This window comes from Elaeis guineensis, chromosome 16 (assembly GCF_000442705.2).
Source record: "Elaeis guineensis isolate ETL-2024a chromosome 16, EG11, whole genome shotgun sequence".
In the NCBI taxonomy this organism is placed as follows: domain Eukaryota; kingdom Viridiplantae; phylum Streptophyta; class Magnoliopsida; order Arecales; family Arecaceae; genus Elaeis; species Elaeis guineensis.
Window position 1 is genome coordinate 28,529,649 of NC_026008.2, and position 72,089 is coordinate 28,601,737.

At 35.7% G+C, this 72,089-nt stretch overlaps 1 protein-coding gene and 3 non-coding genes across 4 annotated transcripts in view; 3 read left to right on the forward strand and 1 right to left on the reverse strand.

The window, feature by feature from the left end:
- Window positions 1-32,476: 32,476 nt before the first annotated feature.
- On the forward strand, window positions 32,477-32,601 carry LOC114912654 (small nucleolar RNA SNORD14). Its single transcript, XR_003798360.1, has one exon. It is a non-coding gene; the product is annotated as a small nucleolar RNA SNORD14 (small nucleolar RNA).
- Window positions 32,602-32,728: 127 nt separating this feature from the next.
- LOC114912671 (small nucleolar RNA SNORD14) lies at window positions 32,729-32,856 on the forward strand. The gene has a single exon (XR_003798377.1). It is a non-coding gene; the product is annotated as a small nucleolar RNA SNORD14 (small nucleolar RNA).
- A 358-nt stretch (window positions 32,857-33,214) lies between these two features.
- LOC114912665 (small nucleolar RNA SNORD14) lies at window positions 33,215-33,341 on the forward strand. The gene has a single exon (XR_003798371.1). It is a non-coding gene; the product is annotated as a small nucleolar RNA SNORD14 (small nucleolar RNA).
- Window positions 33,342-64,322: 30,981 nt separating this feature from the next.
- LOC105059373 (uncharacterized) overlaps window positions 64,323-72,089 on the reverse strand; it is a 20,718-nt gene continuing 12,951 nt past the window's right edge. Inside the window, exons 5-9 of the mRNA XM_010942652.4 lie at window positions 71,273-71,361; window positions 65,653-65,835; window positions 65,473-65,558; window positions 65,311-65,395; window positions 64,323-65,194 (exon numbers count right to left, since the gene is read on the reverse strand). Of these exons, the coding sequence (XP_010940954.1) occupies window positions 65,060-65,194; window positions 65,311-65,395; window positions 65,473-65,558; window positions 65,653-65,835; window positions 71,273-71,361 (578 nt within the window). The 3' untranslated portion in view covers window positions 64,323-65,059. The remainder of the gene's footprint in view (window positions 65,195-65,310; window positions 65,396-65,472; window positions 65,559-65,652; window positions 65,836-71,272; window positions 71,362-72,089) is intronic.

The following is a 72,089-nucleotide window of genomic DNA, read 5'->3' on the forward strand; positions in this document are numbered from 1 at the left end:
ATTTATTTTTAAATTCACTTCCATTCATAAATCAATTTTCTTTCAAAACATCACGTACATCTCGACAGCTATGAACTATATCAAAGTACAACTGCATAATCTCTAATGATAGGGTATCAAAGTACCAGCACACAACCTCCACTGACAAAGTATTGAAATACCAGTGCACAATCTTCATTGGTAGGGTATTAAAATACTAGCATATAATTCTCACTAGCAGGATATCAAAATACCAGTATATAATCTCTATTAGTAGGATATCAAAATATCAACATTTAATCTTTATTAACAGAGTTTGAAATATGGTCAGACTGTGAGTCAAAATCTATCTCAGATCAAACATAAATTCATATTCCAATTCAAAAAGTCATAAATCAGACGACATCAAAATCAAATGATATAATCGATATCAAGATCAATACAATCAATCACAAATCATTTGATATATCAAAAAAAAAGATATATTCAGTAATCCAAAATATAATGCATCAAATTTATAAATCATAAATAATTTAATATAAAAAATATTTTATAATTTACTGATAAATATAGAAAAAGAGTCGCATTACTTACCTCATATGCACTCCAATAAATCCATATAACTTCATATTTTTTTTAATTTTTAATTCATAGATCAGATCGTAGTATCCACTATGAGACATCTTCTTCTCGAGAGAGCTATACTCCTATACAAAATTTAGTTCAATAATGAGGAAGAATAAGGATAATTAGGAAAGACACAATTCATAAATAGTCACATCTAGCAGTCTGGGGTCTGTCGGTCATCTAACCTCATCTGATCAAGGATCATCTAAGATCTAGGTGGTTCAATAGAGATCAAAGGTTATCAAATTAGTAGTATTCGATAAGAGTCAAGATAAAGGCCAATCTGATGGTATCCAGATTTGACTAAGATAGATGCCGATATACTGTCCAATGATTATGAATCAGGATCCTTCGCTAAGCTAAATCAAAAGCATCGAAAGAAAATCTTTCATTGTACTAATCTTAGAGAGAGAAATCATCTTAAAGAGAGAGTGAGACTTTTTTAGAGGGAAATTGAAGAGAGAAAGTTAGACTTTATAGAGAGAGAATGTTAGAGTCTAGAAAGAGAGAAGGGAGAGAGGGATGAGAGAGAATCTCTATTTTTTTTTTCTCCTTTTCTTTTCTTTTCTTTTCTTCTTTTTCTTTTCTTCTTTTTTTCCCTTCTTCTTCAACTTCATTTACAGAATAAAGGATTCTTCTTCCCTTGTTTCAGACACATGGGAGTCTCTCCTCCCAGTCGATGGTACTTGTGGCTAGAGGGATAGGCCACGACGGTGGCCGACAACCGACGGTAGTTTATGGCGATGAAAAATCAAGGATGAAACACCAAAAAATAGGAGAATTGTTTCTCCCTTTTAAATCTCAGAATAGTGGGCCATTGCTAGCTTGGCTCTGGTTGGCGATGGCTATGGCTGTGATGGTGCAATCGATGGATCCTATACCGACAGTTAGCAACGGCCATCGGTGTTGAAAACTCCAAAAAAAAGTGATGGAAAGACAAAATGAAACAGGGGAGGGATCTCTTAAGATAAATCTAATGATTGCCGGCCAGAAAATCAAGCATCATGGACTATGGAAGATGGCAAACCAGATAAGCTCGAGATTGAAAGATTCTTATCTCTTTTTCGATGGTGTTTGGGTTGAAATCCGATGAACTAAGAAGAGGAAAATAGATCTTTCTTCCAATGAAGAATGGTGGCTGGTAGTGGGGTTTTCTCAAGGGATTTCATCACTTTAAATAGAGACAGAAGGGGGGAGGAGTTGGACTCCCTCCCAACCTCGTTCTTCGACTTTGATGGGAGTCAATTGGAGGAAAAAATCAACAAAAGAGGAGACTTCCATGATCCTCTCTTTTTTTTTTCACTTTCTTTTTGGTTTTGCTTTCAGATCTATGCTGGGTATTACAATAATAGAACTGGCACTGAGATCTCAATGGATGAGAAAACATCTCTATTGTTTTCCCACCACTTTGGCCTCCCAAAGGACAGGTCAACCTAGGTCAAGAGAAGCCAAGAAGGCTTTAGAGCTTGAAGGAATAGACAAGGAAAAGAGTTGGTACAATGAGCCAGACCTTCATAAAACATTTTGAAATATTTGGCAAAGAAAAAGGTGTTGTGACCAAAGCTGCTCTGATGTTGATTATTGTCGTAATATCACTTGCTCTAGTACCACCTCTGGGAAAGATCCCTCATGCAGAATATGGATCTCTCAAGTCCAAGATTGATTCTCAAGTTTAGGATCAGTATGTCGGTGATGATGTCGATACAACAGAAAGAAAGAAGAAATAAAATAAGAAACATAATCAAATACATGGATTAAGCCAAGGCTTATCTCTACGGGGCATGCAAGCTTCACTATGAGAAAAGAAAAAATTTATCAGAGAAGATTACACCCTCAGCCCTCGTACACCAGTTTCTTTTTCTCAATAAAAAGTACTCCCTCATAAAGCACTCTCTCTAGGAGACCCCCTATAGCACTGATCACTGCTTGCTGCCTGACAATCTGCCTGAAGCCCCCTGCTTCTGCTCTCTATCGGTACCCTCTCCAGGATCTACTGCTACTGCAAGCCTACTGCCTACTGTCTATTGGGTTCCGACCATTCAGCGAAAAGTAATTTTCAAAAATTTTAAAACAAGCAAATCAATAGCATTATCAAATAAAACTATCGAGCCGAATCCAAAATCCTAAAATCACTTTGCCAATCATGATCAAAGCAAATTCAAGCATACAAAGAGATAGAAAATTATACTTTAATCGATATAAAAAAGTGACATGTTGGTGTTCTCTACAAGACCCCAAGATAGAAGTCCTCCAACGGTGATCCACATGAAAGTTGGCCAAAGTCCTTCGCAATCGATGTACTATCACAGCCTTGTCTTTTCAAGAATACTGCCGGTTTCGAACTTGCATCATGATCGCACCAAAATCTAGTTGCTTTCGATCTCACCACCAGAACGACACCAAGAAGACACTCTTCAAATATCATACAATTTAGGATTTGATTTTTAGCTCCAACATATAAAAAAATCAAATCCTAGGACACTCAAGCAATACTTGCTGAAAATCTCACCACCCTAGTAGCAACTTTTGCCACTCAGAATTCTCTCTTTTTTTTTCAAATTTTTTTTATTTTTTTTTATATTTACCACATCTATCTTCTTGGTCTTAGTCAAAAATCACTACAAGAAACCATCTGGGACATCCACTATAAATAGGGGAGCAAGGGATGTCACATGAGACCATGGGGCACCAACCTTTGGTGCTCCAACTTCCCATGCACCAAATAAATTCATCGAGTAAATTTTTAGTAGTTTAGATACTTAGAGTAGAAGGACTCTTAGTTTTCTATATGTCATAAAAATTTGAATTAAATTTGTCATTAAATCATAGGAGAACTGATTAGAAATTTAAGGTAAGGCATAATAGTTAAGAGCCTTCATTAAGAAGGACTCTCCACTTCTCACGCCAATTTAAGGTGGGCGGCATTTATTTTTTATCATGACTTTTGATGGATGTGGAGGACTCTTTCTCCACTTGAAACTCTTTCATGTTGGATAAGGATCCAATCTAAATTGACCCAATCCCATTAGGTCAAAGCCAATAGGTCTAGGTTAGCTCAAACAATTTGATCTAAACCAATTTGGAAACTTGGATTACTACAATATGCTAGCATATCAAATTAACCTATAAAATTTATATTAAACTCTAATTAGATTAGATCAAAGTTAAATCTCAAACTGTGTGACCTATTGGGTTCCAAATCTAGCCAGCAGTGGATAAAGACTTTCAACGTAACCCTAATCCGATAAGATTTGGTCATCCGAAGAGTCCCAATCAACTTGAACTCTTCCAAATTGACTCCAGAATTAAAATTTTTTAATTTTGATGAGTCCACAAGTCAGGATTGATATCTAGCAATATGTCATGACTATCCAAAAGATTTAAAATTTTGATAAAAAATTTACCAAAATATCCTTCAGTGGTAAGTTTCTGTGTAATTCAATCTTTCAATCAAACAACATCTCAGATGAGCTGTGGGCATGAAAATATGTCAAACCCAATCACTTATTATTATATTTCTCAATTAGAAGGTGATGAGTCAGTTGATGATACATTAAAATTTTTTTTCTAATTATCATCCTGCTTTGGCCAAAGACTTCCAAAATCATCGACCTATGAGATACATAGAATGTTCGCTCTCCTTATTAGGCATGATTGATCCCTTGTTGATCACTCACAACCTTCATGTACTCTTCACTATATCCAGAACACCCCACACAAAGTTCAGATAATCAAGTTAGATAGTGAACCAAAATATGGATCCAAGTACATAAGGTACCATGGTGACCTCTGGTCTAAGGATCACTTACACAACTCCCACTAGAGAAACATCAGTTGACATGTAAATAAGACTCCATCTAATATTTTTTTGTAGGTCAATTTAGTAAACTCATTCTTTAATGAGCACCCATATGCATGTATTAGTGTCACCACATAAGTAGTTGTGAGATCAACCACCCTCATTTCTGAGCATACATAGGACATGCCAGTCTTACCAGTATCATTGATCTCTAACTCAATGTACCAACAACTAAGAATATTTTAGATTAGAGTTATCAAAAAATTAGGTCTCACTGGCATGATCTCATCACGGTCCTAAAATCATTGTCCAGACCTATGGAGTTCATTATAACCTTAAAATTAATAAGATGCAGCATATAATGAAACAAAAATATCTATTTTATTAATAATAAATATTAATTTATATGAGTTCAAAAGATAAATTATAAAAATATCCTATCGTATTTCATTTACGATTGGCTTGCAGGATATTATTTTTTCAATCTTCCACTTGCACTTAAAGCCAATCGCCCTTATACTTGATACCCATGCTATTAAGATGGCGGTCAAAATACTGCATTTATAAGGTCTTAGTGAACGTATCTGCTATATTATTCTTGATATCAACTCGCTCTACGATCACATCACATCTTTTGACTATCTTCCGAATGAGGTGGAACCGTCTTAGGATGTACTTGGATTTATGGTGAGACCTTGGTTCTTTGGCTTGAGCAATTATCCCAATATTATCACAATAAAGGAGCACTGATTGTTCAATTTTCGAAACCACATCTAACTTAGTAATAAATTTTTTTATCCAGACGGTCTCCTTAGCAGCCTCACTTACAGTAATATACTCAGCCTCAGTGACCGAGTCAGCAACTATTTATTGTTTAAAACTTTTCCAACTTACTGCACCACCATACAAGGTGAACTCATATTCAGATATCAATTTGCTATCATCCGGATTAGATTGAAAACTAAAATTGATATAACCTTTCAATTTTAAATCAGATCCACCATATATCATAAAAATATCTCTAGTCATTCTCAAGTACTTGAGTATGTTTTTCATAGCTTTTCAATGATCCTCTCCGAGATCAGTCTGAAATCTGTTTACAATGCCTAAGATATAAGCCACATCAGGTTTGGTACATAACATAGCATACATTATCGATCCTACAGTCGAAGCATAAGAAATAGAATTCATTCTATTTCTCTCTTCAGGTGTCTTAAAAGACATCTTCTTAGAGAGTTGTATGCCATGACCTATGGGCAAGTAACCTCTTTTACTTCTCTCTATGTTGAACCTTTTCAACACAAGGTCAATATACCTAGACTGGGATAAGCCTAGCATCCTTTTCGATCTATCCCTATAGATCTTAATATCAAGTATATAGGATGCCTCACCCAAGTCTTTCATGAAAAATTTTTGTGATAGTCAAGTCTTGATCGATTGCAATATCGAGATATCATTCTTAATGAGCAGTATATCATCCACATACAAGACTAAAAATACAATAGCACTCTCACTAGTCTTCTTATAGGTACAAGGTTCATCCATATTTTTTGATAAAGCCAAACGATTTGACTGTCTCATCAAAATAGATGTTCCAACTCTTCGATGCTTGCTTCAATCTATAAATGAATCTATTCAGCTTGTATATCTGATTTGCTCTCCCATTAGAGACAAATCTCTCTGACTGAGTCATATAGACTTCTTCCTCAAGATTTTATTGAGGAAGACAGTCTTGACATCCATCTGCCAGATCTCATAGTCATAGTATGCTGCAATAGCAAGCATTATCCGAATAGACTTGAGCATGACTACCAACAAAAAGATTTCTTCATAATCAATACCTTATTTTTATCTGAAATCTTTTACCACGAGCCTAGCCTTATAGGTCTCTACCTGGCCATCTGCTCCAATCTTCTTTTTGAAGACTCATTTGTAGCCTATTGGGATTACACCCTCAGGTGCATCAACCAAAGTCCATACTTGGTTGGCATACATGGAGTCTATTTTGAATTTTATGGTGTTGAGCTACTTGTCAGAGACACTACTCATGATAGCTTCCGAATAAGTCGTGGGATCATCATTCTCAATGATGTTGGTTGTGTTGTCATTCTCAATGATAAATCCATACCTGAGTGCGACACTACACACTCTACTTGACCTTCGGAGAGAAGGTATGTGTAATGACTGTGCCTCAATAATGGACACAACTGGTTGGGAACTATTTCATAAATCTTGGATGGATTGTAGGTTTTGAACTTCCTCAAGTTCAATAGACCTCCCACTGCCTCCTTCTTGGATAAACTCTTTCTTCAGAAAAATAGCATGTCTACCAACAAATACCTTTTGTCGAGTAAGGTTATAGAAGTATTATCCTATACTTTTCTTGGGATAACGTACAAAACTATATTTTTCTAATCTAGCATCTAGCTTATGTCCATAAATTTTTTTTACATAAGCCGGACAACTCCAAATCTTAAGATACTTAAGATTGGATCTTTTTCCTTTTCATATTTCATATGGAGTGCTAGAAACAGATTTTGAAGGCACTTTATTTAAAATACACACTACAGCCTCAAGGGTGTATCTCCAAAAGGATATTGGAAGATCCATGAAACACATCATGGATTGCACTATATCTAATAAGATGCGATTCCTTCTTTCTGCAATTCCATTTAATTATGGAGTATAAAAAGGTATCCATTGAGAGAGTATTTCATTTTATTTTAAATAATCGAGAAACTCACTGGATAAGTATTCTCCTCCTCGATCCAATTGAAGAGTTTTAATACTTTTACCAGTTTATTTTTCGACCATTCTTTGATACTCTTTAAATTTGTCAAAGACTTCGAATTTATATTTTGTTAAATACACATATCTAAATCTTGACCTATCATCAGTAAACGTGATGAAGTAAGAGTATCTACCTCTGACTTGAGTTGATATTAGACCAATACATCAGTATGTAAAAGATCCAAAATATCGCTCGCCCGATCTCTATGTCCAATAAATGGAGTCTTGATCATTTTTTCTATGAGACAAGATTCATAAATTTTATATGATTCATAATCATAAGGATCAAAAAAATTATCTTTATATAATTTGTTAATTCTTGACTCATTTATATGGTCAAGTCGGCAGTGCCAGAGGTATGTGATATTCACATCCTCTCTCTTTCTTTTCTTCATATTATCAACATGAAGTACCTTATCATTAAGTGAAAAAAATATAAGATCATTATTAATAAAAGTACTTCCATAATATTTATTAGAAAAATAAATAGAACAACCATCATTCTTTGTAATTATTTCATAACCTTGTTCCAATAATAATGGTATAGAAATAATATTTTTAACAATATCAGAAATATAATAACAGGTCTTTAGTTTCAAAATTTTATCCGAAGGCAACTTCAAAATCTTGGTTCCTATGACTTCGATCTGAATGGACTCTCTACTAACACCGAACAGCTCGAAGTCACTTTTATTCAGTTTCTTATTTCTTGTAGACCCTGCAATGTTTGCAAAGGTATGAACCATAGGCGGTATCCAAAATTCAAAAATCTAAAAATAAAGTACTTAATAATAAATTAGTTTGTATCATATACAAACCTTTAGCAACGATTGTCGATTTTATGGTTGCAAGGTACTTCTCGCAATTTCTCTTCCAGTGGCCCTCCTTGCCACAGTGATAACAAGTACCTTTGGCAGAAACCTTCTTCATCTTCTTCTTGGAGATGCCAGCCTTAAGATTCAACTTTTTTTTGGAACCCTTCTTTGCCTTCTTCTTGCTGATCTTATCAACATGAAGAACCTGAGCCTTTTCACCCTTGACATGGCTCTCTACTGTTTTCAACATATTCAGTAGTTCTGGTAAGTTGATATTCAGTTTGTTCATATAATAATTAATGATAAACTAAGAAAAAAAGTCAGAAAGAGACTGCAGGATCAAATCCTGGCTCAGTTCACAATCTATGGCAAAATCCAATTATCCCAGATGTGTGATCAAATCAATCATCTTTAGGATATGCATTTGCATGGAAGAACCTGCAGTCATACGAATACGGAATAATTACTTTGATATCTCATATCGAGCAGTCCGACTTTGTTCCCCATATAGATCTTTAAGATTAAGGAGAATAGTGGAAACATCCATGTCATGATATTGCCTCTGGAGCTCGTTGCTTATTGAGGCAAGCATGATACATTTGACAATCACACTATCTTTCCACATCTTGTATGTGGTTCTATCCTCCTTGGAAGCATCTTTCCTAAGAGAATCTAAAGCAAGTGTATCCAGAATGTAGAAGATTTTCTCCTGAGTGAGAATAATTCTCAAGTTTCTTAACCAGTCGATATAGTTAGGTCCAGTCAACTTGTTTGCATCTAGGATACCTCTAAGTGAAAGTGAGGATACCATGTGATAGTTAATCTATAACAACAAGAACATAATATAAGCAGACAACTCATGATGATATGTACAACTAGACTAGGACTTTTATCTAATTGTGTCTCTCACTATTTTATCGAACTTTATAGCCCTTAAGTATGAAAATTGAGAAACATTCTAATATTTTTTAGTGGGATTGAGATTCTTATTCTTCACAAACACCTTGTGGATAGCACAACAAGTATTCATGAGTTCAAGAGTAGGTAATTCTTTACCAATTATATTTTTACAATTCTCAACATCATTCACTCTGGCCTTTAGATCATATATAGTCTTATGGATAGCACAATAAACTATAGTGCTCTAGTTAAGTTGACCCTTCAATTCTATATGGTTATACTTAAACAATGCTGCTCTTGTGGATAGCATAACAAAGTAACACCATTCAAATATGCCATAAGCATCGATATGCACTTGATCAATATCATGTCAATTTCTATAGTAAGCCTTGTGGATAGCACAACAAGCTCACTAAAATCTTGACATACTCTATCGATCAAGTTTGAAGGAAGGCTCTTGTAATATCTACATCACTAATCAATCTAAGTTCGAAAATCAACATGACCAAATTGGCCAGGTAAATAGGTGGGAGGCTCCCCGTAGCTTTTCTAGGCACCAACAGAGTTGACCAAGCCAGCATACAGATCTAACTAAGAAATCACTTTTGACACTTTCCTTGACACCAATTGATCTTAAAAATTTGACTTTTGATTAATAAAATGAATCTCGATATTACAACTTAATATAATTTTTTATGAGAGACTTTAAACTGGTCTCAACAGATCCTAACTGCAACCACATAAAATGTATACTACAAATTATGCAATTTGATATGCTTTTACTATTCTAAATAGCAATCATATGACATACCAAAATCATATAAGGATGTAATAAAAATCAAAATATATATTAAGCATATCGAAGAAAAATAGCAAACCCTAATCACATTAGGCATGCTTTGCACCCTTAACAATGCATCAATTTGAGCATCATACAACCATGATGATATAAATTTTAAAATTATCATAAATTAATAATTTAATAACTAAAATTATATATCATGGCATATATAAAGTCAAAAATAATTTTTGAATTTAAAGGATTGATGCTATAAATTAATGCAAAAATTTTTTAGCAAGATATGCACAAGAACGATTCTATGCACAACTATTATACTTGTTTGATCGAATCAGACAAAGGTGGCTCTGATACCACTATTAGATTCTGGCCACATAGTAAAAAATAATTTTTAAAAATTTTAAAACAAGCAAATCAATAGCCTTATCAAATAGAACTATCAAGCCGAATCCAAAATCCTAGAATCACTTTGTCGATCACGATTAAAGCAAATTCAAGTATGCAAAGAGATAGAAAATTATACTTTAACTAATATGAAAAAGTAGCACATTGGTGTTCTCCATAAGGCCCCAAGGTAGAAGTCTTCTAACAGTGATCCATACCAAAGTTGGCCAAAGTCCTTCCCAACTTGTGTGCTGCCGTAGCCTTATCTTTTCAAAAACATTGTCAGCTTCAAACTTACGTCACGATCGTACCAAAGTCCAGTTGCTTTCGATCTCATCATCAGAATAACATCAAGAAGATACTCTTCAGATGTCATATAACCTAATATTTGATTTTTGGCTCCAACACATGAAAAAACTAAATCTTAAGGTACTCAAGCAACACTTGCTAAAAATCTCACCACCCTAGTAGCAAATTTTGCCACTCAAAATTCCATCTTTTTTTTCTCAATTTTTTTTTAGATTTTTTTTTTATATTTACCATATCCCTCCTCTTGGTCACAATCAAAAATTACCATAAGAAACCATCTGGGGCATCCCCTATAAATAGGGGACCAAGGGACGTCACATGAGACCATGGGGTGCCAACCTTTGGCGCTCCAACTTCCCAGGCACCAAATAAATTCATCGAGTGAATTTTTTATGATTCAAATACTTAGAGTAGAATGACTCTTAGTCTTCTATATGTCATAAAAATTTTAATTAAATTTGGCATCAAATCATAGAAGAACTGATCAGGAATTTAAGGTAATACGTAATAGTTAAGAGCCTTCATTAAGAAGGACTCTCCACTTCTCATGCCAATTTAAGATGGGTGGCATTTATTTTTTATCATGATTTCTAGTGGACATGAAGGACTCCTTCTTCACTTGAAATTCTTTCAAGTTGGATAAGGATCCAATCCAAATAGACCCAATCCCACTAGGTTAAAGCCAACTGGTCTAGGTTAGCTCAAACAATTTGATCTAAACCAATTTGAAAACTTGGATTAATACAATATGCTAGCATATCAAATTAAACCATAAAATTTATGGTAAACTCTAAATAGATCAGATCAAGATCAAATTTCAAAGTGTGTGACCTATTGAGTTTCAAATCTAACCAGCAGTGAACCAAGACTTTCGACGTAACCCTAATCTGATAAGATTAGGTCACCCAAAGAGTCCCAATCAACTTGGACTCTTCCAAATTGACTTCAAAATTAAAATTTTTTAATTATGATGAGTTCACAAGTCAAGATTGACGTCTAGCAATATGTCATGACTATCCGAATGATTTAAAATTTTGATAGAAAATTATCAAAATATCCTTCAGTGGCAAGTTCCTGTGTAATTCAATCTTTCAGTCAAACAACATCCCAGATGAGCTGTGGTTATAGAAATATATTAAACCTAATCACTTATCATTATGTATCTCGATCAGAAGGTGATGATTCAGTTGATAATATATTAAAATTTTTTTTCTAATTATCATCATGTTTTGGTCAAAGACTTTCAGAATCACCGACCTATGAGATCATATAGGATGTTCGCTCTCCTTATTAGAAGTGGCTAATCCCTTATAGATTACTCACAATCTCCATGCACTTTTCACCATATCTAGAATACCCCACACAAGGATCAAATAATCAAGTTAGGTAGTGAATCAAAATATGGATCCAAGTACACAAGGTACTATGATGATCTTGGGTCTAAGGATCACTTATACAACTCACACTAGAGAAACATCAGTTGAATATAAATAAGACTCCATCTGATATTCTCTCATAGATCAATTTAGTGAACTCATTCTCTAATGAGCACCCATATCCTTGTATTAGTGTCACCACACAAGTGGTTGTGAGATCAGCCACTCTCATTTTTGAGCATACATAGGACATGCCAGTCTTACCGGTATCATTGATCTCCGACTCAATATACCAACGACTACAAATATTTTAGATTAAGACTATCGAGAAATTAGGTCTCACTGACGTGATCTCATCACGGTCCTAAAATCATTGCCCAGACCTATGGGATTCATTATAACCTTAAAATTAATAAGATGCAGCATATAATGAAATAAAAATATCTATTTTATAAATAATAAATATCAATTTATAAAAGTTTGAAAGATAAATTATAAAAATATCCTATCGCATTCCATTTGCAATTGGCTTGTAGGGCATTATTCTTTTACTGTCGAGCTACACCTGCTCCCACGCTCTAGGTTCTCTACCGACCATGGGGCCTCACATGTCCATAGGGCCTTTTAAAGGCCTTAAATCGAGTCACTTAAAAATAGAACTCTAATAGGACTCAAATTAGCCACTACACCATCCGATTAAGCCAGTACGCTCTCGCAGCCGTCAGATCACATTTCTGCCTAAAATTCAGCACCAAACAATGCCCAAAAACCCCTATGAGCAGTGTGAAAATGCCATGGACCCTTAAGTGATCCACGAAAGGGCCATAGGCCGTGAGAAATGCCTAGGAAACATTGTAGACCGCATGTGTGGACCACGTCCAGTCCACGCGACCGCCATGGACCACGCCATCACCGCTGGTGCGGTGGACCGCCATGCATCGCATGGTCTGTGCACGCATGCTCACGCATGGTCTGCGCATGCATGCTCGCACACTGGGCCATGTGGGTGCCTGGGCAGCGCACGTCCGTGCAGGTCTGCTAGGCCGCACGATCGGTTGGGCCATGCCCAACTGTAGGCCGTGGCCTACTGCAGGTTCCTTCTACGAGCTTTCTTCACATGGGCATCTTTCCTATGGACTCCTCCATCATGGGCTCACTGTGGGTTGAGTTCGAGGAATTTTTTTCAATAATTCTCCATCTCAACTCAACATTCGACCTCTACCTAACTTTAAGAGCTTTCTGGATGATCTTGCTTCACCTCCATGCCTTAGGGCATACGCCTGTTGATCATGGATGGATAAATATGGGAGTTGAGCTAGGTCACTCATCCCATCTCTATCATATGCTGAGCTCCACTTGATCAGAGATCTACTCAGGATAGCCTCCTGTGATAATAGAAATTTCATCCTATGATATCGTCTTTCATTCTCTCAAATCTCGCATCTCATGTTTGATCCACTTACACGTGGAGCTCTACCTTGCATTGAGCTCTCATTGACTTCCGAAGCTCCACCTCACACTGAGCTTCCCGTCAAGAGATAATATCCTCCATAATTTTTTCCCTCATCACAATCATACTGCTGTGCAAGATCTTCAGGATTTCTCCATTAGCTCTCTACTTGTAGCTGATTGAATCTAGTCTGCTCAGTGAGATTAGATTTCTTTTGAAACTAGATATATATTGGGCCTCATCCAATTTTCTAACTATTCCATCATGTACTTTCATACTGACAGTCTCGATGTCCTCGATCGCACAGCTCGATCCATCCGATAAATGAATAGTATCCTCACAGTTTTTCAGAGAGTCAAACATGTCCTCTCTACAACACACATGATGCGAACGTACAGAATCCATAATCTGCTAGTGAGAAAAAGTAGATACCTCATCTGATATTAAATGAACATCATCACTATCTTCTGTATTGCTATCTACCATCGCCATGGTAGCCTTCATCCGATCTTTGAGTTGCGGACAATCTCTGACACGATGTCCCAACTCATCACACTGGTAGCATCTAATCTTTCTTGAGTCCCTTGTCGTAGATTTGGACTGCCGACCTTGCAATCTCCTACCACTCTATCTTCTGTCACCATCACCTTTAGATACCATCATACCTGAGTCACCACCTGAACTCCAGGCTCGATTCTTCCACCTGTGAGCCTCATTCTGAAGTAGAGCAGAAGTTATCTCTTTCATCTTGATGATGCTCTTTCCCACTAGAAAAGTAGTCATCAAAGACTCAAATAAAGAGAGAAGCGACGAAAGCAAGACCAACATCTTGGTCTTCTTTTTAACTTTTTCGACAATGCTGAAGAGTTCGATGAGAATATTCTGAAAGTTACTGAGATACTCTTGCACGCTCTGCCCGTCGATCATCCATAGTTGATAGAACTGCTTTTAGAGAAAGAAAGCATTGGTGACTGACTTTGCCATATATATCTCTTTGAGCTTTGATTACATTACCATCGAGAAAGTCTTGCTAAGTATATGGATCACCATATCATCCGTTAGGTACAAGCAGATCATACTCTCCACCTGCATCTGGAGTTGCCTCCAATCTGTCACCTCTATGGTAGTCGGCTTTTTCTCATACATGAGAGCATCGATCAACTCTTATAAGATGAGCACGTTCTTCACCCTCACTTGCTACAAAGAGAAATTACTCTTTCTATCAAACCTATTAATTTTGATCATGATTGAGCCTGTTTTCTCTATCTTCTTCGATTTGGATCAATACCATCATAGTTTGGTGCTCTCCTACAATCTGACTCTATTTGGTAACTAAGCTCTGATAACAATTATTGTGATCAAAGCTGCTCTGATATCGCTTGTTGTTACGGTATAACTTGCTCTAGTATCACCTCTTGGAAAGATCCCTCATGCGGAATACAGATCTTCCAAGTCTAGGAAAGGTTCCCAAGTTCAAGATCGACACACAGGTGATGATGTCGATACAATAGAAAAAAATAAAATAAAATAAGAAACACAATCAAATATGTGGATTAAACCAAAATTTATCTCCATGGGGCATGCAAGCTTAATTATAAGAAAAGAAAAAATTTACAAGAGGAGATCTTATCCTCAACTCTCGTACACCAATCTCTCTCTCTTCTAACAAGAAGCACTCTCTCACAAAGCTCTCTCTCTAGGAGACCCTCTGTAGCATTGGCCACTACTTGCTATCTAATAGTTTATCCGAAACCCCCTACTTCTACTCTCTACCAGCACCCTCTCTAGGGTCTGCTACTGCCACATGCCTGCTGTCTGTTGTCAAGCTATGCCTGTTGTCTGCTGTCAAGCTACACCTATTGCCATGCTTTGGGTTCTTTGCCGACCACAGGGCCTCTATCTACCCACAGGACCTCTTAAAGGCCTCAAACTGAGTCACACTCAGAAATAGAATTCTAATAGAACTCAAATCAGCCACTGCACCATCCGATCAAACCAGCATGCTCCCATAGCCATCAGATCATGCTTTTGCATGAAGTTTAGCACCAAATAGTACCCAAAAACCCCTATGAGCCATGTAAAAATGTTGTGGACCCTTAAGCAGTCCACGGAAGGGCCGTAGACTATGAGAATGCCTGGGAAATGCTGTAGACCATGTGTGCAAACCGCATTCAATCTACACAACCGCCATGAAGCATGCCATCACCGCTAGCATGGTGGACCGCCATGCGCCATGTGGTATGGGCTGTGCTTGCAAGGGAGCTGCACGCATGCTTGCTTGCTGGGCCGCACTTATAGGATTTGATGTGGTACTCCCAAGCCTTGGGAGGCCATAAGAAGAGTCAGGGTATTGGCTTTGGAGGACTAGGATCGGATCTGGATCATAGGGTTAGGACGGGAGTTGTTCTAGGGTGGAGGCAGTGCATAGCATCCACGAGCTCGAGGTTCAAGCGACAAAGATTTCAAGGGACTTGATTGGAGCATTGGACATCTGGAGATATAAGGTAGAGTGAGAGATCAAGACAGGGCTGAAGACTGTAGAGAAATAGTGATTTCAGGGCAATAGATTGACTCAGATTGAGACTGGATCGACCAAATCGCAGGACGTGCCAAACAGAGAGTAGTTCTTAGAAAATCTATCACAGCATGTAGGTTAGTCGGCTAAGTCTCAGTCTTAGTCGACTAAGTCCTCTGGATTAGTTAGCTAAGTCTGAGACTTAGTCTGCTAAGTTGCACGGGCAAAACACAGTGGGACTTATGCGTAGGTCTAGGATTGGATTTTGATCCTAGGATCTTAAGACCTAATTTGAAAAGTCTTAAGAGAGCTAACCAAGGGTTTTAGTCCAAGGGGATGAGAGCATATGAGACAGGGGTTTGGTGAGTGCTTTCATATATTGGATTAGCCTAAAGAGTTTTTTGGGCTCGAAGTTTGGTCCATGTACATGGTATATATACTTGTATATTGTAAACCCTAAAACAGAGGAATCAAATTAAGCTTTTTCTCTAGAATTCTCTAGCCACCTTCTCTCTCTTTCTCTCTCTCATGATCTCACCTACATTCCAATCTAGGGCTTCCACGTTCTCTCTCAATCTCTACTTTGATTTTCTGGATTAACATCCAGGTCCACATAAGATATCGATCCATCGCTGGTATTGGAGAGGTATCAGGTCCTAACAATTGGTATCAGAATCGGTTAAGCATGGAGGAAGAAGAAGAGTAGATCAAGAAGGTGTCTATAGCAGGAAATTAGTAGGAGAATCAGATCTAAAGATTTCTTTGGAGTTTTGTGAGGAAGGAAGTGATCTGGGGGCTGCTATCCACAATCACCCAGTCAGGTAATTCTCAGATCTCTCTTGTGTGCTATTTTTGATTGGATTTGATCATAAAGAGTAGCATGTTGAAGGTGGGATTTGAGAAGTTTGATAGGAAGGAGAGTTTCACCATGTGGAAGGTAAGAGTGAAGGATCTATTAGTACAAATAGGATTGGATTCAATTTTGGAAGATAAGCCAGAGGGGCTGGATGACAAGCAATGGGTGTCCTTGGAGAAAAGGGCATGTGCCACGATCAGGACTTGTCTGACGGATGAGGTGCTTTATGGTTTGTTGGAAGAAAGATCACCCCAAGGTTTATGGTCAAGATTACATCAGTCGCACATAGGGAAGAATATATGCAACAAGTTGATATTATAGAAGCAACTGTATAGCTTTCAAATATAGGAAGGCGGGGATGTTGTGGGGTATCTTCAGTGATTTGATCGGATGAGTATGAACTTGCTCAATATTGGGGTAAAGCTCAAAAATGAGGATAAAAGTTTGCTGTTATTATGTTCACTATCTAGAAGCATCGATCCATTGGTGACTACGTTGCTGCTGTATGATAAGGAGACACTGGTGTATGAGGAGATCATCTCAGTGCTAAGATCCAATGAGCTACAGAAATGGATGATGAAGAGCGAGATTTTCATGGAGGGTCTTGCAGTGTCAGAGATATCCAAAAAAGGAAAGAAGAAGGGCGAACAGGTGGGATGGGGATAGTCTCAGCAAGGAGGCTAAGAAGTGCTATAGGTGCGGTGTAGTAGGGCATTTTAAGTGGGAGTATCCACTTAGAAAAAAGGAAGGAGAAAGGATCAGCTCGGATTCATCAGATCAGTCACCGTGTCAGAAGAGTCAGATGAGCTCTTGATTATTTCAGAGGAGCCCACAGGATGCAGTGTATTCGAGATGATTTCGGAGGGATCCATGGAGTACGGAGGATCTGAAGGGGCAGTGATGGTGTTCGAGGTGCAGCGATAGGCCCAACAGGACAGTGCTCGATGGTTGGTCTCGAGGGACTTGAGGACAGAGTCGGAGACTTCTGTGACATTAGGGGGACTTCAGTTTCAAATGGAGCATCAGGCACAGGTGGATTCATAGGTGGAGTGAAGTGTGTAGGCAGAGTGGCGTTGTTTTGAGGAGATCGTGCCAGGATATGCAACAGGCGCTGGTAGAGAAGCGCTACAATTTCTCCAGAGAAGCCCAAGATAATAATTGATGTGGCTGTCGAGCAGAAAGGTGCCTACAACATTCTCCAGATTGGTGCAAAGGAGCAAGCCAGGGTCTTCAGCAGTGGAGGTGGTCATCCCAAAGACCTCAAAGGGAGCTCAGTAGCTGAAGAGGATTGGCAGGGGCAAGAGCCGCACAAGGGGCTGTTAGGGTGTGCATTGATAGTGAGATGGTGCGGGAGGATATTACCATATGTGCCAAGGCTTGGGCACACCAAGATGGAGATTGCAAGATTTGGTGTGATGCTCTCAAGCCTTGAGAGGCCACAGGAGGAGTCAAGGTGTTGTCCAAAAGACTAGGATCTGATTTGGGTCCTAGGGCTACGATGAAAGTTGTCTTAGGGTGGAGGCAGTGCATAGCATCCATGGGCTCGAGATTCAGGCGATAAGGACTTCGAGAGGCTTGGTTGGAGCTTCAGATATTTGGAGATACAAGGTAGAGCGAGAGACCAAGAAAGGGCTGAAGACTGTGGAGGAATAGCAGTTTTAGGACACTAGGTCGACTCAGACTGAGATTAGATTGGCCAAGTCACACAGCATGCCAAACAGAGAGCAGTTCTCAGAAAATCTGTCATGACATGTAGGTTAGTCTGCTAAGTTGCACGAGCAGAACACAGTGGGACTTATGCATGGGTCTAGGATTGAACTTTGATCCTAAGGTCTTAAGGTCTGGTTTGGGAGGTCTTAAGGGGGCTAACCAAAGATTTGGACTAGGATTTAATCCATGGGGATGAGAGCATATGAGACATGGGTTCGTTGAGTAATTTCATGTATTGGGTTAGTCTAGGGAGTTTTTTAGGCTTGGAGTTTGGTCCATGTACATAGTATATATACTTGAATTTTATAAATCCTAAAATAGAGGAATCAAATGGAGCTTTTTTTCCAGAATTCTCTAGCCGCCATCTCTCTCTTTCTCTCTCTCATGCTCTCATCTATGTTCCAATCTAGGGCTTCCGCATTCTCTCTTGATCTATACTTTGATTTTCTGGATTAACACCCAGATCCACACAAGATATTGATCCACTGCTGGTATCAGAGAGGTACCAACTCCTAACAGCATGGGCGCCTGGGCTGTGCACCTACCTGGACCGCGTGCATCTGCATGGGTCTGCTAGACCGCACCCAGCTACGGGTCATGGCCTATTGTAGGCTCCTCTTGTGGGCCTTCTTCGCATGGGCTTCTTTCTTGTAGACTCCTCCATCATGGGCTCGTTGTGGGTCGAATTTGAGATATTTTTCTCAACAAAAAGTAGGTCTCATCAGGTGAGTGCAATGAAGACTAAAGAGAGGAGATTTAGGGATTTCAACTGAGGGATAAATCTCTAGAAAATAGATATAGACTCAAAGCTGAAGAAGCTAGAGGGGACCACCACAACACCAAGTGCCTAGGGTGAAGTCTTTTAGTCTTTGGTGAAGATAGGCCAATCTTTTGCATGAGTAGTGGCTAGTAGGAGATGAACCTTCACAATTTTTATTGACTAAAAACAGAAGAAGAACTTACAGATCCAGATGAGAAAGAAGGTAACACACTCTTGTTTAGAGAGATGTCTTCATACATTCATATATGATTTTACTAAAATCAAGGCTGAAATCACCCTTGGGAATATCAATCGGTGTGTTTGCATTAAACACCTTACTGGTAGGTCCAATTATGGTATAAAAAGTGAGGGCTGGACATGCCAAAGTGAAGATAAAAGGAATTTGTCAAGGAAGACCAAAAGCATAAAATGGCCAGAATGTGATAGGAGGAGATTTCGAAAAGGAAAGAATATTTAGGACATTAACTTCCCAGATGATAGTTTTTTGCCATCAGACTCAGTCAAACTAAAGATCCCATAGGTGGTGTTGCTCTTGATCTCAGCACCTAAGGTCGGACAGCAGAGGTGAAAGTGTTCGAGACATTGCTACTGCTATCAAAGCTCCACTCGAGAACTTGCAAAAATTACCCAATGGGGTGTTCTCCGATGAAGACCCTCCGATGCTCAAGTTAAGAGATGGAGAATAATGAGAGAGAAAGAGTCGGAGTGGATAACTTACTTTGAGGATCTTTATGCCTCTTTATTTATAGGAGAGGAATCGGAGTCGTATACATCTCAAAGTCTCGATTACCCTCCAGATTTGGCATGCAGATTTGTTTGGAGAGAGTTTTTTTTTTTTGAAAAAAATTTGATCATGAAAGAGTTCTTCTCTATCTGGACTTTTTCGATTACCCCTAGTTTGCTTGGCCTCAACTTTTCTTAGGTCAATTTCTTATCCTCTTTAGGTCAGTATGAGTGCATTGAGTTCGTCTCCATCTACTTGGACTTCAGGCGATGACCTAAGAGGCACGGACCTTAGGTCTGATGTGGGCTTCTCTTTGGGTGAACCCGAAGTGAGAAATGTGCCCGCATATGGCCCCTTTTGAGTAAATTCTACTCTCACCCCAGAGGACTTAGAAGTCTTCTGTCTTAAGTAGCAGATCCCAGCCAAATTTAGGTTGGAGGTTATCATCCGAAAGGAGTGCATAGCTCTTCCAAATCAAGGTGAGGTTGGCCTTTATGAGGAATCTTTGAAGAACGGCCTTAGGTTACCTTTTCACTATTTAGTTGTAGAATTACTTAACACATATCAAATAAGCCCCTGCAGTATAGTGTTGAACTTGTGGCGTTAGATTTTAGCCTTTCTAATCCACTGCCTTCTCCTCAGGGTCAAGCCATCCTTCTGTCTCTTCAGGGCTTGCTTCATATTGAAGGAGCATCCCAAGGAATCCAGATAGTGATATGCCTCTCTTCAGAAGGGACGACATCTCTTCTAAGGTGCTCCTTCCTCGATACATAACTGGAAGGGGCAATATTTTTTTATATCAGTCGAGCAGCTCTAAGACTTTAGCACGTCGTGGGGTCGGCCTTAGAGATCGATGGTCAGAGCTCCTATCTCCCCCCCCCCCGCACTTTCTACGCCCCTTTTCGAGGAGAACTTATACTAGGTAGGGTTGAGCCCGACCAATCTCTTAAGTAGCTTTTTTTGTCAAGTTATTTACCTCAATCTATTTTCCTTCTAGCTGGCTTCATCTTCTATGCAGATATGAGGGCCAAGTTTGTTTCTCTCGGGGAATCGATCCCCCAATCTTTTGCATCCTCATCGTATTGAGGTTTGAGCATATCCAGGATTTTGATGCGAATGTCTTCTCATCCGACCAACTTGCCTGCTGAAGTTTCTTCGTATCTGAAAGCTCCAAGCCAATCTAAAGCCCAGGAAGATAGATGGGTTTTGGTAATTATCGAGTCATCCAAAAACTTCTTCGGGCAACAATGACTCCCACCGATGTTCAGGCCTTGAACACAGAAGGCAGTGCTTTCTATGTTCGAGAATCGTACGACTCCCTTCTTCGGGTAAATGCTATTCTTTGGTTGAGTTTTTATTTAGTTCATCATCGTCATTATTTAGATCTCCTTTGCTCTTCCCTCTCTTCTTCTTTTCTTTTTTTTTATGGTAGCTCGTGCACCATGTCAACTACTTCATCGAAGTAATCCACAAAACTTGACAAGTTTCGAGGGAGACTAAGGAAAAGGCCAATTAGGGCAATAGGAGGGCGGATGACATCCAACTTTCAAAGATTAAGGCTGAGGAAGAAGTCAGGTCGATGAAGGCTGAGGTGAAGTGATTGGAAGTTGAGCTCACCAAAGCCTGATCTGATGCTGAAGCTCGGTTGTCGGTGGAAACCAACAAGTGGAAGGAGCTGGAAGCCATGAAGATTGCCATGATCGAGGCTTTTCGCTCATTGAAAGAGCTCCAAACGATCAAAATGGAGTTTGCCTCTAATTCCTATCTATAGGGGGTAGCGGACTTCAAGGAGAAAGCTCAAAGCCACTTCCCCAACCTTGATCCCAAGCTTTTCGAGTCGGATGATGAAGAGGAAGAAGTGGCTGAGGTCGCTAAGGGGGAGGTTCAAGCCAAGGAGATTTTTAGCCCAATGTGTGGAGGTCAGGAGCATGAGGATGTAGCATCGGTTCATCCTCTGGTGATAATCATCCTTCCAAACCCTAGCGACATCGACGAGTCCCATGCCTCTGATGGGGCTTAAAGTCCTATTGTATTTGAGCTCGAGCCTGTTCGAGCGTATAAGTTGGTCCGTCTATTTTGGTTATCCTCAATTTTAGCCAAGGTATTTTTGTACCAAACTGACCAAAAAGCCTTGCAAAAACTTTCTTAATCAAATTTTACCTTCCGTATTTAGCTCCTTCTTCTTTTTCTTTGCTTTATCCATCTCCCAGCATCAACCCATCATCATAGAAATTAGTTTGTGCTTGAGTTTGGCCTCTGGTCTTGAGTAGGTAGTTTGATAGATCATCGATAGCCAATGATGTAGCCATCATTTTTAGCTTTTCTAAATGGCCGTACGAAGACAAGGTCTAAAAATGAGGTAGCCTTGTTCCATTCGTCTGAGGATAAGGAGCACACATTGGAGAATCATGAGGATGCATTCTGCTTAGCTCGTCCGAGGATGAAGAGTGCACGATAGAGATTTATGGAGGCACATTTCAATCAGCTCATTCAAAGATGAGAAGCACGTATTGGAGAACCATAGAGATGCATTCTGCTAGGCTCGTTCGAGGATGAAAAGCGCATGTCGGAGAGCCATAGAGATGCATTCTGCTCAGCTCATCTGAGGAAGGGGATTGCGCAATGGAGATCTATGGAGGTGCATTCCGCTCAGCTTGTCCGAGGATGAGAAGCATGTGATGGAGATTCATGGAGGTGCATTCTGTTCAACTCGTCTGAGGATGAGGAGCACATATTGGAGATACATGGAGATATATTTCGCTCGGCTCGTCCGAGGATGGGGAGCATGCAATGGAGATTCATGGAGGCGTATTCCATTCAACTCATCTGAGGATGAGGAGCATGTATTGAAGATCATGGAGATGTATTCTACTCGACTCGTCAGAGGATGAGGAGTGTGCAATGGAGATACATGGAGGCATGTTCCATGCAGCTCGTCTGACGATGAGGAGCACACATTGGAGAACCATGGAGACGTATTTCGCTCGGCTTGTTCGTGGATGAGGAGCACACATTGAAAAACCCTAGAGATGCATTTCGCTCAACTCGTCCGAGGATGAGGAGCACACGTTGGAGATTCATGGAGGTGCATTCTGCTCAGCACGTCCGAAGACAAAGAGCGCATGATGGAGATATATGGGGGCATTTCTACTCAGCTCATCCGAGGATGAGAAGTGTGCATTAGAGACCCATGGAGATGTATTTTACTCAGCTCATCTGAGGATGAGGAGCGCACAATGGAGATGCATGGAGACATGTTCTACTTAGTTCATTCGAGGATGAGGAGCACATATTGGAGAACTATGGAGATGCATTCCGCTCGGCTCATCCGAGGATGAGAAGTGTGTATTAGAGAATCATGGAGATGCTTTCTCCTCAACTCATTTAAGGATGAGGAGCGTGCAATAGAGATACATGGAGGCATGTTCCGCTCAGCTCATCCACAGATGAGGAGTGCATGTTGGAGAATCATGAAGGTACATTCCGCTCGACTCATCCGAGGATGAGAAGCACACATTGAAGAATCGTAGAGATGCATTCTACTCAGCTCGTCTGAGGATGAGGGGCGTGTGATGGACATTCATGGATGCGCGTTCCACTAAACTCGTTTAAGAACGAAGAGCACGCATTGGAGATTCATGGAGGTACATTTTGCTCTGCTCATTCGAGGACGAGGAGCGCATGTTGGAGAACCATGGAGATGCATTTCGCTCGGCTCATCCAAGGATAAGAAGCACACGATGGAGATGCATTCCACTTAACTAGTCTGAGGATAGGAAGCATGCATTGGAAAGTCATGGAGTTGCATTTCGCTCGGCTCATTCGAAGATGAGGAGCGTGCATTGAAGAACCATGGAGATGAGTTTTGCTTAGCTCATCCGAGGATAAAGAACGCACGATAGAGATACATGGAGATTCATTCCACTGGGCTCATTCGAGGATGAGCAGCTTACATTGGTCAATCATGGAGATACATTCTGCTTGGCCCGTCCGAGGATGAGAAGCACACGATGGAGATACATGGAGATGTATTTCACTTAGCTCATTCGAGGATAAGGAGTGCATGATGGAGATACATGGAGATACGTTCTGCTCAGCTTATCCAAGGATAAGGAGCGCACATTGGAGAACCATAGAGAACATTCAATCCTATAAAAATAAACCTTTATTATTTGATTTAATAAAAATTACAACTAAGAGTGGTAAATACGTAGGTTGTCGAAGTTTTATGTTCTGAGGATTGGAGTTCCATCTAGGCCATGAAGATGATATGTTCCTGGTCGAACCACTTTTTCAATATGATACAAGCCTTCCTAGTTTGGTGCGAGCTTCCCTTGTTCCATAGGGTGAGATATTTCGGCTCTTCGGAGGACAAGATATCCTACTTGGAAGCTTTTACCTTTGACCCTTAAATTGTAGTACCAAGCTATCCTTTGCTAGCCATTTGTACCCATACTCGCTCTCGGGTCTCTTTAAATAAGTTTAGATTTGCCCTTAGCCCGATTGAGTTGCTATCTTCATCAAATTCTTCCACCCACAGCATCAGTAGGCCAATCTCCAAAGGCATGACAGCTTTGGTCCCAAAAATGAGTTTGAAGGGAGTCTTTCCAGTGGGGACTCACTGAGTCGTGCGGTATGTCTAGAGTATGTTGTATAGCTCTTCAACCCACAACCCTTTAGCTCAGTCAAGCCACGCCTTGAGCCCCTGCAGCAAAGTCCTATTGGTTACCTCAGCCTCACCATTACTTTAGGGATGAGCTACTGAGGTCAACCTGTGGGAGATGCCAAGTTCGTTACAAAATCCTAGGAACTTTGGGTTATCAAACTAGTGCCTGTTGTCTGTAATAATAGCCTAGGGCAAACTGAACTGGCAAATAATAGACTTCCATACAAAATCATGAACTTTAGCTTTGGTGATGGTTGCCAAAGCTTTTGCTTCTACCCATTAGGTGAAGTAGTCAATTACGACGAGCAAAAACTTCTTCTGTGCGATGATAATAGGAAAGGATCTAAGGATGTCCATCCTCCACTGAGCGAAAGGCCAAGACGTAGTGATCAGGGCTAGAGGGTTCGAAGGTCGGTGTTGAATATTAAAGTTTCTTTGACGTTGATCGCATTTACTTATCAAGTTGACTGCATCTTTCTATATGCTCAACCAAAAATATCCCTGCTGAAGTATTTTGTAAGTAAGCGCCTTACCCCCTAGGTGGTTGCCACAAATCCCTTTGTGAACCTCACAAAGGGCATATTCCATTTTCGAGGGTCAAAGACATTGGAGTAAGGGGAGAGTGAATGATCTTTTATGTAGCTTTCCATCACACATGAGATACTAAGATGCTTTTTAGCTTCTTCTCGATTGGTCGATAGCACTCCATCTTGCAAGTATTGAAGAATTGGATCTATTCAGCTTGACTCGGGGTCTATTTGCATTACTAGGGGCTCCTTAATACTTAGCCATTCAAGAGTCTCCAAGTATGAACTTCTTTTCAAGTCAGCGGCTCCAAGAGTGACGAGTTTAGATAATAGGTCGGCCCTTACATTTTCTGACCTCGATATCTATTGGATATTCATGGTGGTGAAGTCAGAGATAAGATCCTATACTTTCTATAAATACTTCATCATGTTAGGTTCTCGTGCCTCGTACTTGCCTTGCATCTATCTGACGATGAGCTAAGAGTCACTATGAACTCTCAGATATCGAACTCCTATCTCTTTTGCTATTCTCAGGCCAGTTACTAAGACCTCATATTCGGCTTCATTATTTAAAGTGAAAAACTCAAAATGCAAGATGTACTCGACAATTACTCCATTTGGACTGATCAAAATTAGTCCAGCTCCTGAGCCGGTCATATTAGAAGAGCCATCGACATGAAGGACCCAGCATTCTTCGGATGCTGGGGCTATCAGTTCATCACCTACCTCCTCATCCGAGATGGTGCATTCTAAGACAAAATCAACTAATGCCTGGACTTTGATAGATGGCCTTGGAAGATACTTTATATCAAACTCACCTAACTCGATAGCCCATTTAGCTAGCCGACCCAAAGTGTCTGACCTATGAAGTACCATCCTGATTAGTTGATCAGTGAGAACAGCGACGGTGTGTGCCTAGAAGTATAGGTGCAACTTCTTGGAGGATACCATGAGGGCATAAACCATCTTTTCTAGCTTTGTGTACCTGACCTCGACATCATAGAGAACCTAACCAATGTAATAGACTGGCCTTTGCACCTTGGCTTCCTGTCGGATAAGGACCGATCTGATTGTTGAGGATGCAACTACAAGGTATAGGTATAACATCTCTTCAGTTTCTGGTTTGCTTAAAAGAGGTGGTGAGCCAAGGAATCTCTTCAATTCATCAAAAGCAACTTGACATTGCTTGGACCACTGGAAGTCCTTTACTTGCTTAAGAGCTTTGAAGAATGGAAGATTTCTTTCTACCGACCTCAAGAGGAATTTGCTAAGGGTCGCGATCCTTCCAGTCAAATGCTGTACCTCTTTTATCATCTTTGGAGATTTCATCTCTTAAAGAGCTTAGATCTTCTTAAGATTTGCTTCAATCCCCCACTACGACACCATGAAATTAAGAAATTTATTGAAAGTGATGCCGAACACGCACTTGCTGGGGTTAAGCTTCATTTGAAAATACTGTTGAGTAGTGAATGTCTCCTCAAGGTTAGTGATATGGCACTCAATGGTTTTACTTTTGATGAGCATATCATCCACGTGCACCTTTATGTTCCTGCTGATCTATCTTTTGAAGATTTTATTGACGAGTCGTTGGTAGGTCGCACCTACATTCTTTAAACTGAATGGTATGATCTTGTAGCAAAAAGACCTTGGTCAATAATAAAAGATATCTTCTCCTCATCCTCAGAAGCCATTTGAGTCTGGTTGTATCTGGAGAATGCATCCATGAAGGATAGGAGCTGGTGGCCCGAGGTCACGTCTACCAGTTGATCAATCCAGGGTAGCAGGTAGCTATCTTTAGGACACATCTTGTTGAGGTCGGTCTAGTCATTGTATGTGTGCCACTTCTCATTGGGTTTCTTAACCAAAACCACATTAGCTAGCCACTCAAGATAATAAATTTCTCGGATAAATCTCGGATAAATTCAGCCTTTAAGAGCTTATCGACCTCTTCTTGTATGGCTCTCTCTCTCGGGAGCAAAGCTACACTTCTTTTGTCTGACTGGATGATGCTTCGAATCTGCATTCAAGCGATGAATTATGACCTTCGGATCGATGCCTGGCATATCAAAGGCCGACCAGGTGAACACATCTACATTGGCTCGAAGGAATGAGGTGAGATGCAGTCGATCTTCTTCGCATAAGTTGGAGCCGATCTTAACAACTCTTTGGGTCAACTTCATCTACTGGCACCAAGATGAGGTTTTTTACTGGCTGACCCCTCTGTTGAGTTAGCTCATCGCGGATGTCAAGTTCTTCCACTAGCTGGCATTCTCCAAGTGCTTCTCCTCACAAGATTGCTGTGTAACATTCCCTTGCTACCTATTGATCACCTCGGAGCTCGTCGATCCCATGAGGAGTTGGAAACCTCATGATCAGATGTAAGGTCGAGACTCAGCTCGGAGGGAGTTCAGCTCGAGGTGTCCTAAAACAGCATTATACACAGATGGGACTTTCATCATAAAATAGTTTAGTTCGGTAACGACTTTGTTTCGGAGCGTGTCCCGCTATCATGGTAAGGGAGGTGGTTCCTTCCATGGGGACTGTGCTATCAGAGAATCTGATCAGGAGAGAGTTCCTCTTGACTAGCCACCCAGAATCCAAACCCATTCGTACATAAGCATCGTAAAACAAAATATTTATCAAACTTCTATTATCAATCAAAATCCGATGTACATCATAATTTGAAATATTCAAAGTCACAACTACATAGTTGTCATGTGGACAAATTATTCCATTTAGGTCGGAGTCAGAAAATGATTTCAGTGTCGAACTTCCTCTTCTTGGGCTTCTTATCCTCTATTTGGCCCGACCTGGTGGAGATGTGGCCGAGCTGGCCCCCAAAGATAGTATGGATCTCGCCTGCTATTGATTGATTTATGTAGGAGTCTTCTTGTTGTGGAGGATCACCCAGCGGATCCTCTTGGATTCACTGTTCATCGACATAGCACCGAAGATGTCCTCATCGAATAAGTATTTTTATCTCCTCTCAGAGCTATCAGCATTCTTCTATATAATATCTGTGGTCTCGATGGTACCTATAGTATTTTCTCAAATTCCTCGCTCATGCTGGAGCAGACATCCTCCTCGATCGGAGAAGCTCCTCTTGACATTCTATCTCCATCAGTATCTAAGCTCGGGAGGTGTTCAATGGAGTGAAATAGTGAAACTTCTATGGAGGGGTTCTAGATCGGCATTGCCCCACAGGAGCCTAGCTCAGTTTCTCCGAGGTGGAGTCCGAGACAGACAGGACTTTTGCTCGATGCATCGATGCTATACTCACCAATAATCTTTCTTTTTATCCTGTTCAATGTTTGGTTGGATCCGTTGTCGAGTTTTTTTCCTTGTTGATCCCAGGCTTCCTTTGCTTGAGTATATCCCTCCGCTCGCTCTAATATTTCAATGAAATTCTCTGGATATTTTTTATTGAGTGAGAAGAAGAAGACATTTTAGAGAAATCCAGCCTTAAGTGCTGTCATTGCCATGGATTGATCTAAATTTCGTACTTCCAAGATTGCAGTATTGAAGCAGTTGATATAGTCTCGAAGTGGCTCGTCCTCCCGCTATTTTATATGGATGAAGAAGTTTGATTTACGGTGCTGTCGATGATTGCTAACAAAGTATGCGATGAACATCCAGTTGAGTTGATAAAAAGAGTCCATAGTGTTTAGCTCCAAGTTTGAATACTAATGACGGACGGCCTTCCTCAAGATTGAAGGAAAAACTCGGCAAAGGGTTGCATGAGTTGCTTCTTGCAGGAGTATAGGAGATTTTAAGTTTTTTAAATAATCTATCAGATCGGTGGTCCCATCATACGGCTCCATCTATGGTATTTTTAATCGGGGCAGCAACGATTCATTCATGACCTTTTGGGTAAACGGAGGATCCGTATTGAAACCCAAATCAACATCCTACTATTGGAGCACCTGCAGCACGTCAATCCGCTATTGCATCTTTTGAAGCCTCCTCTCCAGGTCATCCTCTTGAGTTGTATGTCGATGAGGAGAGAAATAACCCGATGTCGAATTCCTTCTTGAGATCGGGATAGGCAATCATCTATGCTTCTGCCGATCAGGGTTATCAGGTCGGCTAAGATGGCTAGCACCCACCCTAAGACTATGGGGAGGTCGGTTAGCTGACCTTTCTTTGATCGATTGTGAAATTTTTTGAGCAGACTGAGGCTTGATGTTCTACTGCATTTCTCTTACCATAACCGAAAGAGTCTGTACTTATTGTCCTCTTGGAGGAGAAGGCTTCTTAGAAACCTTTTTCCATTGTGACCAATCTGTTTGCTGCTGTTCTTGGGCTGATGAAGATGTAGGAGATGTTTGATATTCGGTCTAACTTTCGAAGATTCGAAATCTTGCAACACGAATCCACGGACTATATAAGGGTTTAGCCTCTATTATGGTAGCATCAGAGCACCTACACGAAGGAGTAGCAATTTTACCGCAAGAATAATACAACTCTGGTAGCTCCTCATAAGAAAATTGTTGCCAAATAGTTGCATCATCGAGCTTTACCTTGGCATTAGGGCAAATTGGTTTGGTAATGTTTACCAAAATAGCCACCCTAGCAAACCCCATCCAGGCCATGGTGGTTGTCTGTTCATCCATAAATAGTGGGGTGCCGGCAACCAAGGCTAACTTGAGGATCTTAGCCATCTCCCATAATTCCAATGGCAAATCTGGGAGATGAATCAGATTCTGGCAAACCAAACAACATTCTTTCCTTGTCAAAAATTGGGTTACCGACTCTCAAGAGCAAGAATTTGTCCAGCAAGGGACCATGGTCTCTTTTCCAGAGCATGGTTCTTCACCATCTCCGAGGGGAACTCAAAGATTAGCATCCCTTCAGACATTGGTGAAATATGGAATGGGCCTTCCACATCCCACCTAGCTTTCTTTCTTTTTTGAACAAAAACAAGTGAGAGATCATGGCCTAGGAATTTACCTATGAGAGCATTCTTCCAGCACTGAGTGGATGATGAAGCTCATCTATAGGGAACTCAACCAGCCAGTTTAATCGAGCTTCCAGTGCTTCAATCTCTGCCTCATTGTCTTAGAATTTTTCCATCAAAATTTATGAACTCCTCGGACCTGAGACCAAAAAGTCCTAGTTGCACCCACCTTTGGACCACCACAATGAGCAGCAGCCCTCAGAGGTGAAGAAGACACACCTTAAGTAGCCACACTTTACCGAGACACCTCTGACGACAGCATCCTCACCAAAGATGTATGATTGATGTCATTAATAGCCACTTTACCGTCATGACTCGTTACTCTAGGAGCTTTCGAACCATCAATTAGCTGAGAACTCCTCGGAGTATAGGTGCCTCCTTGTTTGAGTGGCTCGGCTTTGGAGGTGCCTTCGATGAAGAAACCCTCGCTAGTAGCGATCGATCAAGGCCAAGGTCAGCCAATTTACTCCCCTTCAGGTTAGCTGAAACCCTCACCTTTCCCTTATCAGACATCGCCTTTGATAAGCCTTGAATACATAATGGGAGCTAAATTGGGTCTGATGCTACTTGGACCCTTTGATGGTGGTCAGGTGCTAATGCAGCATGAGCCTCTATATTGAGCATTAAGATGTGCAAAGAATTGATCAAAGAAAGCAGAATACCAACAACTTTATTTTCACATATTAGATTAGGGGTGGTAATTTGGTCTGACCTATCGACACCTGATCTAATTCGATCCGAATGGGACAGATTTTATCCAACCCAATTAAAATTCGGGATGGATATATGTTTTAGAAAAAAAAAATCCGAAGCGGGTATGGATTGGATATGGATAATAATATGTCCCATCCCGAACTCGATCCGATATATATATATATATATATATATACCCAACATAAAATTCTAGCCATCTAAGCTTCCTATATTCGACTGCTTCGCTTCTCTTGAGTTTCCATATTCAGCCACTCCAAACCTCCCACCCCTTTGGGACTCTTGAGGATGGAAAGAATAGAAGAAAAACTGGGAGAAAATGAAGGAAAAATCAAAGAAAACAAAAGAAAAGCGGAAAAAATTGAGAAGTAAGTTCTTTTCCTACATAGATTATCTTTTTTTTTTTTTCTTTGTGCTTCTTTTTCTTTTCTTTTCATTATCTTTTTCAGATATCTGTGGCAAAGGAGAGCATTTGAGAGAAATTAGAAGGATTTTCGAGGTTTCGATTTGATTTTTTTCCTCAAATATATGAGATTCTGTTCAAATTGTGGTGGTTTGAGTTGGTTCCTTAAGGTTGTGAGAGCTTAATCTTGGTAAAAGCATGATGTTTTGTAAGGTCGGAGATTTTTGATTGAAAAGATTCTTCTTTAGTTATAAAATTTTTAATTTATAGGGCTATGTTCCATTACACAAATATTTTTAAAAAAATTATATAGAGATTTCGGGTATATCCGATCCGATCTATTCTTGAAGCTCGATCCGATTCGATCCAATCCGAGATGGGTATGTAACGGATATGGATATGAATTTTTTACTGCTGGGAGCGGATATGGGTATTGATCGACCTATCCATATCCAACCTGCTGCCACCTCTATATTTGATGCATAACTAAAAAGACTAATATTATTTTAGAATATCAAATTGTACAACGAGTTTCTGATCCATCTTCTTTCTACAATATTCATACACCAACGTCAAAAGCTTGCCAACCTACATCATATAACAAGACCAGAATATTATGTATAAATTTTCTAAATGATAAAAATTCTTTAAAATTATATTAATCGCTCAAAAGCAATCAATTTCTGACTGGCCTTCCATATTGACCATCAAAAAAAATTAGCCTAGCTATTATTTTTGTTGGTTTGTTTTTTGAAAAATCAGATTTATTAAATCAATCTAGAATAAAAACAACCCTATCAATCATAAAATAAAATATTAGAAAAACCAAGGACATCTAATGAGATCGTTCAAAGTGTAGATCCCGTATAATTGGCCATATATGAAAATATTTTTTTTATGAAGCAAATTATAGAACCCACTTTCATTTTCGAAACGCATGAAAAAAATATATAAAAAAACTGAACAAAAAATTATATGACAAAACACAAATCCACCAAGTACCCGTCCAGCGATACTTCCTGTTCACCAAGGCAAAACCATGCTCCAGTGCGACAGTGGAAGCTTACAGCCCAGCCCAAACGCAGGCCTAAGTTTCTCACCAAAAGCCAGCCCAAGTCCGCTAATCGATCGACCTACACCTCCGGGATAACATTGGAAGCTTCTGGAGCTACACCAAGCACTATATATAGCCCATCGCACCGCTAGCGAACGGCCGTCGCGTCCTCTCGCGTTTCCTCTTGCCATCCTTAAAACCCTAGACCCCGTATAGCGCCGTCCGCTCCCTCCAATCTCCTTCATTGGAGTCGGTAAAAGGTCTTCTTTTCTCTTGTCTGTTTACTAGTTTCTTTCTCGATACTATAACTCTATGTGCATTGTGAGATGGGTTTGCTCTGGGGGCATCGATGATGACAGATCTAAAGGCTTGTTTCTCAAAAAACATTCGCAGTGGCCGCCTGAGGGCTTTCGCCTTGCCGGGCTTGAGAGCCTTTGCTGCTCAAATCCTTCCTTGGATGTCTGAGATCGCCCCCAAATCTTGGAATACGTTTCTTATGATTCCATGTCTAATTTAGATATTTCCTCGTTCATCCCTCCCTGTTATTATTCTATTGTTTTATATTGTGTTTATTGATGGATTTTTTTAGTGGTTGCTGCTGTTGATGATATATCCAAAGGCTTGTTTCTCAAAACATTCGCAGTGGCCGCCTGAGAGCTTTCGCCTCTCGCCGGGCTTGAGAGCTTGTGCAGCTCAACTCTTCCTTCCTTGGATATCTGAAGCTAAAAAATATTTAACTAATCTTTTATTTTAGTTGTGCGTTTTCCCCTTCTCTTTAGAATGGTATATGGTCCTTGTTGATTCTTTTTCGTAGTTCTAGAATTAAAGTTGATAAAAGTTCGACCTTGAATAATCCCTTTATATATATAAGATATATTGTAACCATTATGATTTTCTTTTTAATTACGATTTTTTTCTTTTTTTTATGAGTTTGTTTCAAAAAGCTGTGCTGGATTTTTATTATATTTCAGAATATGTTCTCTAAATATTTTTACTATCTGCTATTATCATGGTGTCAAACTGGAAATTAGCAATTTGGCTGATTTTTGTGTTGGGTGGATAAAATGGATCTTCAAATAGAGTGCCGATGATGACAAGCTTAAAGGCTTGTTTCTCAAAACATTCGCAGTGGCCGCCTGAGAGCTTTCGTCTCGCCGGGCTTGAGAGCTTGTGCTGCTTAAATTTTTTCTTCCTTGGATATCTGAGGCTATATCGTAAGAAATCTCATATCTTATTTACACTACAAAATATTGGGGATCGGTCTCTAAAAAGTATCTGAGATGGCTCTTGGCTATCTCTGTAAATCGCGTCGCTTGAGAAATCAAAGATCCCTATCAAAATCGGTTTTTCAGAGATAGTTATTTCGCCGCATAACAATCTCTAATATGATTATTTTTAAAATTTTTTAATTACCATCGCCAAGCCTTTTTCGTCTCAAAGTTATCTCTACTGGTGCCATCTTTGTTCCATCTCTAATCTTAAAATTAGTTAATTAATTTAAATAATAATATTTATATTATATTTATATTAATTATAATTAAATCTAATTTCGTATAGATCAATTAATTATTAATTATAATTAAATAAATATTATTTTTGAATTACTAATTAATCATATAATTTTTTTTAATTACAAAAAAATTAAGATATTTTTTAGAAATATTGGAAACGATGTTTCTCGACATCTCGAGACTAGTCGGTTGAGAACCTTCGCCCTCCTATGGATATAGAGAGGATCGTGCGGCTCCATCGCGTCCAACCCCTCGACACGGTCTATCTCTAGGCTATCTCACTGTCTCCATATCATCTCTATATCATCTCTGAAAATAAATTTTTGAGATTACTTTTTAACCGATTCGAATGAATCATCTTTAGAGCAATACTTTTTTTTGTAGTGTTAGTTCTGTTTGATTATTTTTGTTTTTGAATATTTTTTTTTAAGATTTCTTGTTGCTTGCTGCAACATAGACGGCAACTACAAAAACTTGGTTTCATATAACATTTGCAGCGGCTGCCTATGCCCTTTTGCCTGCTAGCTTCAAGCGCCAGTGCCACTATATAATATATTTTTTTTTAATTAACCACGTTATGTATGTATTTTGTATGTCTTTGGGAGTATGCCATGATGGCAGACCTTAGGCTGGATTCGAGGAAGGATAGGTAGATGAGGAATGATGGATGAAGGAGAGGATGGATTAATCTTTTTTCTAAATTTTCTCATATGTTTAGTGAAACATGAACTTATATTTGATTGGTGTTATAAGAGGATGGATGGTCTTCATTCATTGTTTGATTCAAAAAATTTTAAGAAAGATGATAAAAAAAATATATCCATCTATCCTAGTCTATTATTTTGCATCCTTCTAAATTTACGAAACATAAGAAATGATATGGAGCACATGAGTAATGGATTTCTATATTGACAAAATCATCTCCTATTAATTGTTTTGACAAAATCCTAATACATCTTCATTTTTTATATTTATTTTATTTTTATATATTTTTTATTTTATAGATATTATGTATCTTATACTATTAATTTTATGACTAATTATTTTAATTTTAATACATAATTTTAATAATTATTATTAATTTAATAATTATATAAATAAATTTATTCATATATAATTAATTTATTAAATTATTTATTAAATTAAATTGAATATTTATTAAATTATAAATTATAAAAATTGTATAAATTACTTTACTTATTTGGTACAAATTAGCTTATAACTCGTGCTATGCATGGACGTGATTTTTTTCATAAAAAATATTTTATTTTATTGATTTATTATATCTATTTTATATGTATTTTAAAAATAATTAAAATAATAGAAAATATATTTTATGCATAATGTGGATTATAAGCTATTTATAAGTTATTTTATTTTTTTTAAAATTTGAGGTTCCTCATGGGTCTCTTGCATTTTAGCTCTTAAAATCCTCGCACTCTTTTCGTATTAGCATTCGTTCTTCTGTGCTTTGCTCCTCACCTTCGGAGCATTCTTTCTTTTCTCGTTCTACTATCATGATGGAGCTTAAGAGGTTCTCCCATTCTGTTATTATGGTAAAGCTCAAAAGGTTCTTGGAGAGTTGGCAGCTCATCCAATCGAGCGTATTGGCGTTGTTTCTGATGGCATGATCAATCAGTAGTTTGTTCACAAGACTGTTGGCCTTATCTTCTAGCTCATCCATGAGGGTAAACAAGATACATGTGTCATGCTTCTATATATCATAATCTACAAAGACTCTCAAAATCTACAAAATTTCATGCTTCTATCAAGATTAAGCTCTCAACACCTCAAGGAATGAACTCACATTGCTAGAGCTCGCACAGAAAAAAAAAGATCCAATCGAAGCTTGAGAAATTTCTTTAGGGTCCTTTTTTCAGGGTAAAAAATTTATTTAGAAATCTATATTTTTTTTGGTAAGTATTTTTAAAAAAATATTTAAATAAGAAAATAATTTATCCATGTTCTTTTATACATTAGAAAATAGTTTGAGAATTTGTTATTCATATTTTTTGCATTATTAATTTTTTGGATAAATTGTTAAGATCTATTCATATTTTTCATAATATTTTTTATTATATGAGCTTTACTATGGTACTTCAAAATATATTTTAGTCTTTTTATTATTTATCTATTACTGACCATCTGATTAAACATAGACCATTCAGATTGTAATTGGCTAAAGTGCCCATATGCATGGCTGGTACAGGAAATATTTCAAAGATTAGAATTATTTTAAATCATAATTAAATTAAATTTTATTATTTTTTTCAAAAAATTTTCTCCATGAGCCATTGAAGGTGGAGGAGTTGCCTGGACCGCGAGCGTGGACAGGCAGGGGGGGTGGTGGGGGGGGTGTGTTGGGAGTGGGGTGGGGAGGGTGGGAACTGTAGGGTCGAAGGGGGTTTTTTTTGTTTGGGGGGGGGGCACATATGGCCTGAGGGTTTGGGGTGGAGAGGGTGGGAATCGTCGGTGTCGAGAGTGCTGGAGGGTGGGATGGGGGATGAGGGCGAAGGAGTCACGGATGAGGGCAAAGGAGTCGCAGACGGGCACCATAAAAATATATATAATATGAAATATATATTATATATTTATATATATATAATATATAAAAATGATAATATATAATACCATAAATATTCTTTATAATAAAATATTATAAAGGAGCATCATAGCAATATTTTTATTATATATATATATTATTATAGATAATAGTATAATATGACATATTAGATTATAATATATTATTATAATATTATAATATAATATATTATACAATATTATTATATATAATAATATAATATAATATAGTATATTATGTTCTTATATTATTATTATAATATATAATAATAATTTATTATAATATTATAATATAATATTCTATATTATATTATGATAATATATTATATAAATTTTATATCATATTATATTATGTTATATTATTATTATGATATATTATATTATAATATATTATATTATTATTATTATAAGGTTAAAGGTATATTAAGAATGAATTAAAAATATTATTTTTTTGATTAATGAAAAAATGATTTAGCCACTCCCTGGTGGATAAGATTTTTCTCTATATCATTGATAAATATTATTCATGAAAAGTAATTTATCCATCTTAAAAAATATGAGAATATGGATAAGTTGGTCAACAAAAAAATTGATCAATTTTTTTATGATATTTATCCACAAAAAACAGGCCTTTAATCTCTCTCAAGTACTTTTTTGTCTCATAGATCTCTGAAAAAGATAATGAAATGAAAAGAGAAAAAAAAGGTCATCCATTTTGGGAGAGGTCTTACCCTTAAATTTTTTTCTGTCTTTCCTTTATTTCTCTATATTTCTCTCAATTTTTTCTCTATTTTTTTCATCCTCAAGAGTCTCAATCGGGTGGTAGGCTTGGAGCAGTGGAATAGAAAAGCTTAGATGACCAAAGAAGAATCCTTCCAATCAAAAAGCCCCAACCCTACAAAATATCATGCTTCTACCAAGATTAAGCTCTCCAAACCTCAAGGAACAAACTTTCACCACCATAACTTGCACAAAATTCCATATACTTGAGACAAAACCCAATTGGAACCTAAAAAACCCTTCTAATCTTTCTCAAGTGCTCTCCTTTCCCATAGATCTTTGAAAAAGATAATGAAATGAAAAGAAAAAGAGTTGAAAAGAAAAAAAAATGATCATCTATGAGGAAAGGTCTTATCCTTAAATTTTTTCCATCTTTCTTTGTTTTTGTTGATTTTTTCTATATTTTTTCTATTTTTCCTCTATTTTTTGGATCCTCAAGAGTCTTAATCTAGTGGCAAGTTTGGAGTGGCCAAATAGGGAAGTTTAGACAATGGCTAGGGTTTTTTGTTGGGTATTTCCTCTTTTTGTTTTCGTTCTTGGGAGTATCAATCGAGTGGGAGGCTTAAAGCAGCCGAAATAAGAATTTTTTTTGAAGACACATGGTGGATGGAGGTTTTGCTAACACAAATGTCTATATATATATATATTAGATATATATTATAAATTAATAATAATTATGATGATTTTTTTATCAAAAGATAATTTAGTAAAGATATCTATAAATATCATCCATCCTTATATTTTTTTTCTATCAAATGGAGGAGAGAACCATTTCTATCTATCATTTCAAATCTTACCTAACATACGAGAGAATGAATAGGAGATCGAAACCTTCTTTCTCATCTATCTTTCTTCCTCTATCTATCCTGCATATCTAATAGAGAGTTAGATGAATCAAAATGATTTCCTTCTCTATTTGATGCAGAAAAAATAAAAATAAAATAAATAATATTTATATGATATTTTTATTACGATAAAAATATTATTATTATCAATTTACTATATTTATTTATATAAAGAAGTTAGTAATATATAAACTTATAATTTTTATAATTTATAATTATATAAAAGTTATATAAATATATAATTTATTTTAGTAAATAATTTTATAAATTTATAATTAATGAATTAGTTTATTTATATATATATTATTATATAAATAAATAATTAATTTATAATTTTATTTAAGTAATTAATTAATTTTATTCAAATAATTAATTGAAAATAATAAATATAAATAGAAAATAGAAGATAAATCTAATTATTTTAATTACAATTATGAAAATTATGTACTAAAATGAAAATAATTAGTAATAAAATTTAATAGAATAAGATTACTAGTATAAATAAAATAAAATATATATGATTAATATGAATAAACAAGTGAAGATTTGTTATAGTTTTGTCAAAAAAATAAATAAGAAATAATTTTATCAATGCAAAAATTCATCTCTCATATATTTTATCTATTTTTTATTATATCATCTCAACTTAAAAGGATGCAAATCAATGGGCTAGGGTGGATGGATAGTTCTTTCTTTTCATCCATTCTTCATAATTTTTTTTGAATGATGGATATATCATTCCATCCTCTCTCATGACCCCAACCAAATATAGTCACTGCTTCAAAGCTCTTTACCTCTAATTTTGAGAGCTTGTTTAAACAAAAAACCCTTAGATGTTTGAGATAAATTCTATATAAAGAATTAGTTTTTGTTTGTTTTAGCAATGCTGGATTGGTTTTCAATGTATTGTTCATTGCGCATTCTTATTATGTTGATTTTTGTGCGGTCATTGGAAGTGTACCAATGATGACAAACTTTAAGGCCTATGTTGTGGAGTCATGCCATCTCAACTATGAACCTCGGGATCATCTCCAAAAATTCTAGACCGACAGAAATATAGGGATGGCCGTGGGTACTATCAGATCCATCATAAGAAATCAAGGCAAAATAGTCGCACTAGCTCAAACATCAATTGATCTCCAAGTCGATCGTCACCTTACCGCTGGGTTGATATCCCATTGTCAGTGGGGATGAGGTCCGTAGTTGACTTCAACCTCCAGGTCGGTATTCCACCAGATACAGATCTAACCAGGATGACACTTCGGCCATGGGTCGATTCCAATCCATCGACTCATCGAACAACGTGAGCAATTTATTGGAATCTTCTAATCAACTCCTAAAATATAGTCACGTGGGTGTAACAAATGCCCACAACTAACCATCTATGAGCCCCAGTCTGTAGCCTATGGGTCTAGGAATAACAAACTCCAACACCTTCCTATATAAGTATTAGATGTATGTCTTAGAAGTCAATTGTTGGCTGACATATTATTCTTGGGCGGCATCCTCTTCCTTGGTGTCAAGAGTTGGTGCCAACGCTCTTGATTTCTTTTTCCTTCTATCAAATTTGTTGGGAGTTTGTTATAATCACTTCTTGATAGTAGTTCTTTTTCATTAGTTGAGGGATCAAGAAATGTTCTTAGCTTCTTCAAGAATCAAAAAAAAAATATCAAAAAAGATTCAAGGGTTAATCCCTATCCAGACTTGGTTCAAGCTTATTCAGGTTTTAATTTCAAATAAATTGTATTAAGAGGAGCCTATTCAGATTGACTCTGTGGATATTTGTAGAGGTAGGATACTTATGCTATTGATTCAAAACTTGCTCAACCCCAGATCCAGGGATTAAATTGGATTCAACTCATATTACAGGTTTGAAGTAAAGGAAAAGCGATTCAGATATGTGAATTGATCACAGACTTTTTTTTATTCATGCTAAAATTAGTTTATGTTAATTTTAGCATATGAATTAGATCTGTAGGTATTTTCATATGATGAATGCATGTTTAGATTAAAATTATTTTAATCTAATTTTTTACTGTATTTTGAATTTAAAATTTTTTTTTGAAATTCATATGTACTAGCATTTGTAGAAATTTTAATAGTGGTATTAGAGCCATATATTCATGTGTATGAAAGTAGCATAAAAATTTTGCAAATTATTTTTAAAATTTTGATTTTAGTTCATACATATGATATATGTGTTTATGTTCAGATCTGAAAATATTTTTGTTCTGATCTTTATTCATATATATGATATATAAAAGCATGCGTAGATTGGAAATTAAATTTCTACGATCTGAATTTTTTATGTATACGATATATGATGGTATGTTTAGATCCGAAATTGATTTTTGAAAAATCTAAAATTTTTCATATATATGATATATGATTGCATGCATATTCTGAAAATATTTTGAGAACTAAAAATTTATTTTTTATGTAATAAATTTAGATCTAAAAATTATTTTTATGATCTAAAATTAGTATGTGCATAAATAGTTGGACATGGATAGTTTTGCATTAAAATTGCATCTTAGATTATGATTAGATCATATTAGGTCGAAATTGATGTAGCTATTGATCAAACCGAATCAAGTATTGATTTAGATTAGATCAATTGAGCCAGTGATTTTACAAATATTGTAGATTGAGTCGATCAAATCCTATATATAGAATCGAGTCAACCTAAGGACCTAATTCAATTTTATGGCTTGAACCTAATTCTCCTATATTGGCTAATTGAAATCAATAAGCCATTTGATGTCTTAGACAAATCTCGATCGATCGATCGATGAGTTAATGACATACCCTCCTGTCGATCTCACTTACCTATCTAATTGGATGATTGGATTCATTAATTGCTAAGATGTTTTAGTTTGATCCATGCTAATTAGATCGGTCATGTGATGATTGATTAGATGAGATCTGATCTAAACCTTCTTAATCAATATTAGGCCTTATGGTCTTCCACCATTGTAGAAGTGCGGGCACGGTACTGATGTTGACTGTTCTCGACTGGTTACAGTAGTTCAGTTGCATCGAAAATATACAACCACTCTATTAGCAAAGAGTTGCTCCAAGGTGAAGATGGGGTTAGACTCAATATGTGTTATCTGAGGAACTCAATAACGATTTCACACCTGCTTGTGAATGATGGATTTGGCTTAACTAAGGAATGATGCAATATATGTTATCTGAGCTCACATGATTTAGAGATCAAGTCGCTACAATATGCTTTAAGAAGCTTCTGGATAAAGAGTTACCTATGCATTGGTGTGCATGTTATCAATAACTGTTAGATGAGATGTACGGTATTGATCGAACAGCAACACCCACTAGAAATCTTGCATTGATCACGTCGGATTTTCATTTTTCATCCGAAGAGTATCGAATTCTGAAAAAATAGTAGAAGTCTATTTGTATTTAAAAATTTTTAGAGTAAATATAAATTTAAGTACCAATGTTTAATTAGAATCTCTACTCTCACAGATAAATAATATTGGCTTCTAACCCACTAGCCTGCATCCTTAAAACCAACCATCTGACTTGCATAAATTTTAAGAACGGACTCAAAAATCTCAGAATAGTCCTGACATCCGAGAAGATTGGATATATACTCGATCAGGATGTCCTAGCCTTACCAGCCCGTCTTACGACAGAGCAAAGAGCTGCTCTAGACAAGTGGACGGATAATGACCTTAGGGTAAAGTGCTATGTGCTAGCTTTCATGTCAAATAAATTACAGAGCCAGCATGAGCATATGCCCACTATCCATGTCATAATCACTCATCTGCAAGAGTTGTACGATGAACAGAGGTAGATCATGTACTTCGAATTATCCAAGCAATCATTCAATATGAAGATGCATGAGGGGCAGTCAGTCGACGATCATTGTATGACAATAATCAAGGATCTTAAGGAGCTTGAGAAGCTTGAGCTTACTATGCAGAGGGAGTTAAAGGTGAATTTGATCCTTCAATCCTTGACTAGTTCATTTGGATAGTTTATCATAAACTACCATATGAACAAATTGGACTACAATTTATCCATGGTCAATATGCTGGTCACTGCTGAGGGTACCTTGAAAAGTTCAAGGGACTCTGTTCTTACCGTTGAATGGGCACCTTCTAAGAGAAAGTCTCAAAGGAAGAAAAAATAAGCCTGCAAAGAAGCAGAAGAAAGATAGCAAACTTAAGAAGGACACTCCGAAGAAAGTTGTAGAGAAGGAAAAGTATTTCCACTGCGACTCCGATGGTCATTGGAGGAGAAACTGTCCGTCTTACCTGAAGAGTCTAAAGATGAAAAAGGATGAATAACATTCTGAAGGTATACTCATAATAGAATCCAACCTAACGGTTTCTTCTATTTCTAGTTAGGTATTGGACTCTGATTCTAGTGTTCATATATATTTCAATGCAGGGTCCAATAGAAAGTATGAGGTTGAGGCAAGGTGACATAATCCTTCGAATCGACAGTGGGGCAAAAGTTGCAGTAGAAGCCGTTGGAATCTACTCTTTTCGATTACCATCAGACTTTAGATTGAATTTTAAAAACTATTATTTTATTCCTATAGCTAGTCAAAATTTGATTTCAGATTCTGTACGAGCACAGGATGGATTTATTTTTCAATTCAATAAAGACTATTATTCCATCTATCTGCGAAATAAATTAGTTGCATCTAGTCTTTTGATTGACAGTCTTTATCACTTGCATGTTGATGCTAATGTGAACTTAAACAAGCAAGTAGTGAGTATCGTAGGCCAAAAAAGATCCAGAGATGAGTTTAACCATAAGTACTTATGGCACCATAGACTTGGTCATATTAGAGAGGACAGGATAAGCAAACTGAAAAAGGATGAGATCCTAGACTTGGTTAAATCTGAGTCAATTCTGACCTGTGAATCATGTCTTCAAGAAAAAATGACTAGATTATCCTTTGTGGGGTAAAGAGAAAGGGCTACTGAGTTACTAGCCCTGGTATACACTGACGTGTGTGGCCCATTTAATGTGCAGGTCAGGAGTAGTTATAGCTATTTTATTATCTTTACTGATGATCTATCATGGTGCAGATATGTGTTTCTCATGAAACACAAGTCGAAGCCTCTGAAAGGTTTAGAGAATTCAGGTATGAGGTAGAGAAGCAAACAGATAAACCCATCAAAATCCTTACATCTGATTGAGGAGGGAAATACCTAAGTGCTAAACTTCTAGGATATCTTAAGAAGAACTGCATAGTCTCTCAATGGACTCCTTCTGACACACCTCAACTTAACTGGATATCCGAAAGGAGAAATAAGATCCTATTGGATATGGTCCAATCCATGATGAACTTCACTGATTTATCTTTATTTTTTTGGAGATATACCTTACTTATCGTGATGCATATTTTAGATAGAATTTCTTTTAAATCCATTCCTCTCATACCATTTGAGATATAGCACGATAAGAAGCCGAGTCTGAGTTACCTTAAGACTTGGGGATGTCCAGTCTATGTCAAGAGACAGAAAGCTGATAAGTTAGAGGATAGATCTGTTGCAGCTCGATTGATAGGGTATCTCAAAAAATCTATGGGATACTACTTTTACTTTCTACATGATCACAATGTGATTGTGAGTCGCAATATCATATTTCTAGAAAAATAGTTTATCCAGGATGGTGGCAGTGGGAGTTTAGTTGAGCTTAATGAGAATGTCTTTGAAAAGTAAAGAGCTATAGATCCTCAAGAATCTATCCATGATGGGTCAGTAATTAATGTTCCACCTCCATCTCGTAGATCAGGTAGAATCTCCCATCCTTCTGAAAGATACATGGGTATGCTAAAAGAGGATGTAGAAGAAGCATTCCTTGTGAGAGATGAGGTCATGATGATGATCCTAGTACTTTTGATGAGGCAATGTCTGACATCGATTCTGAAAAATAGTTAGATGCAATGAAGTTAGAAATTGACTCAATGCACTAAAATCAGGTATGAACCTTAGTGGATCCATCTGAAGAAATTATTCTCATTGGGTATAAATGAATCTACAAAAAAAAAATAGATATCCATGATAAGATAGAGACCTATAAGGTAAGACTGATCGTGAAGGGTTATAGTCAGCACGAAGGTATTAACTATCATGATACTTTTTCACTTATAGCCATACTGAAATTTATCCGCATATTGCTTGCTGTTGTAGCTTACTATGATTATGAAATCCGACATATGGATGTGAAAACAGCTTTTCTGAATTAATATCTTAAAGAAGATATCTATATAAAGCAGCCTCTAGATTTCATGTCCGATGATAGTGATTATCGAGTCTGCAAGCTACAAAGGTCCATCTATGGACTAAAGCAGACTTTTTGGAGCAAGAATCTTCATTTTGATGATGCGATCAAATCATTTGATTTCATCAAAAATGAAGAAGAATCTTGTGTTTATAAAAAAATCAGTGGGAATGCGCTTGTCTTCCTCATATTATATGTGGATGATATCTTTCTTATTGAGAATAATATTTCTATACTGACCTCGGTCAAAACATGATTGTCTAAGAAATTCTCTATGAAATATCTAAGAGAAACGTCTTATGTCCTTGGAATAAAGGTCTATAGAGATAGATCTAAAAAGATTCTTGGTCTATCACAAAAGCTATACATAAAGAAAGTGCTGAAGCGGTTCAGCATAAAAAACTCCAAAAAGAGTTTACTATTCCTTAGGTATGGTATTCGACTTTTCAAGATGATGTATCTTATCACTTCTGAGGAGATCGAGCATATGAGTAGGATCCCTTATGCTTTGACGATAGAGAGCCTTATGTACGCCATGTTATGTACTCGATCTAATATTACACTTGCTGTGAGTGTTACAAGCAGATATCAGTCGAATCCTGACAATCAACACTCGATAGCTGTGAAGAACATTCTTAAGTACTTACAAAGGACTAAAGATTTGTTCTTAGTCTTTGGAGGAGTATCTGAGCAATAGATTGAGGATTATACAGATTCAAACTTTATGTCGGATCCTGATGATAGAAAGTCTACATCGGGTATGTATTCATTTGCAATGGTGGTGCAGTCAGTTGGAAGTGTTCCAGACAGAGCATCATCGCAGATTCGACCACAGAGGCTGAGTATGTCGCTACTTTGGATATTATAAAAAAAAAATTATGGTTCAAAAAATTTATCGCAAAATTTGGTGCAATGACATCAGATATCATACCATTGTACTACGACAACAATGGAGCCATAGCACTTGCTAAGAAGCCCCGATCTCATCAAAAATTCAAATACATTGAGAGGTGGTTTCATATCATACGCGACTACCTCGAGAAATAATATGTCGAGGTGTGAAGAGTAGATTCTGTAGATAACGTAGCAGACCCACTGACAAAGTAGTTGAGCCAGCCCAAAATAGAAGCTCACTTTGAGAAAATGGAACTTAGATTAATGGCCAATTGACTTTAGTCTAAGTGAAAGATTGTTAAATATATGTCTTAAAAGTCAATTATTGACAAAGATATTATTCATTCTATGATACAAATTTATACTTAAACTATTGATTTAATCAATGAAGAATAAGTTTTCTTTTTCTATTCAAGTATTATGTGTCTTTGAATTATCTTTGAAATTGATGTTATGATATATATTCTCAAGTGTTGAGAATTAGAGGTATGTATGATCGATTCCTAAATTACTCTCGATCATAGGATGGTCATGGGGATGGTGATCAATCCAGATAGACTGACGCATAGTTTGCTTCCTTCAAGGTAGATGAGTCTCTAATTTACAGTGTAGAGATACTGAACGGTAAATACGAATAGTTGTTAGAAAATTATTAGTATTGAGCGTGACCATATAAGAGATCATAAAGATTTCTATTCAATCGTCAGTGATCATCTCGATGCTATAGTTGTGTGACTGATCCTTTGATCTGCGGTGTCATAGTTGCTCATAGTAAGACTGCTGTATGAATATACATAAGCATTGATTCGATTATGAGTCTTTATAGTGGATGTTGGCTTCAGTTGATTGAGCTGTGGGAGCAACGTATACATCTAGATGAGATCTATTGCTCTTGATAAAGAGTAGTCCTATGAAATTTGAGAAGCTAAGTCCACAAATCTATGACCATAGCAATGTAATTAATAAAAAAATTTATTTGAAATCACCATTAGACTTGAGCTGATTGGATATATTATATGACTGATGATGTGGTTTGACGATTTATCCATAATCTGTCATCTAGTCGGGACTCACGATAGAGGGACTGTATCACACATTAACTACATTTAGAGATTCTATTTCAGTTCTGCTGGAATGTGAGAGTTCAATAAGATCATTCTGGATCAATGATCTTTGTCGAGTTAGAGTAGAATTGTTCCGATCCACTGAAAGAGATTTCAATGATACCTATGATAGAAATCATAATATATCTCACTACTAGACAGAATTGAACCTATGGGGTCACACATTAAAGAGAGAAGCTCTGGATTGGTTTAAATTGAGCTTATGAAGCACCAACTAGTATAGATTTACAGAAATTCTATTGGGTTCATGTTAACCTTGCTAGCATCTGAATGAACCTAATTTCTCTTATGATTGGTTTACTTATATGATAAGCTTTAGCCAATTTCTATACTTGATTTGAATCTAATTGAATTTGATTCAATGGCCTTCAATAGTTGGATGCTTGATTTATGGTTTAGATTAAATCAAAAAAAAATTTTGATTTTACTATGTTATCTATTTAAAGGATCCTAGCCCTATTTCTCTTCATATCACATATTCTCTCATCCTTACTGCCACCCTTATTGTGCCCAACACCTCCCCTCCTCTTCCTCTCTCTAGCCCATGTCCTCTCTCTCTAGGCATCCTCTCTTGGATCTAGGAGAGAGGTGGGTGGCATCCTCTTCCTTGGTGTCAAGAGTTGGTGCCAAGGCTCTTGGTTTCTTCTTCTTCTTCTCAAGTTTGTTAGGAGTTTGTTACAATCACTTCTTGATAGTAGTTCTTCTTGATTAGTTGAGAGATCAAGAAAGGTTCTTGGCTTGTTCAAGAATCAAGAAAGAAAGATCAAAAAGGATTGAAGGGTTGATCCCTATTCAAGCTTGATTCAAGCCTATTCAAATTTTGAGTTCAAGTGCATTGTATTAAGAGGAGCCTATCCAGGTCGGCCCTGTAGATACCCATAGAGGCAGAACATTTGTGCTGCTAATTCAGAATCTGCTTAATCCCAAATCCAGGGATTGAATTGGATTCAGCCCCTATTAAAGATTTAAAGCAAAGAAAAAGTGATTTAGGTATGTGAATTGATCACAAACTTTTCTTTATTCATGCTAAAATCAGTTTATATTAATTTCAGTATATGAACTAGATCCGTAGGTACTTTCATATGATGAATGTAAGTTTAGATTAAAATTATTTTAATCTAATTTTTTATTGTATTTTACATTTAGAAAAATTTTTGAAATCCACGTGCACTAGCACCTATGAAAATTTCAATAATAAAAAGATAATGAGGAGACCCTTAGGCAAGCTCTGGTAAGCCAATCCAAGCCACTCTCAGCTTTCATATTCTTTTTATCTGTACTTAAGTTTTCGCTGACCTAAGCATCAAAGAGTTCTTTGTCGGAGACCCACTACCTTCAATGCAAGTGGATTTTTTTTTGTGGGCACTACAAGAGATAAGACAATTAGCTACACAAACAAAGCGTAGCTAAATCTAAAAAAGTATTGTAAAAAATAACTACCGACGTAAAAAGTATCGACAAATAAGCGTCGGCAATAAGGGGTTGTTGATTCCATTTGTTGATGTTTATTTTTTAACGCCAGTAAATATTTGGTTTTGCCAATGTTTAACTGAAGCGTAGTTAGTTACATTTATCTATGTAAAAAGAAAGTATCGGCAATAGTCAATTTAGCTATGCTTACAAAGCATCGGTAAATATATATTTAGCGATGCAAAAATTTTGTTGAAAAAGTTTTAGTTTCCCTACGCTTATCAAGCATCACCAAATGTGTTTTTTGCGATGCTAATTTTACGTCGTCAAATATTATTAGCGACACCACTTTAGCATAAAAAAATATTAAGTAGTATCGCAAAAGGGTGTGCCAGAATCGAAGAGCTAATATCGTCATTTAGCGATACTTATTTTACCTATGCTTATTTTCCATCGCTAATATTATATTTAGCGATGCAAACTAAGCATAGAAAAAATAGCGATGCTAATGAACATTGATAATTGTAGTTAGCGTCGCTAATAGTAGTACATCCGGCATCCTGGCATGTTCTTTGACGATGCAAATGAATATTTATCGATGATTATTAGCATCGCCAAAGATCTTTACCTGTGTTAATTTTGCATCACCATTTAGCGATGCTAATTAGCATCGATAAATATTTTATAGGCATCGCTAATGGTGGCATGCCCGACACCCCAGCACGTCCTTTGGCGATGCTATATTTTATTTACTGATGTTAATTAACATTGCTAAAGATTTTTACCTACACTTCTCTTACATCACTAATTATCTTTTTTACAAAAAAACTAATTACTTTCATGATAATTTTTTATAATTTTTTTTATAAATTTGTACATAAACAAATATATATAGTGTATACTACCTTCTTCATTCACACGTATGTCAGAATCAAATTTATTTCACTTTAACAATAACACAATATATACATACATATATATATATATATATGTATATATATATGTATATATATATATGTATATATATATGTATATATATATATGTATATATATATGTATATATATATATGTATATATATATATGTATATATTATGTTTATTTTTATAACCATATATGTAACAAAACAAGTATATATACAATCGTATAAAATATCATATAAAAATATATACATCTATACAAAATAAAACTCTACATACCAAGCTGTATCACATACCTGCAATAGATTAAAAAATTAAATTAGCAAACTAATTATTTACTAAATGATGAAAATATATAGATTAAAAATAATATAAAATAATATCAATCATAAGAGGACATCTAACATCATCATCGGTGGAGTCATCATCATAGGCATCAGTAGGGACGTCGGGAGGTGGTGAGGGAGGCATGCGACGAACTAACTCATCAAGCTTCATCCTAAATACTGCAAGCTGGGACCTAAGCTCAATAATGTCATGTTGTAGGGCCGCTATGTCCTCCTGAGATCTACGGTGCTCCTCCTTAGCTCGACGTATCTCCTCATGTCTCCTTTCTGCCTCATAGAGACGAGCATCACAAAAAACATATGATGCTCTAGAGGAGATGGGGGCCACAACCACATATCCCAATCTCGTAATATAACTGGGCCTCCTACCAAGCACCTCATCACAGATATCATCATCTATGGGTGGGGTGGAGCTCTCAACGATGGACTGGGATCGTATCTCCATCATTCGCTACTAATTAAAGAAAAAAATAAATATAATCAAAAGTCTAAACTTCATAATGAAATTGAAATATAGAACTTAATCAATTAATATTTATATGCTCTTCCTAGTCCCAGAAAGCCACTCCCCCATTGTCCGATCATGGGTCCTCTGGCAGATGTCAATTCACCTGGGTAGCTGTCCTGTCTCAATATTCTTTTAAAATTTATGAATGTAATTACACAGACACACACATATTCTAAAAAAATTATTAAAGATGTATGTATATGTATTTACCAATTCATACTGATGCTATGCAAATGACTTCGATCCAGCACAATGCATCACCATGAGCCTCAATCAGTTTTGTGCATTCTTTTCACAAAAGGCCTAATAAGCAAATGCATTCAAGATATTAGTGAATATATTATACCACATCAATTCGATAATTCATATTTTTATTATATATAATGTTATATCGGGTATGCAGGGTCCTTTTACTTGTTGCAGAGAAGATCCTAGTCGGGGCGTGAAACATTCCTGTGGGATATCTCATGTGCCGCCGTCACCCCATGTGCACTAGAGACCTCCTTCCAGTGGCTATGGAGGTCATATCTGAATCTTTTAAGCAATCTCCTCATATATCTAAGGATAGCCTCTCGCATGCATGGGGTATCAATCTCCTCGATATCAAAGTCGTGCTGCACAAATAATATACAACATATAAGATTTAAAAAAATAAAAATTAAGTACTTATCAAATTAAATATGAAATAAATAAAAAGATCTGTATTTAAAAAATACAATGTAATTTATATTTAGTTATGGATAAATGGTTGAGGAGAATCTGCTTTTACGGCCTCGAAACTCTCCGTCAATCGAACATCATCAGGAGAGCGTACGCTCGAATAATAATGCCAACCTCATATACGTACGGATCTCTAACGTGGTGTTGAATTGGCATGACATATCCTGATGGGATGACAACCCTCATCCTCTTCTCGGGATGTGCCCACTTCTACTCCTGCTTCTCATTTCTGACGGCTCCACGAGATCGCTTAATAACATATCAGCTACAGCAAAATAAAAGCTTAAAATCAGTTATTTATCTATGATAAAAATTTAAAATAAATTAAATATAAAAAATTATAATTTATAAAATCAATCTGTCATGGCAGGAGATGATGTGCTTGCCTCAGTAGCCATGTGCTGGGATGAGGAGGTATCAATATCTCTATATGGATCCCACCCGTCAAATGGTCTTCCTAGTCGCGTAGCATAAAATCAGTTATTCATACATGATTAAAAACTAAAGCAAATTAAATATAAAAAATTATAATATATAAAATCAATCTATCATAGCAGGAGATGATGTACCTACCTCTGGATGAGTCGACTGCTGCTCGGATGGAAATGTACCGACATCTCCATGTGGCCCTCTCCGCTCAGATAGTTCTCCTGATGGCATAGTTTAAAATCAGTTATTTATACATATAAAAAAATAAAAATAAATTAAATATATAAAATAATAATATATAAAATCAACCTGTCATCATAAGAGATGATGTGGCTACCTCATCTCCACATGGGCCCATCCTGTGCCGTCGTCTTCTTGGTGCCATGCCTGTATCAAATAATATATTAGAGACAGTATAATAAGGATAAAAAATTACATCAATACTTGATATATAAAATATAAAATATATAATTTTTTTAAAAAATTATATATTATTATTCAATGTGTGTATCTTCATCAGAAGGATTATCAATATCTTCATCATCATAATCTATCAATGTATAATCTTTCTTGCCATCATTTATGAAGTTGTTATCATTGTCATCATCATCCTCCGACATATTCAGATTTAATTCACTGATATTAATATTATTAGGTTGCACGTCATCCCTAATCAGAAGAGATATACTTCCAATATCGGCACTGTACTATCCCAAGTCAGCTATTTTCTATTCCTCTGGAAAGAAATCCTTATCTGCTTCTAGCTCAAAATGAACATTTATGTCATAAACACCTCTTGGTGTAATACTTTGTACAACATACCATTTGCCTTTATATCTCGTATCCTTTAGGTATATTACCTACTTTGTCTGACTAGCGAGTATGAAAAGATCGGATTGGTACCATATTCTCACAAAGTTGATGCTTGTGAAATATGCATCTTTATGAATACCAGTTCTATTATTGCTAATATCCCACCATTGACATTTAAACAGGTAAATAAATTATTTTGACGCATATCTTAACTGTATAATATCTGTTAGGATATATACCATAATATTCAATCTCATTATCTTCATCAGTTTCCAACGTCAAAATTTTACTATTTTAAGTCCGCCTTTGCATATCAAGATCCCTTGTATCAAATCTGATGACACCAACAATACATGAGCTATAACATGAAACTCTAGGATCGAGGTGGCATATCAAATCATATAGTTCTTCGATTGCATCATCTTCTTTATTATAGTACATTAACATCATCTGCAATAACATACGCATAAATTATGATAAATCATTTATATATATTATATATAATAAAAAGTTGAATAAAACTCTTATAGTGCTTACACGTTGTCTGAACCAAGTTGCGAACTTCCTTTGATGTCGTCCCTCGATATCTCTATTGTTTTGAAGCAATAATATATCTTTATGCTCTCTAAAATAAATGCATGCTTATTATTTATTTTACCTCATGAAAAGTATATAATATTGATTATGTAAACATACTTTTTTCATAAAATGATAGATTTCTTCGCAATTATTTAGTACATAAAAATACGTCAGGTCGTGCTCTTCTATGTCCATATGTTTGTACTTTCTTCCACCAATGAGACAAACATTAACCTTAAAAATAGATAATATAGATTCAATGTCGGCCTACTCTCTATCTGTATTGTGCTCTTCACGATTGAATCGTGTTTCTATGTCATCGAGGTACATTGAACAGAATGTAAGATATTTTATGAAAATATATGCTTCCATAATTGATCCTTCTGGACGTGTCTTATTTCGCACATATTATTTCAACTTATACAAGAATCTGCATATACAAAATGATAAACATAAATATAAAACATACGTAATTAAAATTGTAATGGTTGTAAATTAAGTAAAAAAATTAATTTTTTTATAATATTATTACCGCTCAATAGGATACATCCATCGGTACTGGATTGGCCCAACAAGCAAAGCCTTCCTTAAAAGGTGAACCGCCAAATATACCATAATATTGAAAAATAATGATGGAAAATTTTTTTCGTACTTACACAGAATTAGGGTAATGTCTAATTGAAGCTTCTCAAGTATATCAACTTAGAGTTTCTGACAACATAATTCTCGAAAGAAAATACCCAATTCAATAAGTGTATTATGTACCTTTAGGGTCGAGAAGCCATGCATCATAACGGATATAAGACGCTGCATCATAATATGAGAGTCATGATTCTTCATACCTGAGATACTGCCGTCTTTCAAGTTCATACGGCTTGAAATGTTGGAGGTAAAACCATCAAAAAATTTTATAGTTTTTAACCACTCATAAAAACTTCTTTTCTGATCTCCATGCAATGTATAACTTACAGTTGGCATTAAATATTTTCCACCATCAGGGGGCATTCAAAAGCCATTCATAGAGTCCATTTTGCAGACTCTGGGACTGACTCTTGAATGAGAGTCTAAGGTTATACCAATGCATGCATTAAATCACGATCAGATCCTGGACCGATCAGATCCTGGATCGGATCTTGACCCAAATCCCGGACCTATGATTCTATGCAATACAAATTTTATAAAAATAAACACCTAATTAATCAGTTAAATTAATAAATAATTATAAAATATAAAATTATTAATAACAACAGCTCATATGCATTAAAAATTTACTAGAGGATTCGGCTAATCACAATAAAACACAGAGACTAAACAAGCAAAAGTATTAAATTATAACAAGCAAAAGTAATGTGCATTAAACAACAGGGACTAAATATAACCTAATGAAGCAAATCGAATTCAAATTTTGGATTTGAAATCCAAAAATCGAAACCCATTAATACTTCTCCTTCCACCCCCCATGGTGCCCATTTGGCCCTAAAAATAGGCCAGGCCCCATAGGCCAGCCCATTTGGTCCATGGATCGTGCTGGGCCAGTCCATTCACCCCATGGGCCGACCCCTCCTGTTAGTGCCCCCCTCATATTTTTTTAAATTATTTTTTTAAAAATAATATTTTATCATTATTCTAAAAACCTAACTATTTTCATTACAAAAAATAATTTATTTTTAAATATTTTTAAATATTTTATATAATTTTATTTATCATTTTTATTTTTTAATATTTTTTAATATTTTTATTATTTTTATTAATAAATTATTAATTTTTAAAAATTAATTTTTTTATTTTTTTCTCTCCTCCTCCTTCCCTTGCACGCCACAACCCCCCCAACCCTGGCCACTCCACCCCCGGTCTCCGCACGACTAGCCCCCATCCCCTCCCCCCCAACCCCGACGGCCGTATGCAGGAACACAGAACCACCCCCCAGTCCTCTAGCCCTAGCTCCGACGGCCGTCCCCTCCCCTCGGGCCTTGACAGTCTGTCCTCGGCCTTCGCATCACTAGGCTCCCCTCCCCTTCCCTCAGGCCCCAACGGCGGTCTGCAAGAATACAAAACCACCCCCCCCCACCCGATCCTCCACCCTCAATCCCGGTGGCCATCCCCTCCCCCCTGCTCCTCCCTTCCCCATGGAGCCAAAAAAAAATACCTTAGATAGTCGGCGACGGTGGTGACGACCGACGGCGAGAGCAGCGACGACCGATGGCAACAGCAGTGATGACCGAAGGAGAGGGAGGGAGAGAGGGAAATGGGGATAGGAGTGGTGGTTTGGCAGGGAAATAGGGTTTGGAGGAGGGCGGGGGCGGGAGATGAAAATGCACGGGGGGAATGGGTTCGACAGATTCTTTTTTTATTTGAAATGATTTATGGATGCAAATTTTACATCAAAAATAATACCTAATTACCGATGCAAATTTTAACATCAATAAATAGTATATTTATCTATGCTAAATTTGCATCGACAAATATTTTACTAAAATTAAAAATTAATAAAAAAATAAAACCTTTTGCCAACATCAATTTAGCGTAAAAAATTATCCTAATTACCTATGTAAGATATAAGTATAGGTAATTACATTATTGCCTACACAAATTTTACATCGACAATTTTTTTTTAATTTAATTTTTTTATTTTTTGTAAATAATTTACTGTTATCTAAATAGACAGTATAAATTTAGAATTTAAAGTCCATCTTCATCGTTCATTATCTAAATAATTATCGTTAGAGTATCGTCACAAAAGACCGTCTCGATCCAATAGCCCTAGCTATCTCAATCAATAAAATTTGATTTCGACGGCCACGAACGACCGCTTGATGATCTGATAAATAAAGACCACCGATGGGTCTAAAAATTTATGATAATAATTTTGATGATATTTGTTGTATACTATCAAAATTTTACTTCAATTGGATATCATTATCATGGTCAATTTAGCATGGGATGATTTCAATCGTTAAATGAAAAATGAATGATCAAAAGGTCAAACGACGTCCGATTAAGATGATTTTTTAGATAAATAATCTTTGCTACTATTTTTATTATTTGTATAGTAATGATTATAAAGTCCAAACCGTATATATATGAACCATCTATGTTAAATAGTTCTTACAAAAGTACAAGTATAATTACTTAAGGACCTTAAGAATGAGTATTAAGGGATATATAGTTTTCGATCGTTCATATACGTGCGGTTTGAATTTTACGATCACCACTGTATAAATGATCAAAGTAGTAACAAAGATCGTTTATCTAAAAAATCATCTTATAATCGAATGCTGTTTGGCCTTTTGATCATTCATTTTTCATTTAACGGTTGAAATAATTCCATGTTAAATTGACTATGATAATGATGTCTGATTGAAGTAAAATTTTGATAGTACACTATAAATATTATCGAGATTATTATTATAAATTTTTAAACTCATCGGTGATTTATATTTATCAGATCATTATGCAGTCGTTCGTAAACATCGAAATCAAATTTTATTGATTGATATAAATAGGGCTACTGGATCGAGATGGACTTTTGTGACGATACTCTAACGATAGTTATTTAGATAATGAACATTGAATATGGACTTTAAATTCTAAAATTATATCAATAAAATATTTATGAAAAAATTAATTAAAAAAATATTTGCCGACGCAAGATGGAAGTGTAGGAAATTAGCATTATTGCCAATGCAACTTTTGCATCGATAATTTTTTTTAATTAATTTTTTTATTTTGATAAAATATTTTCTGACGTAAAATTTGTGTAGGCAACAAGCCTAATTTCCTACACTTCCGTCTAGCGTAGGTACTTAGATTAATTACTGATGCTAACTTTGTATCGATAAATAATTTTATTTTTTATTAATTTTTTTTATTTTTATAAAAATTTATCGATAAAAAATTAGTATTGAAAATTAATTTAATTACCTACGCAGGAGTGAAGCATAGACAATTAAGCTTTATTGCCTCTGCAAATTTTGCATTGGCAAATGTTTTGCTTTTTAATTAATTTTTTATTTTAAAAAAATATTTGTTGATGCAATATTTGCATAGGCAATGAAGCCTAATTGCCTATGCTATCATCCTGCATAGGTAATTAGAAAAATTGATGATGTTAATTTAATATCGACAAATAGTTTTATTTTTTATTAATATTTTTATTTTCGTAATCTATTTTTTGATATTAATTTTGCATCGACAATTAATCTAATTACCTACGTTAATGTAAAACGTAGGTAATTAAGACCTATTGCCTACATAATATTTGCATTGGCAAATATTTTTTTAATTAATTTTTATTTTAAAAATATTTTTTGATGCAAATTTGCATAGGTAATAAGTCTTAATTGCTTATATTTTCTTCTTGCGTAAGTAATTAGAATATTACCGACGTAAAATTTTACGTCCACAAATGATTTTTATTAATTTTTTTCATAAAATATTTATCAATGTTAATTTTGCATTGTCAATTACTTAATTATCTATGTAAGAGGAAATCGTAGGCAATTAGGACTTATTGCCTATGTAAAATTTACATAGGTAATTTTTTTTAATTAATTTTTTTATTTTTAAAAAATATTTATCAACGTAAACTTTACATAGGCAATAAGTCATAAATGTCAATGCTTTCTTGTTGTATAGGTAATTAGAATAATTACCCATGCAAAATTTTTCGTTGACAAATGATTTTATTTTTTATTAATTTTTTATTTTCATCAAACATTTGTCGATGCTAATTGTGCATCGATAATTATTCTAATTACCTATGTAAGAGAAAAATATAGACAAGTAGGATTTATTGCCTATGTAAAATTTACATAAATAAATATTTTTTTAATTAATTTTTTTATTTTAAAAAAATATTTGCCGACATAAAATTTACATAGGCAATAAGACCTAATTGCCTATATTTTTTTTTACATAGATAATTAGATTAATTACCAACGCTAATTTTGTATTACAAAATAAAAAATTAATATCATCCATTATCGATGCTTTGATTTCAACACCGACACTATATTTTTATCGATAATTATTTTTTATGATATATTTTAATAAATATAATTAATTACTTTATTTTTTTTAATATTTATTATTTTACGTAGTTTACTGTGCACGTAAAAATTTGCATAGATAAATCATATGTCGGCAAAGAGAGCTGTCCTGATGTCCCAGTGTCTGAATCTTCCTTCGTCCTTTGTCACATCAGTATCTCCAGAGTCTTGATGCAACAGCCTGTTTCTCAAAACATTTGCTGCTTGAGGGCTTTCACCACGCCAGGCTCTGTGCTGCTTAAAAATAACTTGGATGTTTGAGACAAATCTTTTATCAACGGTTGGTTTTGCGATGGTGGATTGGTTTCCTTTACATCGCTGACCGTGTGGGGAAAGATTGATTAATTTTTTTTGTTGCAATGTTGAACGTTGGATCACATCCTACACAGTTTCCGAAGCCCTTCAAATTACATTCATCAGCCTGCATAGATCTCCAAGGACGGGAAATCCTTTTCTTCTTTCACGCTTAAACAACGGTCTGGATTGGCTACTTGTACTTCCAGCCACCCACGGTATATCCTTCAAAACTCGATTGCTTTAAAATCCATTCAATTTTACCAAAAAAAAAAAAAAAAACATTCAAAACCGTGGACGGACCGGCAGGTTATTTGAACCATTTTGGGTTCAAGCGAGCCGGTTGGTCCTTAGATAATATGCATTTCATTGAAACGAAAGTTCCAGTAATTAATTTGATCACAGCCTCCCTTTGAGCCTTTACTGCTACTCTGTCTTTGCTCCCAACTTGAGGAATAAATATTCGTTATAACGGATACACCACGTCACATTTGTCATAAATTAATAAAAATTAACATATAATGGAGACCTACCACCATAAATAGATTATTCATGTTTTTATTTCATTCATGCAATTTTGCAAGTGGATGAGCAATACAGGAAAAAGAAAATATAACTTATCATATTCTAATGAATGTTTCCGTAGCTATCAAAAGGGTAGAGCTAAAGGGAGAGAAGCTGAAAAAGTTTTTTATGATAGAAAGTTTGAAAGATGAAATGTTCGTGTTTACCAATTTTTTTTTATTTTTTTAATATTTAATCATCAATATCAACTAACGCGGTTAACAACTAACGTTGATGTCATGTAAAATATGCTGATGTCAGTGCTTTTCCTTATCGGTGAAAAGAAAGACTTTTATTGATTTGTGATAAATATAACGTGGTATAATCGTTACAGTGAATATTTATTCCATCTGAAGGTTTTTTTTTTTTACCATCGATGGTTACATCTCTCTTCTTTTTTTTTTTTACCATTTGCAGCGAATACCTAAATAAGCATGTTAGTAACTTTTCTAATTAGATGCTTATATCTGGGATTTGAATAGTTTTGAGCATATTTTTAGCTCACAAAGAGTTAGTGTGGAACCAAACATCCTCAATTTGGAACTTGTATAATAATGTCCTTATTAGATTAGGGATTCAAGTTCATTAAATCTAGTAACAGACACCACTATTGGTCTATGGTCATGCCCCCAAAAAGTCAATTCTGCAATGCCCCTAAGCTATGTAGGTTGTGAGCTCATCCGTTTTATACCATTTGTAATTTGTAGTAATGCACACAACAAGCTAGTTAGAAACTGTGCAAAGAAAGAAAAAAACAAGCTAGTTAGAAGAAATTGTTTTGGATTTCTTGGTCGTGTACGTGTATTTAAGGTCGTTTTGGTGCATAATCTATGAGAGTTTAAATACATTTTGTCTATTAAGCTTTGAATTTTTGATAGGCTAGTGATTCAAATATGATTAGATTTAATCACAAACATTATGATCTATCTGTGGTCGATTATAAAGTGGCATGCTAGTTCAAATTCAATCACAAATATTTGCTCATGATCACCTTAAAAGAGTTTTTGCTATTGTGTGCGTTAGTCTATATGGGCCATAAGATAGATATCTTTTGATGTCATTTGTAACAATTCAAGATCTTATCCAAAAAAATTTGCTGGAAGTTATATTTTAGTTTTCATATGTATATAAATACACAAGCTAATTCTTTATGCACTATTAATGTGGGATTAAATACATATCTATATGGATCCTTACATATTTCTTTCATTTAAAACTTAATATTTTTTTTTAGGCTAAGGATTTAAATCAAATTAAATATAATCATATTTATTACGATTAACCTATGCTTAGTCTAAAATGATGCTATTATATTACCCTCTAGACCATAAGGTTCATGGGTTTGGTTTGCTATAATATGATTTGTAAACCTTTTTCTAGAAAGGACTACCTAGAAGTTAAGTGGACTCCTTGGTGATTTTTCCGATGCATGTAAAGTTTTGGCTAGCCTTTTGGACAAGATCCTAAATTATTATAAATAGTATGAGTGCAAACTAAGGGTGATTGCAACTTTAGCCTTGGGATTGATCAGAGTTAGATCATGATATTTGTAATTAAATTTGACTAAATTTAGATCTTTAATCTAGTGAGAGAGCAAGAGTTTAAATAGGTGTGTGTGAAAATCCATCCAGAATGTGTTTAGTTCTACTTAGTTCTACACTAGGAGGTATTTGGTATGGGATAATCCAATTAAGATCAAGGATGATGTAGGTGAAGATGATGAGATTACTGCATTTGGTTGTACCATGATGATCCTATTTGGAATGATTTTAAATCATCCTCACTTCTCAAATCACTGTCTAACACGATGATAGAAAATCCGATTTTAAGGACAGATATCCAACATCACTCAATTATGATAATTTTATATTAAAATACGTTAACTAAAATATCCTCATAATCCAAAGACTTCTTAAAAGAGGAAATCTATTTTTTTATCATGATATTTTTTCATGCGCATAAGCGATATTATTTATGCGTGCTAGGTGGGTAGTTGGGACGTCATCTTCACAAAAAAAAAAAAAAAAATCTTTTTTTTTTGCTATGGTGATTTTAAAAAAAAATCTATTAGATTTTTTTAAAAAAAATTTTCTGCCTCAATCCTCTATTCCAACTCTCAAAGCTTTGTTGAGAGAGTGACTTGAAGTAGTAATTTCGTTTCTTGAACCTAATCACAGTAATTTGAGGCTTCTCTCTTTTTCCATCTCTCCTCTATCATTTTTTGCTTTCCATCTGAGATATGTCAGTGATATTTTTCGTATTATATAGTCGATAATTTTGGATTCTCATAGGATACCAAACAAGTTTTTTATATATATCCGAAAATCTTTAATCACTATACTATAACTAACCAAACATGATAATCTTAGATCACTAGGGATCAGATCATCCCAGGATTTGTGATCACCAGTGATCTTAGATTAACATAGTAATCCCAATTAGGTCACCAAACACCCCCTAAGGGGGCACTTATTTTAGAATCAAGACTCAAGAAATCTACAATAATATAACTTCAGCTTTTTGTGTGGGGTCCTTTATTATTGGTATCAAAGAAGACATGGCCCATGGCCCATGTAGACTTGAGGTTTAGCATGGTTTTTTTGAAATTGATCATATATCGATGGTGGTGTTTATGATTAAATTTGATTATATTTAGATTAGTGAAGACTGATATAGGTTGATGATGGTGTTTATGATTGGATTGATTGTTGTATACGCTCCTCTTTGTTATGAAGGATTGCACAACACACACATCCTCTTTTAAATTGGGATTGTCCTTTAAGATCTTCCATCATCTTCACACCGCCTGTTTTGTAGAAGGAAAGATGGGGTGTAGTCAAAGGTACAATCAAAGTATTCTACGATTATTCTTATTGATAAATTAAAGTCCTACTAGGATATTAGTAAAATATATAAAGATAAAATAAGAATAAATTAAAGATAAATTGATTTCATGGATTAGTGAGAAGGATCGTTTCAATTTGATATTTATAAGCGGCCTTCATTAACTCTTCGAATATTTGTTACCACGTAATTGTTGATGCTTATTCTTGCTAGTTTATATTGTGGGTCTTTATAATCATACATGATGGTTATCTTCGCTTTACCATTTCTACAATCTGTCTCCCCGTACATTCAAGGTAGTGATGAGATAATGCATCTATCTTACTCTTATATTCTCACTCCTCTCATATTTCGAATAGTGATAAAATAGGCGTAACTATAGATTATGGTTCATTCAGATCTCATTATAAGCCAATAATTCTCACTTTCTTGGATCTAAGTTTCATTCATTCGGTCTACATCCTTGGTGTTTCAGCTTTTAGGTTAGGAAAAATTCTAGGATTTGAGCAAAGAGAGTATGCGTTTTTACATTTGTTTAATCTCAAATTGGTTGCACATTGAGATAATTTTAGATATTTGTCTAGGGCCAAGGACCCAAACAAGTATTTCTCTTTTTATTTTATAGATGAGATCGTAGAAGATTGCAAATGGTATCAGAGTGGATATCTTACACGTTCTAGACAATGGGATGCTATAATATGGGTTTCTTTTGAAGTTGGTCATGAGGCAATCGTGATGTTTGCAATTGGATTTGATTAGATTTAGATTTTTAGAACAGTAAGGATATTAAGATTTGAATGGAAGGAGTACAAGGGCATATATTTGTCCTATATTAATTATACTCCAGAGAGTTCTTGGTTAATTGTATAGAAATCAAAAACTTAAAATACAACTTTACATAGTGTTGTTAGGCTAGGTGCTGTCTCATTACAGCTTTCAGGCATGATATGCGACTATTGACTACGAGACAAACATAAACGGGACTAGCAGTGGCTCAATTCCATCTATATAGGATGGGCTAAAGGAGCCTCCATGTGTCATTGCTGTGTATTGCCTGCATTTCAGAGTTCTTTTTTTTTTTGGTAGCACATTTCAGACTTCTTTGAAGCGTGCATTAGCTTCCTTTAATGGAATTATTTCTCTGTAATTAATACAATTGAAACATTAGCATCACTACAGAAAGCTAAACAAGTTCAACTTTGAGGTCAAGCGTAACTACTGATAATAATGCAGCGTCAACCTGAGCTCGCTGCGCTCCTGTGTTTATCGTGTAAGCTGCACAAAAAACCATGAGATATTCATGGAAGCCTTTTGTAATTAATCTCAAAACAAGATTGGAGATGTGGGAGAATTCTTTGTTTCCGTTTTTCCCTCTTCATGGTGGATTTAATCTATATCCATGGTTTAGATGAATTTTAGGGGTTCACTCAGGTTGATCCAAGTGTAAAAGATACTATAACGTTTAGTGCTTAAGATGAACACAACTTTTGAAGGACTTGTTTGCCTTTTTTTTTTTTTTTTTTTTTTTTTTAAAGGTTTACTTTTAATAGCTTGACCTCACTTTGAACTGTCCCTATTGATAAGCTCGTAGGAACTTTCGAGGCCCTCTCCAATGATCTTGAGATTGTGAGGACCAACCACATCTAGTTAACTAGAGGGAAGTCCGTGAGTATTATCTCATGGATTTGGGCATCTATCTATGTAGTATCGTCATCTTACTGGTCTATGGGCAGGGGGCTTTGGTTCCTGTTCTTGGATGGTTTTTGTGCTGTACTGGAACCCAAAAGTTCTGTTTTGGTGGCTAACAACCCCTCTTCCTGTTACCTTTAAAAAAAAAAAAAAAAGACCTCTTTTTGTGGAACTATGCTATGTTTTGGAAACTCGTTGATAGCTAGATTGGTACTTGTTTTTCCATTTGATATGTCGTTGCTAGCTGTGCAAGTGCATGTGTTGATCCTATGTTGGAATATAAGAGGGCTGGGAAATGGCATCCAAGTGAGAGCCCGTGACAAATTAATGAGTCACCTTAAAATGTGATATGGTGGCGTTGCAGGAAATTAAGGCTATGTTTTGGATTGGTATTGGTGGAACCGTTAGAGCTTTTAAAAGTAAAATATTAAAAAAAAAAAAAATGAACAAGTTGCATCTAATAAAATCAAAAAAATAAAATATTATGAAGGTAAAATAGAGTTTTTTTTAAAAGGTTGTTTGTTTTTTAGTAACTATATTTTAGAAGCGTTATTTAGTAACTAAATTAAGAAGTACTTTTGATATAATAAAATAATAATGAAAAATATTGCATAGTATTAATATAATATATTATTTTATTTTATATTAAAATATTATTATATAATATTATATTATTATCATGAGATATGTTACGATAATATAATATAATATTTAGAATAATATTTTGTTGTAATGTAATAAATATCATAATATATTATAGCTAATATTGCTTAATAATTGTGAGATTTATTTGTAAGTATTTTGGTCATTAAGAAAATTTTATTTAACTTAAAATGGTTTCCTGGCAGACGCTGGGAAGTATTTTTGGAGGGATTTCCAAATAGAATTTTTTCTTAGTAATTTTTTTTAACTTTCTATCTAAACAAAAATAGCTTTCAGATTTTTTTTCTCAAATATTATTATACTAAAAGTATTTTTGAATGGCTATAAAGTGTTTCTAGGCTCCTCAAAAATTTTCCGCAAAGCTTCGCGCATATTAAAATTAATCCTACTCTATGTACTAATAATTGAAATATAAAATAAATATATAGTTTTAGATGACATATTAAAATTAATACAATCCTATATGCTAATGGTTCAAATATAAAATAAATATAAAATTTTAGAATATAACTTGTGGCACTACAAATGTACTGCTATTTTTTTTTGCACATGATGTAGTGTGGCGTTATTTCAAGGATATCAATAGTCAAAGATGCAGCTTGCGATCAGTTTTTTTTTTTTAATTTTTGAGCCTAGATTTAATTTGGATCCATGATCTTTTTGTTTGGAATGTCATAATTTTTTTAAAAAAAATAAAAATATTTTCACGATTCAAAATTTTCAAACAAAAAAGTAAAATTATAAATATTAAATACGTGTTGAAAAATGATTGGACAAAAATACCTCCATTATATTATGATATCTTAAATCACATTATGATATTCTGCATACAAGAAATTATAATTTGATACAGGATATCATAATATACCATGAGATGTCATAATTTTTTAGACCATATTATGACATTTAACATGTAAAAAATCATAATATGTCATAAAATATCATAATATTTTTAAAGAACAAAAATATTTATCATACAAAATTTTTAAATAAAAAAATAAAACTGTAAGTATTAAATACGTGTTGAAAAATGATGACTACATAAACCAATCACATAAAATAATGTGCTCAATATCAGATTTTCTACACTGCCTACAGTGCACAAAGAATTTCTCTTTTCCCAACCGATTAGTCCAATCATGGCCCAAAATTTTCAAGCTCTATAGCTTTCAAGCCCAATTAGGCTCTAAATTTAAAAACCAAGAACTTTTGCAATCTTTTTTTTTTTTTTTTTTTTGTGAAAAGATTTGCAATCTTTTCTTTGATGATAGACAGCATTACCTATTTTATAAGAAAAAATGCTCATGATACAACTTCCTATCATAGTGGCCCAAGTCAAATACCAGTTCATGACAATATGTAATTAATCATCCAAGACCACCTTTGTAACTGGAGTTTTTCTGTCAATTTGAAGAATAAGAATGATAAGTTCTTCTGCTAGAGGAATAAGACAACAATTTCTAGTAGCTGATGCATTCTTTCTATTAAAGCAACCACTCTAATAACAAAGTGTGCTGCTCCAGATCCTCTCATGCAGGTTACCGAAAACTAATAGGGGCAATACTTGAAAAACTGTATGCCACACTATCAGTCGAAGATTTGAAGCATGTGAGGGAATAGTAGCAGGCACTTTAAGTTACTTCTTGTCTTCATGGTAAAGAATCTCAAACCTTGTTATCCTTGTTACAGAAAAATTTTATTGCCATTCTATACAGAACTATGTGCAGATATAAACTTGATCTGCCCTTCTGAAACAAGGATAGGCGTATGGCCTGTGCAAACCAGAGCTCCACCACTCTGAGTCTATATATCATCTCGTGGGTACTCTTTCATATAGGTTTCCATCATCTTCTATGGCCACACAATCATTTTTTGACATCTCTCTCTCTGCTTGTTGGTCTTAGTTTCAGTAAGTTTAGAAGCAGTTAAATTTCGCAATCTCAGCAATGCTCTGAAGCATATAATCTGCCCCATGACATGATGATGCTGCCGAAACCACTGAACTGAGAGTACCTCGGACTTCAAACAGTGTAATGCTAGCAGGGGGAACAATCTAAATGCAGCTCATCTACCCTTTCCTGGTCAAATCTAAATATGTGCTTAAGGTTTATGCCAATTGGGGCGTGGTTGTTTGCTCCATGATGTCAGTAAATGAATGCAACCAGCAGCAGCCAACAGCCCAAGCGCTGCAAGCGCCATAATCATCGCATTTGCAAGGTTCTGATGATAACCACCCTACAATTAACAGAATTTCTTGCATTATCATATCTATAAGCTTTCAATCAAGATATAATGATGCTTCCACAAACTAAACCAAGGTTTCTAAAGAGGTGAGAGATGAAGGACCAAACTTGTATCAGAACTAAGAGAACTGCTGCACTTGCTGGTGCCAAGGAGAAGCTTATCATGCCCCCACGCAGTTCATTTGGGACGTACCTGCTCAAGTAGCAGAATTAGAACTATAAATGAATCCTTTAAATAGAAACTAAGTGAGAAAGTAAGCATTGGCTCACATTGTCCTAAATCTTGCAAGTGAAGGTAAAATGAAGCCAACACAAGCATGGTAGACACAGAACAGCATTACTAGAACACCAATCTCCTGTTGACAGCAAATGCTAAAAAAATAAGTTTGTTATAGAATTAGACAACTTTGAGCTTGGTTATATATTGGTTCCATATTTAACTTGCAGTACCTGATAATCATAAGATACAACTAATAAAGATAAACCAGCAACAACATATGCAGTTATGACGTATTCTTCATTACGGAGTGATGATACCCCACCAAAGAACCACGGAAAAGCAGTGCTGCCAAGCATTCTTGAGCCAATGAAACATGGGTACAATCGAGATAAATGAACCTCCCTCCCATCTGCCTGAATAAAGAAAAGAAAAAAGAACGAAGTTCAGTTTATAAAATGAAACCTAGATGCATATTGGATGGGCTAATAATTCTTCAAATGACTGCTCATGATGTAATTCTTTTTTATTTTTATTCCAATACCATGCAATGAAGTAACATGCCAAGCAGGTTGCAAGAAAATATCGTCACAGATAAGATGAATTTCAACAAAATCTACAAGTGGGATGTCTTTTGGTTACTTATCCTATATGACTTGTTCAATTACATGGAATGTTGGAATACAGAACCAAGCTTCTAAAATGGATTTTTAAACAAAATTTTCTGTAGATCTATATCAGTGGATCTTTTAATCTTACAAAATTGAACATCTTCAAATGATTTAATTAGACGATCTATAATCCAGACAAGTGAATAATATGTTTCAGTATATTCTGAGAAAAATCCTAATCTGGACGCTTTATTTTGGTTACTTGTGATAAAAGCACTGGAGGGAAGAAGCGTTAGGTCTTAACTGATGGATCTTATCAACTATGTCAAGACTTCACCAACAAATATCATGAAATATTAGTATGGACAGCCCCTAATGTTGTTGCTATAAAACATTCCTCTAAACAATTGACAGTTCTGAACTAGTTCGTGTAGTTGGCCAGTACTCCACAAACAATCAGAAATGGCATCCTTGCATCATATCCTTCTTGAGCAAATTGTACCACAAATCTGAACATGGTCACTGGTATGATATTAAAAGAAATATATACTAAAACTTATTGATATGCATAGAATCCAAAAGGATCATTCTAGCACTCTAGAAAAATGTTGGAATGCACTTGCATATAAGAATCCCTTTAGATTGTTATTATTCTTAAAAGAAAGGAGATGCGAGATAATCTTTACAGAGTGAAATAATGATTTTTCTGCAGCAGAAATACAAGGCGCTAGGATGTCATATGTTTGTTGATGCTTACCCTTTTAGTGGCATTTATGTTTTGTCGGTCAACAGGTAGACTAGGATCCAGTCGACTGGATGTGTCAGATCCCATCAAGTGAAATGGAAAGACAAGGGTTTAAGTCCAGCAATCACCCAGTTTTGACCAGGCTTCCTCCCATCCTAGGTCTCAAATTTCATACACACACACTCACACTTACTGTAAGTTAAATCTTAACCAAAAATTTAATAATTTATTCAGATATAAAATCTGGATCATTGAAGATGATCTACACTGCAAAAAATGCATAATTACCAAAAAAAATCCAAGTATTTCGGTGACCTCTAACCTATGTGTCAAATGAATACAAAAGTTAACAATATTAATTGCACTAGTATCCAAACATGTATGATAGACTACGTAAATTGAAAATCCATCTTATAAATCATGATGTACAAATGTCACAACGTTAGATATTTAAATTCACGATGTTTTAATGATCAGATCATAGTAAAAAAAATATACTAATATAGTATCATACAATCACAACCATTTACTTTCACACCCACTTGATGCTTGGATTAAAGACCAGCAAAATATATGAAACCTTTTTTTCTAGGTATTTTTATGTATTCTAGATAATTAACAATCTAGATTTCAATTTAGATGGTCCATCATTTATTTTTAGTCATTAAAACTTTTTCAACACATGCATGCATGAGTACGTATTGAGTAATTAAACTTTAATGATGGTGAGAAAACACTAAAAAGTTTCATACTTCATTAGAGAAGCATTATAATTAGCAGCAAATTCAATATATGAAAACAAGAATGTAATATTATGATCTCAATGGTTTTGCACCTAAAAGAATATTCTTGCTTACCTTCCATCATTTATCATTACCAAAAATCCTGAAGGTGCAAGGCAAAATCAGAAAATGAGGATTCTGCATGCACTACCTTTCATCTGTCTGAAAGTACTATTGTAGTTCATAGGCATCATTTGACTTTCTAGCCAAAAGTTTCATTTTGACTGTAATATTTTAAGTTCTGACTAGGTAATCCTTAAGTGCAAGAACTTGATTTATCTACATTGTGTTTTTATCCAAGACCTGTATGATATTATTTGGACAAAATATGTATATATGTTGCATTCTACCAAGAGCAATCAAGTTGAGTTATGTGTATTGCCAGGAACGTGATTAAGTTATATGTCTTAAATTGCTAAAAGAGAGGCAAGGACATGCTTCTGGAATTGGGATAAACAAATTCCAAGAAAAAATAAATAAGAGATCTCATCAGCCAAGCTCCTATTCTGATTTTGAGGGGCAAAGTTCACCACTTAATCAACCTAAATATCCATTATAACTTTCATATTTCGGATATTTTTGGCCAGTGATGATGTTTCTCAAGCCTATGTATTTATAATGCTTTGCAAAATTTTACAAGGTACCCATCACCTTAAAATTTGTCTTCCTTCATGATCATCTTTCCCCACAATTATTTTAGCTATATAAGTTTTACAAGGAGGCCTAAAAACATCAAGGTTTGCCGCAGCATACCGAGTCGGATGGTAAGGGGCATACCATACCGTATCAATATATGCGGTATGGAGGGCATACTGACACTCGGCACACTAAATCAGCCCTGTACTGACACTGTAACAGGTTAATATTGATACGGAGCTTGGTACTGAGACAGCAAACTTTGCGTAAAATAAATTGTTGAAAACAAAAACTAATCATTTTCTTGCATATTCAAATAATGAAATTATGTCTAAATGATGACAAGTGTTGTTTAGATGTCTCATAATTTTATTACACAAATATTAAGCTATATCGAGTCAATTAAGGAAAAACAAAAGTTTCAATATAAACTCAGACTGCATGCTGGTCAGGTAATAGATAATCATAAATTACATCACATGGGTCAAAAAAGTATCCTTTCATGATAAAAGAAATCAAAGAAAGGTCAATACACATGATAAAGGATTTATGCATAATTTGATTACTGGGTTCTCATCCCAAAAGGAATTTCAAATATGTAGGCTTCCTTATTTCTTTGAGAAAATGATGACCATGCTCAAAAACAGCACAAAAGTGAATTAAGAAGGTTTAGTTAGACCACTACAAGTGTTAATCTTAGTCTGATTCTGAACAAACTTCAAGAGTGAAGAACATTTAGCAGGTTTACTGGCATGGGCTGATGATGTGCACGCTTATCAAAATAAAAACAGATATTGAAAGCAAGCACAAATCATTTGTGTTTTAGCAAACTTGAAGCATGAAGTGGCATCTGAAAAAACCCAGGGACTACTGAAAGTGGTAAGACATGCTCCTAATTCAATAACCTATGATTGAACTTGTAATATATGCTTCAGACTTACTAAATGATTGTAGCTTCTCCAATTATTAAAATAAAAATGAGAAAACATGGTGGAACTTTAAAACTTTAACATATATGCTCATCACTACCATTGAAGGTTAGAGTTCACACATCTGAATCTTTCTCCATGCTCTATGGGTTAGTTTGAAAAAGTTGGAAGCTTCACTATTGCATTGGAAATATATTAATTGAATGGCAGTATATAATATTATGAGGCACAAGTAATTATTAGTTGAGGTATATCTAGAAATATCACATTAAAATATTCACCTCTTTTCAATTGGAAATTTAGTGGATAGAATACATGTGACAAGTAAACTACATGAATTGGGACCTTTTTTTTCTTTCTTTGTTTCAAATATTCCTGCTGTGAGCATTCAAACTTGGAAACTCCCTAAGATATAACAACCACAGGCTAGTCAATGATATTTCAAGTCAGCTTGATACTTCACATTGTTAATTCTATGGTTCAATTCAGCCTTTAGGAAGAGTATTCAGTATTTCTGTTAAAACTAAACTACAATCAGTTTAACGTTAGCTTTGGAAATAATGCCTCTAGATAAGTTGATAGGAAATACAATTGTGAAGATGTGGATGAAAGAGCAGGCAAAAGGAAAACTAAGAGATAGTTGAAAGGCAATATTAACAGCATGCAATTTCAAAAGGAATATTGAGAAACATGAATGATAAATGATCTTAAGAAGTTATGAGCATCGTATGTTACACAGTTCTTAAAAAAAAATCACTAAACAAGGACTCAAATCATCAATCCAGACTACCCTAAATGAATGCAGGAGATCAAAATTCTGCCAAGGATGACTGACAATGATGCTGAAGTTTTGAAGCTCTCAAATGCATTAACACAGCTCAATAGCTCATTGATTTTCTATACCGCAATAGACAACAGTAATTTTTGCTTTTGACTCTAATGCAAATTTTGGGACAATCAATTTCAATTTACATTTTAGCAGGTCCAAAGATTATGAACAATGTTGGTTGCAACCTCAGTTAACAAATTCTTCACCTTGCACTTGAATCTCCTATCTTAGAATCTTTATCCTAATACAAGCATGCAATCGTCTCTGCATTAGACTAAGCCATAACCTTTTTTTTTTTTTTTGCTCTTCAACAAATCGATGTGCAATTAATTATGCTCAACATCATATGCAAAAAAGTGTTGAATCAGCATTCCAACTAGAAAATTGAAAACAAGTTTATGATTACCACCCAGCTAATGATTAAGGTCCATCAAAGTATCTTCCAGTTGAGTCCCCACTTTCCCATGTCACAGTGTATAGAAACTTAGGAAATAAGCAATAAGATATTTAGATCAAGCAAATCAAATCCTCACCACAATTTTTCAAGGGAACTAAATCCTTGAAATCGCTTGAGTTGCTGAGTTTACTACGATTGTTGTCAGTTACAATAATTGCGGGCTCTGATGGGCCTTTGGATATCTCCAAGCTATATATACATGAAGTCCTAAAATATAGCTCATCAATCAGATGTGTAGGATGGCTACCCGACATAAAGCCCCTTCAATATTCACATTATTTTGTAAAATCATGATAGAATGCAGTCTGGTTGTATCGAACCTAAACATCTTAGCATATAGTAACATGCTTTCCATGAGTTACCATCTCATGGTGGCCTCACAATATAGAACTACATTTTTTTTCTTCCAAAATTCATCCAAGTGCCACAACAATGATCATCCAAAATGAAATATAATAGTGATAACCAAAAGCAAACAGTCATAGAAGCCCTGACCACGACATTTTTTTGTGAACAATGTTAAATGAACCACATCAACTGAAAAAAAGAAAAAAGGCACTATATTCTTATATCTACAAAGTTCACATTGTTATTAGAAACAAGGGACACAACTTAGGAAATAAGAGTCTGAGATACAAGAATGACATGTCCTCAGCTAATATTTTAGTGAGTTGAAACATGGAACATAAAAGTGATGCTTGCTTTCAACTCAACAGTACAACATTCGAAAAAAAAAGTATATATCAGATCAGTAGTCTCAAGAATGCAGCAAATAACTTTAACGAAATTTACAATGAAAAATAAAACATGGCATGAAAATTCCATATAAATGGTAATAAGTTTATAGTAATAACATAGACATACCACTATGGTTGGTGCCCAAAGAATCCAAAAAATTGACGTCGAAAAATGGATGCTTGATTGAGCCCATGAAAGCAGCCATATCCTGCGGTCTGGGAAGCCCCAAAACAACAAAAAGCAAGCAGCAGCTCATAAAAGGGAACGGAGAGATATGCAAAAGGTTTACAATGCTTTAAAGTATCAGGATGCAGTCTGAAAGCATGCAATCTATTTTGGCTTATACAACCCAAAACAAGGCATATACACCTGATCAGACTCAGAAGGCCAAGGGATGACCAAGCAACCATATACCCAGAACTGCATGCAAAGATATTTAATAGCCTCAGCCAGCCACCTTTTCTTACATCACTAGGACTCCTAAACTAGCAATAATTAAAAAAGAAAAAATAATAGGAAGAAGGGCTACCCAACTACTGCTGGCTGGATCCCTCTCTTTGAGCTCTGTTAGGACTCCTAAAACAGAAAGAAATCAACCAAATCCTTTTAATTTAAGATGATTTCATGGCCATCCACAGTTTGACTCTTAAGTGTCAATTTAATCGTATCGTAGGCTCCTAGCCATATCATATCCTACATTTTCAACATGTGTCATATCTATATCCATGCTTCCTAGATTAACACCTATTTGGTGCCTAATTACAGCCGAAATTAACACAAGAAGAAACTTACAAAACAGTCTGTAAAAGTCAGCCAAGCAAATCCTATCACAATATGAAAATCTTATAGCTAAACAAAACAAAATTAACTAACTAATGGCCTGAAAAAGGCAGATCAAAACTTGTTTATGCTGACTTGTCTTCAACTAGCAAGGACCAGACAA